At 47.1% G+C, this 72,089-nt stretch overlaps 1 long non-coding RNA gene across 2 annotated transcripts; it reads left to right on the top strand.

Moving 5' to 3' along the window:
* Window positions 1-42,313: 42,313 nt before the first annotated feature.
* On the top strand, window positions 42,314-66,364 carry LOC147114552 (uncharacterized). Of its 2 annotated transcripts, XR_015078954.1 has the most exons (5): window positions 42,314-42,460; window positions 49,262-49,319; window positions 59,067-59,128; window positions 60,023-60,563; window positions 65,264-66,364. It is a non-coding gene; the product is annotated as an uncharacterized LOC147114552 (long non-coding RNA). The 2 variants fall into 2 exon arrangements; XR_015078955.1 differs by lacking the exon at window positions 49,262-49,319.
* Window positions 66,365-72,089: the final 5,725 nt, after the last annotated feature.

Genomic DNA, 72,089 nt, shown 5'->3' with positions numbered 1-72,089 from the left:
TCCTCCTCCCCCCAAACCAGAAGATCCGTCTCTCACAAAGAAGGAGTGTTGCAACACGGCTGCCGTTTCTACTGCAGGAGGAGTGCCCTTTAATTTGCGCTCCCGCGCCCCGCATCGGCTGAGCACCGTTCCACTCAACAGTCGCTAGGGGCGCCAGGCGCACAATGGGGCGGCGCGGCTCAAGTTCCGGATTGGAGCGCACAAAGGGCGTTGCACGAGGAAATGACGTCATCATCTGCGCGCGCAGCTGAGCGCGTGCAAAGACTTTGCGCCGGCGCTAAATCTCTACTGAAGTTGGGGTGAGGCGCAGATCGCACAGCGCCCGGGCGCTAGCTGCCTAGCGCTCGACATCTACTCCTCCTAAGGCGCTAATGGCTGGCGCAACCAACTGAATTTCTAGCCCTCAATGTTTTCAAGGGGAGACTGGATAGGCATGAGGGAAATAAACTTGCAGGGCTACGGGGATAGAGCGGGGGAATGAGACTGACTGGATTGCTCTACAGAGAGCTGGCACAGACTCGATGGGCTGAATGTCCTCCTTCTGTGCCCTTATGACTCTATGGGCTAAAAATTCGGTGGCGCCGCGTTTGGGGCCAGCAAAAAAAATGACCACCCCACATCTCCCCCTTAATTTGCGCCACTACCGCCACAGGTAGGCCCCCTGTACTAGTCGCGATTTGCGACCGGCGTTACGGGGGTGGGCGCGACCCAATATCGCATTCGGGGCGGTAGTGGGGCGCTGCACACACCAATGACGTCATCGGTGGCGGCGCAGCGCTACAGGCTGATGCCGCTATTAGTGCCCCGCTAAATTTCACGGGAGGCGTGGCCAGTGGCGCTAAACCCACTGAGTGCCCTCTTTAGGCACTAACTGGTGGCACAGCCCACCGAATTTCTAGGCCTATGACTCTATAAGTGACCAGATCATCTGTTTTAGTGACATTGGTAGAGATGTAAAGATGCCTGAATGTGCCTTGGAGTTATCTGTGAGGGATCGTGCAATTGTGAACAAAAGCAGATGGATGAACATGAAACCGTCTAAAGAGAATTGGGTGTGAATCTTAAGCCCTGGTAATGTTTCAGCTGTGAGTGCGCCCGCTAGCCTCGTCACCAGAGACTTCAATGGAGTCGCTTCCCAAATAAATTCCTTTGAAGTGCTGACAGTTATTTCTGTATCTTTCTTCTAGTAACCCTGCCTACTTTTACACAGCTGTTCTTTCATCAGTGTCAGCCGTGGCTCAGTGGGCAGCACCCTCGCCTCTGAGTCAGAAGGTTGTGGGTTCACAGTCCCACTCCAGAGACTGGAGTACATAAATCTAGGCTGACACTCCCAGTGCAGTGATGAGGGAGTGCTGCACTGTCAGAGGTGCCGTCTTTTGGATGAGACATTAAACCGAGGCCCCGTCTGCTCCCTCAGGTGGACGTAAAAGATCCCGTGGCACTATTTTGAAGAAGAGCAGGGGAGTTATCCCCGGTGTCCTGGCCAATATTTATCCCTCTATCAAAATAACAACAACAACAGATTATCTGGTCATTATCACACTGCTGTTTGTGGGAATTGGGTCTGTGGTGGAACCGTTGGGCAGGATCATGGCTTGCATGTTGTCATGAGGCAGGCGGAGAATGGTGACAAACTTCTGAGGACAGCTGAATTTGAGGAGGACACTCCATGATGCCTCACGGTTGACAGTGTCGAAGGCCTTTGTGAGGTCAAAGAAGGCCACTTACAGCGGTTGGTGCTGTTCCCTGCATTTCTCTTGTAATTGGCGTGCAGTGAAGATCATGTCCCTTAGTGGGCGGAATTCGCATTACGACTCTGGGAGGAGCTCTTCAGCCACTGGGAGAAGGCAATTTGAGGAGGATTCTTGCGATGACTTTCCCTGTGACAGACAGCAGGGAAACTGCTCTGTAATTACTGCAATCGGACTTGTCCCTTTTCTTGAAGATGGTCACAATTACGGTGTCTCTGAGATCCCCTGGCATGCTCTCCTCCTTCCAGATAAGAGAAATGAGTTCATGAATTTGCACCAGTAGTGCTTCTCCACCATGCTTTAGTGCCTCGGCGGGGATTCCACCTGCTCCTGAGGCCTTGTTGTTCTTCAGTTGTCGGATGGCCTTTTCAGCCTCATGCCAGGCTGGGGTTGTGCTGAGGTGGTGGCTCGATCAGCTCCGATGGACGGGTCACATCGTCTGCATGCCCAATATAAGACTCCCAAAACAAACACTCTACGCGGAGCTCCGGCATGGCAAGAGAGCCCCAGTTGGGAGAGGAAATGCTTCAAGGACACCCTCAAAGCCACCTTGAAAAAGTGCAACATCCCCACCGGCACCTGGGAATCCCTGGCCCAAGACCGCACAAAGTGGAGGAGAAGCATCTGGGAAGGCGCCGAACACCTCGAGTCTCTTCGCCGGGAGCAAGCGAAAGCCAAGCGCAGGCAGCGCAAGGAGCGCACGCCAACCCAAGCACCCCACCCACCCGCCCCTTCAACCACCATCTACCCCACCTGTGACAGAGACTCATCAGTCACCTGAGAACTCATTTTTAACGCGGAAGCGAGTCATCCGCGGTTCCAAGGGACTGCCTAAGAGAGAGTTTGTGGGAGCTTGCTGTGCGCAAATTGGCTGCTGCGTTTCCCACATTACAACATTGCCGACCCTTCAAAAACACATCATTGGCTGTAAAGTGTTTTGAAACGTCCGGTGATTGTGAAAGGTTCAGTACAAGTGCAAGACATTCTTTCTTCCCTGTCAATCCCAACAGCATTGCTCGCTGTCTAAAATTAGAAGAACGTGACATAAGGTCATTTTGATGGGACTTCAGGATGAAAGGAAAGCCCTACCCACGATATCAAAGGAGAACCACAAAGCCTGTGAGAGGAGGATTCTGGCACTAGCTTGGAAGTACTGTTGCGGAAGAATGTAATATCATCAGTCTCCATTTCAAATAGCATTCTAATAGCATTGCACTGAAAATCTAATCTAAATGTAGAATCCAACTGCAGCACAAAAACAGCAGTGAACAAGCAATTATATTTTTACTCTCTTCGAGTAAGCCACAATTCAGCACGACCACCAGCTGTGGTCTGTGTAATTAAACTGTGTGATTAAGCCTGAGGGAGTGATGGCCAGTCCTAGAGACATCTTGCTATGAATCTTCTAGATGTGCAAGAACTAATGATACGTAGAATTGCCCAGAGTCTTACAGCACAAAAACAGGCCAATCGGCCCCACTGGTCCGTGCCGGTGTTTATGCTCCACACGAGCCTCCTCCCACCCTACTTCATCCAACCCTATCAGCACTGTGGGAGCACCTTCACCACACGGACTGCAGCAGTTCAAGAAGGCGGCTCACCACCACCTTCTCAAGGGCAATTAGGGATGGGCAATAAATGCTGGCCTTGCCAGTGACGCCCATAGCCCATAAATGAATTTTTAAAAAGGGTATCCTTCTATTCCTTTCTCCCTCATGTGATTATCCAGCTTCCCCTTAAATGCATCTCTGCTATTTGCTTCAACCACTCCCTGTGGTAGCGAGTTCCACATTCTCACCACTCTCTGGGTAAAGAAGATTCTCCTGAATTCCCTATTGGATTTCTTAGTGACTACCTTATATTTATGGCCCCTACAGTCCATTGCCAGCCTGGATTGAGCCCCACCCCCACCCCACCCCACCAACCCATCCACATCCCTTACCCGCCATCATAGGACCTACCCGCCGGCAGGCTCGACGTAGGAGTCAGGCGAAATTCCTCAGGCCCCAAACTGGCAAGCTGCGCGAGTTGCCCGTTTGGCCTTAGGCCTGAAAACTGGCTCCAGCATCTTTGCGGGTTCAAGCCCCACTCCAGAGCACATAACCTATGCTGGTGTTTCAGTGCAGTGCTGAGGGAGTGCTACATTGTCAGATGTGCGTCTTTTAGATGAGCTGTTACCCCTCTGTCCTCTCAGGTGGAGGTAAAAGATCCCATGGCAGCATCCGAAGAAGAGCAGGGGAGTTATCCCCAGTGTCTTATCCAATATTTATCCCTCAACCAACACCACTAAAAACAGATTATCTGGTCATTATCACATTGCTGTTTGTGGGAGCTTCCTGTGCGCAAATCGGCTGCCGTGTTTCCTACATTACACTCCAAAAGTACTTCATTGGCTGTAAAACACTTTGGGACATCCGGTGGTCGTGAAAGGCGCTATAGAAATGCAGGTCTGCTTTCTTTTATCTTTCAGATGAGACGTTAAACCGAGGCCCCCGTCTGCCCTCTCAGGTGGATATAAAAGATCCCATTGCCCAACATAAGAAATAGGAGCAGGAGTCGGCCATTTGGCCCTTCGAGCCTGCTCCGCAATTCAATAAGAACATGGCTGATCTTCTACCTCATCTCCACTTTCCTGCACTATCCCCATATCCCTTGATTCCCTTAATATCCAAAAATCTATCGATCTCTGTCTTGAATATACTCAACGACTGAGCCTCCACAGCCCTCTCGGGTAGAGAATTCCAAAGATTCACCACCCTCTGAATGAAGAAATTTCTCCTCATCTCAGTCCTAAATGGCCGACCCCTTATTCTGAGACTGTGAACCCTGGTTCTAGACTCCCCAGCCAGGGGAAACATCCTCCCTGCATCTACCCTGTCAAGCCCTGGAAGAATTTTGTATGTTTCAATGAGATCACCTCTTATTCTCCTAAGCTCTAGAGAATATAGGCCGAGTATACTCAATCTCTCCTTATAGGACAATCCTCCCATCCCAGTATCCAGTCTGGTTGCACTCCCTCTGTGGCAAGTATATGCTTCCTTAGGTAAGGAGACCAAAACTGTGCACAATACTCCAGGTGTGGTCTCACCAGGGTCCCGCTGTACTGCCCAATATTTATCCCCCACCCAACAGCTAAAACAATTTCTGATGAAGGGTCCCAGGCCTGAAACAATATTGGCCCGGAAATTCGGGTCGGGGGCTTCCCGCGGGTGCAAGCCCCCGCCCGATCTGCACTTACCTAGCGCGCCGGCTGTTGAGCTGTGGGCCCCCGTGGAATTCCGATCCGGGGCCTGGTCCAGCTGCCGGCGCGCAGTGCTTGCGTATCCCAGGGGCGCAGTTAATTCGAAGCATTCCCTGGGATCACGTGGGCCATGGGGAGCCAATCGGAGCAGGGAATGTTTCATTCATAAGTCTGACAGGAAGTGCTGTCAAACTTAGAAATACTACGGGCCCCTTCTTCTTACAAAACATCACTAAATATTCAAATAATTTTTTTTTTAAATCACATTTTTTAAATAAACTATAAATGACATGAAATAACTATTTTAAATAATAATTTAAATTTTTGAAAAAAATAATTTTATTTTCTAACGGGGCTAAAAATAAACTTACCTTGCTTTAAAGTATTTAAAAATAATTAACCTGTGGAAAAAATGTTTTAATTTTAATTAATTCACCACTTACCTTGTAAAAAGCAGGCCTTACGCCTGATTTTTACATTTCTAAATTCTGCAGGCTTACCTTCCCGGGAAAACCTGTAAAAAAAAAACGAAGTTCGATGCACATGCGCAGCCCCTCCCGCGCACGCGTTCGACCTCTGAACCCCTGCTTTCAGGGGAACGGAAGTGCCGGTTTCCCGCGCATGCGCAGTGCATGCAGGAAACCGGCACTTCCATTGGGCCTACGGGTGAGTACCCCGTGCGTACTCACCCGTGGAGACCCGAATTTCTGGGCCATTATCTCTGTTTCTCTCTCCACAGATGCTGCCTGGCCTGCTGAGTTTTTCCAGCATTTTCTGTTGTTATTTCACTGTCGTTGTTGGGACCTTGCTGTGCGCAAATTGGCTGCCGTGAGCGTTTGGGATTGGCAAGTTTACCCTAAAGCTGTGCACTTTCCAATTAAGCAGCTATTAAGGCAGCAATAATGAGCCTCGTTACTTGAATGCCCTTGTTCAGCACGATAGCGTACAGAAACTGCCTTCCTGAGCGGCAATGAGGCAAGGTACAGGTGTGTGTCACGTGCTCCTCCTGAAATAACTGCAGAGCAACCCTTCAGTAACACAGACTTTCCAACTAATATCGGTGGCAGCTTCCAGGTTATAATCACGGCTCCATTAGCCTGAAGATAAGTCACTCTGTGGGAAGAAATTAAAATCTTCAAAAAGAATTCCATTAAGCAACACTCTCTTAGTTAAAAATAGCAACACAGTGCAGAGAAAAACAATATAAAATTAGCCGTTTATCTAAAAGGAGCATAGCAAATCATTCACACCTGTCAGGTTGGGTACCAGGTTATATTTTAATTGGTTGAAAATGCAGAGTGAAATGCTTTACTTTTCAAATGTGATTTGTTTGTAAAATTCCATCTGGGGTTACAAGCTGTCATCGGGACTTGCAGCTTACATAAAAACAAAAGAAATAGGAGCAGGAGCCGGCCATTCGGCCCCTCGAGCCTGCTCCGCCATTCAATGAGATCATGGCTGATCCGATTTTGGCCTCAACTCCACTTTCCTGCCCGCTCCCCATAACCCTGGACTCCCCTGTTGCTCAAAAATCTGTCTATCTCCACCTTAAATATATTCAGTGACCCAGCCTCCACAGTTCTCTGGGGTAGAGAATTCCAAAGATTCACGACCCTCTGAGAAAAGAAATTCCTCCTCATCTCCATTTTAAATGGGTGCCCCCTTATTCTGAGACGATGCCCCCTCATTCTAGGTTCCCCCACGAGGGGAAACATTCTGTTAGCATCTACCCTGTCCAACCCCCTCAGAATCTTATATGTTTCAATAAGATCACCTCTCATTCTTCTAAACTCCAATGAGTATAGGCCCAACCTGCTCAACCTTTCCTCATAAGACAACCCCTTCATCTCAGGAATCAACCTCGTGAACCTTCTCTGAACTGCCTCCAGTGCAAGTATATCCCTCCTTAAATAAGGAGACCAAAACTGTACGCAGTACTCCAGATGTGGTCTCACCAGCGCCCTATACAATTGTAGCAAGACTTCCCTACTTTTATACCCTATCCCCCTTGAAATAAAGGCCAACATTCCATTTGCCTTCCTAATTACTTGCTGCACCTGCATGTTAACTTTTTGTGTTTCATGTATGAGGACACCCAGGCCCCTCTATATCACCGCATTCTGTAGTCTTTCTCCATTTAAATAATAGTTTTCTTTTCTATTCTTCCTACCAAAGTGGATAACCTCACATTTTCCCACATTATACTCCATCTGCCAGATTCTTGCCCACTCACTGAACCTCTCTATATCCCTTTGCAGACTCTTTACGTCCTCCTCACAACTTGCTTCCCACCTATCTTTGTATTGGCCGCAAATTTGGCTACAATACACTCGCTTGCTTCATCCAAGTCATTAATATAGATTGTAAATAGTTGAGGCTCCAGCACTGACCTCTGTGGCATACCACTAATTACAGATTGCCATCCTGAAAATGACCCAATTATCCCGACTCTGTTTTCTGTTAGTTAGCCAATCCTCTATCCAATCTAACATATTACCCCCAATACCATGAGCTCTTATCTTATGCAGTAATCTTCTATGTGGCACCTTGTCGAATGCCTTTTGGAAATCTAAATACACTACATCTACTGGTTCCCCTTTATCCACCCTGCTCGTTACCTCCTCAAAGAACTCTAAGAGATTTGTCAAACACGCTTTTCCTTTCATAAAACCATGTTGCCTCTGCTTGATTGTATTATGATTTTCTAAATGTCCTGCTACTACTTCCTTAATCATGGATTCGAGCATTTTGCCAATGACAGATGTTAGGCTAACTGGCCTATAGTTTCCTGCTTTCTGTCTCCCTCCTTTTTTGAATAAGGGCGTTGCATTTGCGATTTTCCGATCCGCAGAGACTTTTCCAGAGTCAAGGGAATTTTGGAAGATTACAACCAATGCATCGACTATCTCTGTAGCCACTTCTTTGAAGACCCTAGGATGCAGGCCATCGGGTCCAGGGGACTTGTCAGCCTTTAGACCCATAAGTTTGCCTAGCACTTTTTCTCTAGTGATTGTGATTGTTTTAAGTTCCTCCTTCCCTTTTGCCCCTTGATTTTCTACTATTACTGGGGTGTTTTTAGTGTCCTCTACTATGAAGACAGGTACAAAATATTTGTTCAATGCCTCTGCCATTTCCTTGTTTCCCATTATTAATACCCCAGTCTCATCCTCTAAGGGACCAACGTTTATTTTAGCTACTCTCTTCCTGTTTATATGCTTGTAGAAGCTCTTACTGTCAGATTTTATATTTCTTGCTAGTTTACTCTCATAAGCTATTTTCTCCCTCCTTATTATATTTTTTAGTCATCCTTTGCTGGTTTCTAAAATTTCCCCAGTCTTCTGGCCTACCACTAATCTTGGCAACGCTGTGTGTCTTTTCTTTCAAGCTTGAAGTTCCATATCTTTCATCTTAGCTAATGGAGCTCTCCTCTTCGATGCCTTTTGACCCTTGAAAAGTTCTGCCGATTATGCTGCACAATATTTCTCCTTCAGTGGAGAATTCACCCTTGGTTCCACTGAAAACGCAGCCACACCGAACAAACGCCAGAGGAAAATGTTCACTGAACAGGAAGCGGTAGATGATGCCAGGTGCCTGAGGTGCAAATGAGGTGCTTTGCCTCCGCCTCCTCCAAATCCATGACCGCCTTTAGAAGGCCCAAAGGAATGCCCAGCTGAGCTGTCTGGTAGGAGATGAGTTTCGGCTCATGCACAAAAAAGGAGTCCTGTATTGGGGAAAAAAAAACACCAGCAAACATCAAGTTGAAGCAAAAACCAAATTTCCGAACAATAGTTTTTAGAATGGGATGCTCAGTGAACAGGAAGGAAGCAATCAACTGGTCACTTAAAACAAGGAGTGCACCCAAAGGTAGTAGGAGAGGCACCACAGGAGATTTGTATACCTCTAGTTCATGATTTAATGAATGAATCTATTCTTTTTAATGGCCTGTAACCAATGTTCCCTGTAATAACAAAAACATTTCTGTCAGCGGGACCTTTAACCGGCTGCGCGGCCCGTTCAAATCTCCGCGCACGAGCGGTTGTTTCCCATTGAAAAGCCGGTGAGCGGACCGCGTGGGAGCTCCAGACCGTGGCGCGGCCGCGCAGCTTAACTGGAACGTTGCAAGCAAACACCTCCCCCGCCCCCCCCGCCACCGTACACCCATCACCTCTGCCACAGACAGGAAACAACACAGGAACATGGAAACAGGAGGAGGCCATTCAGGCCCTCGAGCTTGTTCCGCCATTCAATTAGATCATGGCTGATCGGTATCTTAACTCCATCTTTTTTTTTCGTTCATGTGATGTGGGCATTGCTGGTGAGGCCAGCCTTTATTGCCCATTCCTAGTTGCCCTTGAGAAGGTGGTGGTGAGCCGCCTTCTTGAACCGCTGCGGTCCGTGTGGTGAAGGTACTCCCGCAGTGCTGTTAGGGAGGGAGTTTCAGGATTTTGACCATAGCACTTTATAGCCTTCCGGACTCAACATCAAGTTCAACAATTTCAGATCATAACCACTGCTCCCATTTTGTGAGAAAGCTGGTAATGATTCTGCCATTGCTACTTACACCTCCTCTGGCCCCATCTTTTGTTCCTTAACTTGTCCCATTACCATCTCCTTTTGCCTTGCACCATCATCCCTTTTGTCTTTTAATCTCTCCCGCCTGTTCTTTCCTTCCCTCCCCCTTTCCCTGCCCCTACACTTGCTTAAAACCTGTTACATCTCTAACTTTTTCCAGTTCTGATGAAAGGTCATTGACCTGAAACGTTAACTCTGTTTCTCTCCCCACGGATGCTGCCCGACCGGGTGAGTATTTCTCAGCATTTTCTGTTTGTATTTCAGAGTTCCAGCATCCACAGTGTTTTGTCTCTGTGTTATTGTCCCGATGAAAGGTCATCAACCTGAAACGTTAACTCTCCGATTTTAGGAAAAGCCCAAGACACATGACCTAGAATATTAAACAATCGTCATGCCTTGCATAAATTAATAAAAGGCTATTGGGATAAATTTTCCAGGCAGCACTGATCCCATACAAACGCTTCACTAAGATCCTCGCTGCGCATTAACTGGGGTAACATAAATGGGTTAACATTACCTTAAAAAAAAGCACACAGAGGAATGCGGGAATGACTTTTGGAAAATGCACCCCAGTGTCTCTTCTTTTTTTCTATTCATTCACGGGATGCGGACGTCGCTGGCAAGGCCAGCATTTATTGCCCATCCCCAATTGCCCTTGAGACGGCAGTGGCGAGCCGTTTTCTTGAATACGGGGCAGCAGTTAAGAGTCAACCACATTGCTGTGGGTCTGGAGTCACATGTAGGCCCGACCATGTAAGGACGACAGATTAGTGAACCAGATGGGCTTTTACAATCCATTATTGATGCCAGCATTTTTTTTAATTCCATATTATAATTTTATAACTTGAATTTAAATTCCCCAGCTGTCGTGGTTTGAATTTGAACTCACGTTGCCAAGATCATTCCTCCAGGCCCCTGCATTAACTCGTCCAGGAACAGAACCATTATGCTACCGCACTGTAAACTGCAACAGCAGGGACCGTTTGATTTCCTAAACATTGCAAATGTCGAAGGCTCAGGTTCCTTTTCTGTGCACATGCAAGGTCAATACAAGTGCAGTAGGCCACTGACTCAATCATTCTAACGTGAATTGTAACTGGCACGTGGCTCCCCTTCAAATAAAGATCATAGTTGTTCATCCAGACATGGATTCTGCTGCAGTTCCCCCAGGGTTTATGCTCTTCTTAATATTTCAAACTTAGGAAATTAATATTTATTATTACACTGCACTTTGGCTCAAGACTATCAGCAACAGCAGCGTAAGTTCGTGTAGTAGCTTTGTAACCTGACTTCTTAACTGTTTTCACATAACATGTTCACATTAGAGTTGAAAATTTTCTTCTGTTAAGAAGTCACTTCCAATTGAGAAATTGATCTTTCTAATACAGTAGCAAGCAGCTTTTAAAGTGTTTATTATAATCAGGTTGTACCTCTCGTTAGTGCCGCTTCAGCTACTTTCAAATACCACATGAGGTTTCAAACTCCAGTCTTTGGTAAGCCATTAGTTTGTATCATATCCTTCATTGTCGCTGGGTCAAAATCCTGGAACTCCCTTCCTAACAGCATTGTGGGAGTACCTTCACCACACCGACTGCAGCGGTTCAAGAAGGCGGCTCACCACCACCTTCTCAAGGGCAACTAGGGATGGGCAATAAATGCTGGCCTTGCCAGCGATGCCCACATCCCATAAGCAAATAAAAAAAATATAAGACTTCACATTCCATAAGAACATAAGAAATAGGAGCAGGAGTTGGCCATATAGCCCCTCGGGCCTGCTCCGCCATTCAATAAGATCATGGCTGATCTTCTACCTCAACTCCACTTTCCTGCCCAATCCCCATGTCCCTTGATTCCCTTCGAGTCAAAAAAATTTAGCGACTTCAGACTTGATTGTAGTGTATGTAACCTGTACTACCTTAAGAGGATACCTTAAGGTGATGGACTACTTTTTAACGGCTCCTGTACATTGTAGTACCGGTGGTGACCACACCGGTATATAAACCCTGCGGAGCAAAGTGTACCTCAGTTCCGCCCTGACCCTCAATCACTAAAGACCTGTTTACTTACTTCTGTAGTCTGTGTCCTGTTATTCATTATAACTGCACTTGTAAACACAGACTCAACAGTGGCGACGAGTCTGATCGTACCTAGCGGCAGTTTTGCATCACTTCCCCCAGTACTGATTCTGGAGCCCATTCCAAGGAAGCTTCATCCTCAGAAATGGGCGTCAGGAAAGGGCATCCGCCCTCAACATCCTGCTGAGCACTGCATCGCACGGGAGGCCATCAGGAACCCGGGTTGGGTTTCTGGCCACGAAGTCCAACATCAGCAACAGGTAGTGATCATCCCTTCTACGACAGCGGCGGGTAAGCCCGATCGAGCGGCACGGTGGGGGGAAGTCGGCCGAGTTGTCATTGGGAGAAGGGGAGGGAAAACGAAGAAAAAGGGCGGAGAACACGACCGCAGCCGGTGTCAGGGGCCGGACTGCAATCGGGGCTGTAGTGTATGTACCCGTCTACCTTTAAGGGAACTATTGTATGTAACCGTCCACCTTTAAGAGAACTACTTTAGGTGTTGCACTACTTTGTTGGCTTCTGTATACTGTAATACCGACGGTGACCACACCGGTATATAAGTGCTATGTCAGGATTTATTGGGCAGATTCGCCCTGACCTTCGAATAGTAAAGTCCTGTTTTAAGTTACTCTGGTAGTCTGTGTATTAATTAACTAAACAACCCACAGACTTTACAGTGGCGACAAGTCCGATCGTACCCTGCGGCAACAATACTTCCGAAGCAGTTAACGAGCGTCGAGAAGAGGCAACCGCCCTCGTCATTCTGCTGGGAGAAAACTCGAGTCTGCAGAGCTGGAAAGGAGGAAGAATTCAGAGACAAAGACTTCCATCAGCAACAGGCACTGACTGTCCCTTCTGCCACGGTGAGGAGTGAGCCGATCAGCACGAGAAGCAAGCCGGCCACGGTGACTGTGAGTAAGGGAAAAGTAAAAAGAATAACCGGAGGATAAGGGCGGTGCACTCGACCACGGTCGAGGGGGAAAGGAGCCGGACAGAAGTCGGGCCCAGAGGCGCTGAGACTGGGGCAGCGTGGAGCAAGGAAGCCGCGGTACAGACAGGCTGGGGACGCAACGGCGTCGTGAGACGGCTAGACCGCGACCGGCGAAAAAGGCCGGGCAGCGACCGAAGCCACGAAGCGCTGCGACCGGGAGCGTAGGCGCGGGAAGATATAAAAACTCAGCCGCAGCCGGGGAGGGAAGCACCGGACTGCGAGAGGGCTGGGAGGTGCGATTGGGAGCCGAGCGAGCGGGAGAGGCAGAGCCGACCAAGGGAGACTGAGCGAGAGCCAGTCCAGCGGCTGAAACTGTTCGGCGTCAACGGGGTGTACCCAGCGCCGGTAGAGCCGAGCGAGCGGGAGAGAGACAGAGCCCGAGCAAGGGGAACTGAGCGAGAGCCAGCCCAGCGGCTGAAACTGTTCGCCGCCAACGGGGTGTACCCAGCGCCGGTTGCCCTGCCGAGAAAAGGGAAAGCACTGAAGCCGACGCGCAGGCTGTGAACCTGAAAGCCAGTGGCCGTCGCCCGTGGGGAAAGTGTACCCCTCCCGCCAGGGGAAGAAACGTGGGAAGCCGCCATTAGGCGGAGAAGAAGACAGAAGCGGGGAACCGCCATTGAAGTGGGCGGGGAGAGAAGATAAGCGCGGGAAACCGCCATTTTCGCGGGAACTGCCATCTTGAAGGAAAAAAAAAGGAAAATTTAAAGAAATAATCCGTGGTGTTATCAGGAAGAGAGGAAGATGCCTAAGCGTGGTAACATCAACGATTTTAATTCCGAGGTAGAAGACTGGGCCACGTATGTGGAACGCATTGAGATCTATGGTGAGGCCAATAAAATAGAAGAAGATGACAAAGCTATAACCTTGCTAAACTCGATGGGCGCGAAGACATACGGGCTCTTGAAGCATCTACTAGCACCAGCTAAACCGGCGGATCAGACTTTCGATGATATTGTTGCTGTCCTGAAGGACCATTTTAACCCCGAACCACTGATGTTAGTGGAACGATCCAAATTTTACGCGAGAACGCAACGGAAAGAGGAAAGCAACACGGAGTACTTGGTCGAGCTGCGTAGACTAGCGAAAGACTGCCAGTTTAGAGGAAATCTGACAGAGGCATTGCGAGACAAGTTCGTGTGTGGATTGTCAAAGGAAGGAACGCAAAAACGACTACTCGAAGAGAACGATCTTACACTTGATAAGGCTGTCCTTATTGCAGCATCGCACGAAGCCGCAGCGAGAGGCACGGCAGAAATGCAGCGGAAGACAGCGGTACTCAGTGTGGATCAAATGACTTCGGGTACAACGAAATGTTCTCGTTGTGGGAAGACAACACACGACCAGAACCAATGCTGGGTTAAAAACCAGGACAGTAGGAAATGTGGCAAGCTTGGCCACATAGCTAAGGTATGCCGGTCAGGAAAGAAGAACAACAATAATAAGTCACTGCAGAAGAAGTACAGAAAGGTACATGAGGTGACTGGGAAGAGTCCAGATGAACAGAATTCGGACTCAGACTCCAACAGCAAGGCACTGGGTAGTCTGAGGAGTCATAATGTGAGTAAAGAAGTGAGTCCAAGTGAAGATGGAAGTGGACACCGGATCGGCGTTGACGGTCATGAATAAACATGATTACAAAAAGTCATTCAAACATATTCCCCTACGGGATACGGAGATAGTATTGCAGACATACACGGGGCACAAAGTATACCCCATCGGAAAGATAGAAGTCAAGGTGAGATACAAAGACAAAGATCACCAAAGGATGGACTTGTATGTGCTGCCCGAGGGAGGTCCACCACTTCTGGGACGGGAGTGGATCAGGAAAATAAAGATAGACTGGCATTCACTAAACACCATGACGGTAGATTCCGGAAAGGAAGATGTCAAATCTGAACGGTTGTCCAGAATATTGGACGAAGCTAAAGAGGTATTCCAGCAAGGACTGGGAACACTGCGAGGAATTAAAGCAAAGGTTAAGATTGCAGAACATGCAAGCCGAAAATTTTTCAAAGCCAGATCGGTACCTTACGCGATACGACCTGCTGTGGAGGCAGAACTGGAAGAACTTGAACAATCAGGGGTGCTGTCAAAAGTGGACTGGAGTGAGTGGGCCATGCCCATTGTTCCCGTCATGAAGTCTTCACCATGTAACAAGCCAGGGGGACCGGGGAAGGTCCGCATCTGCGGAGACTTCAAGATCACAGTGAATCCGGTGCTTCACACGGTACAATACCCGCTTCCGCGGATTGAAGATATCTTTGCTTCGTTGGCTGGAGGGAAACACTTCACCAAGATAGACCTGGCACAGGCATACTTACAAATGGAAGTCGAGGAAGAGTCGCGTCAGTACCTCACCATCAACACACACAGAGGCTTGTATCGTTATAATAGACTGGTTTTTGGGGTAGCTTCGGCTCCAGCAATTTGGCAGAGGGCCATGGAGCAGGTATTACAAGGAATTCCAAGCATGCAGTGTTACTTAGACGATATCCTGATTACGGGAGAAGACGAGGAAGAACACCTCACAAATTTGAAACTGGTGCTCACTAGGTTGAAGGAATTTGGCCTTCGAGTTAATCGCAAGAAATGTGAGTTCTTCCAAAAACGGATCTCGTACTGCGGTCATGTCATTGACCGAGAGGGGCTGCACAAGTCACCTGACAAGATAGAAGCTGTCGTGAAGGCCCCCGCTCCGGAAAACGTATCACAGTTAAGATCATTCTTGGGGTTGATTAATTGTTATCACAAGTTTCTGCCGAATCTATCCACGGTGCTGCATCCGCTGAGTGCTCTGTTGCGGAAAGAAGTACCATGGAAGTGGAGTGAGGAATGTAAAAAGGCCTTTCGCAGAAGCAAGGCATTGATTACCTCTGAAGAAGTGTTGGCTCATTTCAACCCAACGTTACCTCTTCGTCTAGCTTGTGATGCTTCCCCCTATGGAATTGGAGCAGTACTTTCACACAAGTTACCAAATGGCTCGGAAAGGCCAGTGGCATTCGCGTCCCGATCATTGACCTCCGCAGAGCGAAATTATGCTCAAATAGATAGGGAGGCCCTCAGCCTTGTGTGGGGCGTAAAGAAATTCAATCATTACCTGCAGGGCAAGAAGTTCACATTACTGACAGACCACCAGCCGTTGGTGTCCATATTCAACCCTAACAAGGCCGTTTCCACCATGACAGCGCAAAGGTTACAGAGGTGGTCCGTGTTACTTGGGGCACACCAATATGACATCGAATACAAAAGGTCCAAACAGCATGGAAATGCTGATGGGTTATCACGCTTGCCATTGCCGATAGTAGAAGAAGCGACTACAGTGGACCCGGTAGAGATGTTCCACTCATCCATAGTGGAATGTCTACCAGTAACAAATTCGATGATCGAAAACGAAACAAGAAATGACCCGACTCTCTCACGAGTCTATGATTTAACGGTGGAGGGATGGCCAGCACAGGGCGAACCAACGCTGCCAGCATTTTCGCAGAGAAAAGAACAGCTGTCAGTGTGTCGAGGAACCCTGATGTGTGGATCTCGAGTGGTGTATCCACCCAAACTTCAACAGAAGGTGTTAAAGGAGCTGCACGAGGGACATCTGGGTGGAGTGAAAATGAAGAACCTAGCAAGAGCGTTTGTGTGGTGGCCAGGCATTGATGGGGACATCGAAGAAATCACTAAGAGCTGTCTAGGATGCCAGAAGGTCCAAAACGCGCCACCACAGGCTCCTCTGCATCCATGGGAGTGGCCCTCATCTCCTTGGCAAAGGGTACACATCGACTTTGCTGGTCCATTTATGGACTCAATGTTTCTAATAGCGGTGGATGCACACTCCAAGTGGCCAGAGGTAATAAAGATGTCCACCACCACCACGGAAAAAACCATCACAGTGTTAAGGACCATGTTTGCTAGGAATGGGCTGCCGGAACAGATCTGTTCTGATAATGGACCGCAATTTGTGTCCGAAGAATTCAAGAAATTCTTAAAGAGCAATGGGGTTAAGCACTACACGTCAGCCCCATACCATCCCGCCTCCAATGGATTGGCTGAAAGGTTTGTCCAGACCTTCAAGAAGGCCATAAAGGCCATGGGTAATGAAGCCATTAACTTACAACATAAGGTGGATAGCTTCTTGTTGGTGTACAGGAATGCAACACATGTGGTCACAAATCAAACTCCCGCCATGATGTTTTTTAATAGACGACTAAGATGCCGGCTGGATTTGCTTAAGCCAAACGTCAGAAGGGACGTAGAGAACTGGCAATTCCAGGGCATGAATGAAAGGCCAACTAGATCTTTTCAGATAGGTCAACAAGTTTTAGCCCGGGACTACCGTACCGAGAAATGGCAGCCTGGAACTATTGAAAAAAGGCTAGGGCCGTTGATGTATACGGTGGACATTGGGGACAGTATAATAAGGCACCATGTTGACCAGATCATAGGGTCAGCCACAAATGGCCAACCTACTCCACCACCTTACATGGTTAATGTTGAGACAGAGATACCCAGAACACCTACCTCCGATCTGGTAATACTGGAATCAGATGAACCTGACACTGTCCTTCAAGCCGAATCGACCTTGCCAGAAGCACCTACTACCCCGCCGGGAGTTACGACACCACCGAGGCGTTATCCGGACAGAGTCCGGAAACCTCCAGAGAGACTGAATCTGTGAACTGTCTTGCATAAAGTTGTATATATGTTATAATGTACGTTTAATGGGGAATCAGTATGTTGTAAGCTAAAAAGGGAGGATTGTAGTGTATGTACCCATCTACCTTTAAGGGAACTATTGTATGTAACCGTCCACCTTTAAGAGAACTACTTTAGGTGTTGCACTACTTTGTTGGCTTCTGTATACTGTAATACCGACGGTGACCACACCGGTATATAAGTGCTGTGTCAGGATTTATTGGGCAGATTCGCCCTGACCTTCAAATAGTAAAGTCCTGTTTTAAGTTACTCTGGTAGTCTGTGTATTAATTAACTAAACAACCCACAGACTTTACAGGGGCAGAGGCGCACAGCAGCCAGAAAAGTGCTTTATTGCCACAAGGACCGCGGGAGCGGCGGGGCAACAAGAGCAGCAGCGCAAGGAAGCGTATACATGGGAAAATAAAGGCAGGAAGGACCGCTGGGAGGCGTGGACAGCAACAGCGCGGGAGTCGACATCTTGAGTCGGCGGGGGAAGAAGACAAGCGCGGGAAAAGCCGCCAAGCGCGGGAAAAGCCGTCATCTTAAACAAAAAAAAGTCATCATATTAAATAATATCCGAAGGGAAAAGAGAAACTCAGCAAAGATGCCGAAAACGGGTAACATCACTGCCTTCGACAACGATGTGGAAGATTGGGCCACTTATGTGGAACGCATCGAAGTTTACTGTAGAACAAATGATCGACCGGATGATATTAAACTCGATGGGTGCGAAGACGTATGGGTTATTAAGGAACCTGGTAACCCCAGACAAACCGATAGGGAAGAGTTTTGCGGATATTGTTACTATCCTGCAAGAGCATTTAAACCCCACACCGCTGCTGATAGTGGAACGATTTAAATTCTACAAAAGAATTCAACTTAAAGAAGAAAGCAACGCTGAATTCCTAACAGAACTGCGCAAGTTATCAAAGTACTGCCAGTTCGGCACAGGACTAGCAGACGCACTGAGAGATAAGTTTGTGTGTGGGCTCCTAAGGGAAGGAACCCAGAAGCGACTGCGAGAGGAAAAGGATCTTACGCTGGACAAAGCTTTCAGCATTGCAGCAACCCACGAAGCAGCAGCACGGGGCGCTGCAGAGATACAGCAAAGGCCACTGGAATTCAGCACCAATGAAATGGCATTGGGCGCAGTAAAGTGCTATCGTTGCGGAAGGAGAACAGATGACCAGAACCAGTGCTGGTTCAAAGACAAAGAATGCAGGCAATGTGGCAAACTTGGTCACATAGTGAGAGTATGCCAGTCAGGAACGAAGACCAGCAGCAAAAAGTCACCACAGGAGAAGTACAAAAAAGTACACAAGGTGACAGAGAACAGTTCGGATGAACAGAAGACGGATTCAGACTCCAGCAGTAAGGAACTGGGTTGTCTGAAAATACATAATGTGGGTAACACAGCAGACCACCAAACTATCTGGGTCATGCTATCTGGGATAGCAGGAGTCCAAGTGAAGATGGAATTGGACACAGGGTCGGCATTAACGGTCATGAATAAGCAAGATTACAAAAGGTTATTCTCGCACATTCCCCTGAGGGATACGGAGATTGTATTGAAAACATACACGGGGCAAATAGTATACCCCAAAGGAAAGATAAAAGTAAATGTGGTCTACAATGGTAAAGAAAGTCAGAAAATGGACTTGTACGTGTTACCCGATGGAGGTCCGCCACTACTGGGATGGGAATGGATCCGGAGAATAAATTTGGACTGGCATTCCATACAACACTGACTGTGGATGCCTATAAGGAGGACGACGTCAAACCTAAACGACTGTCCAAAATCTTAGACGATGCTAAGGAGGTGTTCCAACAGGGACTTGGAACACTGAAAGGAATTACGGCAACCATCAAGGTTGAAGAACATGCAAACCCAAAATTTTTCAAAGCCAGACCGGTGCCTTATGCGATACGACCTGCTGTGGAAGCAGAGCTGGAAGGGCTAGAACGTTCAGGGGTACTGTCCAAGGTGGACTGGAGCGAATGGGCTACACCCATTGTTCCTGTCATGAAGCGTTCGTTGAGCAACAAGCCGGGGGAACCTGGGAAGGTTCGCATCTGTGGCGATTTCAAGATCACTGTTAATCCAGTTCTTCACACGGTGCAATACCCGCTTCCGCGGATTGAAGATACCTTCGCTTCGCTGTCTGGTGGAAAGCACTTCACCAAGATAGACCTGGCGCAGGCGTACCTACAGATGGAAGTTGATGAAGTGTCACGACAGTATCTCACGATCAACACACATAAGGGCTTATATCGGTATAATAGGCTGGTTTTTGGAGTGGCATCGGCTCCAGCGATTTGGCAAAGGGCCATGGAGCAGGTATTGCAGGGAATCCCAGGCACACAATGCTACCTGGATGACATCCTGATTACAGGAGATAACGATAATGATCACCTCGCGAATTTGGAGCAGGTGCTCATCAGATTGAAAGAATATGGGCTAAGAGCTAATCGCCAGAAATGCGAGTTCTTTCAAAAGCGAATCTCGTACTGCGGCCACATCATTGACCAGGAGGGGCTGCATAAGTCACCTGACAAGATCGAAGCTGTTGTCAAAGCTCCAGCACCGGAAAATGTATCCCAGTTGAGGTCGTTCCTCGGGTTGGTTAACTATTACCACAAGTTTCTTCCAAATTTATCCACGGTGTTACACCCGCTAAACACACTTTTGCAAATGGGAATACCATGGAAGTGGAGCGATGATTGTAAGCGGGCTTTTCAAAAGAGCAAGGCACTGATCACCTCTAAGGAAGTGTTGGCTCACTTTAACCCAACGCTGCCTATTCGCTTAGCTTGTGATGCTTCTCCATATGGTATCGGGGCAGTGCTCTCACATAAGTTTCCAGTTGACTCGGAAAGGCCAGTCGCTTTCGCATCCAGATCATTGACCTCCGCTGAGCGCAACTATGCTCAGATAGATAGGGAGGCTCTCAGCCTCGTGTGGGGAGTTAAGAAATGTAACCATTACCTGCAAGGCCAAAAGTTTACGCTGCTGACAGATCACCAGCCGTTGGTTTCCATTTTCAACCCTAAGAAGGGTGTTCCGGTAATGACGGCGCAGAGGCTTCAGAGATGGTCCCTTTTCCTAGGGGCACATCAATATGATATTGAGTTCAAAGGTTCAAAGCAACATGGTAATGCTGATGGGCTGTCGCGCCTGCCGCTACCTACAGCGGAAGAGGCACCAGCAGTTGACCCTGTCGAGATATTTCACTCGACCATCATCGAATGCTTACTAGTCACCAATGCGGGTATTGAGAGAGAGACCCGAAATGACCCGACACTGTCTCGGGTCTATGACTTGACAGTGAAGGGATGGCCAGCACATGGCGAACCACTGTTACCAGCATTCTCAGCCAGACGAGAACAGCTGTCCGTATGTCAAGGAACATTGATGTATGGAACAAGGGTGATTATTCCTCCTAAATTAAGGGAGAGAGTTCTAAAAGAATTGCACGAAGGTCATCTGGGGGGAGTCAAGATGAAAAGCCTTGCTAGGGCTTATGTGTGGTGGCCAGGTATCGACAAACAAATAGAGGATCTGACTAAAAGTTGCTCAGGGTGCCAAAAAGTTCAGAACGCACCTCCAATTGCACCGCTGCATCCGTGGGAATGGCCTTCAGCCCCATGGCAACATGTGCATATCGACTTTGCAGGTCCATTCATGGATTCCATGTTTTTGATAGCAGTAGACGCACATTCTAAATGGCCAGAAGTGATCAAGATGTCGACCACTACCTCTGAGAAGACGATTGCAGTTCTAAGAACCATATTTGCAAGGAATGGATTACCGGAGCAAATATGTTCGGACAACGGACCACAGTTCGTGTCAGAAGAATTCCAGAAATTCATGAAAAAGAATGGGGTGAAACACTATACATCTGCCCCATATCATCCGGCTACAAATGGATTGGCCGAGAGATTTGTACAAATGTTCAAAAAGGCGATAAAGGCCATGAGTGAAGATCATATTCCACTACAACACAAGGTGGACAATTTCCTAATGGCATATCGAAACGCCACGCATGCAGTGACAAATCAAAGCCCTGCCATAATGTTCTATAACAGAAGGTTGCGGTCCCGGTTGGATTTGTTAAAACCCAATGTGCGACGGGAAGTCGAACACAAGCAATTCCAGCATGTAAATAAAAAGGCCACTCATAGTTTTGAAATAGGACAACCAGTGTTGGCCAGGGACTATAGGGATGATAAATGGCAACCTGGGACAATTTGTGCACGACAGGGACCCTTGATGCACACGGTAGATGTTGGAGAGAACATAATACGACGTCATGCTGACCAACTTGTGGAATCGAGAACAAGGGTCGACCCCATGTCTATGGCAGAGACACCAGTTGAAGAACTTATTGAGCCTGTAGCATCTACCTCAGACTCGAACGTATTGGATGATGTTGAATCCATAGGAGATCAAATGGATGAGTCACCCCAGCAACGGGAACCAGAGATCCCTGAAAGGCGTTATCCGGGCCGAATCAGGAGGCCTCCTCAGAGACTGAATCTTTGAACAGTTCTTGTGTGTAAATTGTATATTTGTTATCCATGTAGTGTATTAATTGGGGGTGTCCACTGTTAAGCTAAAAGGGGAGGAATTGTAGTGTATGTAACCTGTACTACCTTAAGAGGATACCTTAAGGTGATGGACTACTTTTTAACAGCTCCTGTACATTGTAGTACCGGTGGTGACCACACCGGTATATAAACCCTGCGGAGCAAAGTGTACCTCAGTTCCGCCCTGACCCTCAATCACTAAAGACCTGTTCACTTACTTCTGTAGTCTGTGTCCTGTTATTCATTATAACTGCACTTGTAAACACAGACTCAACATTGATAGTACTCAATGACTGAGCATCCACAGCCCTTTGGGATATTTCAGGTTTGCCTTTTTCCCCCGTGTGAGAGCCCCAATCTTTGTTTTGCTCTCTCTAACATTTTTTAAAAGTTAGAATTTTAAGAGCTTACCCACTTCCTGGTTCGCTAGCTGTGAGAATTCTGCCTTGTGATTGGCTGCTTAGACAGTCTGTTGACATCACAGCAGCTCCCACTAGGGGATCCCCACTACAGTGCATTGATTTTCAATTACTTGTCAGAAAAGCCGAACTTCTCGCCACATAGGTCGCGAGATCCTTGTGCGAAGCTTACTTTGGAGCCAGCTATTTTTAGCATCCCGCCTCCCTCTTCAGGCACTGCGAGGGAATATCGCGACGCTACGTGCCGGGGTGTTGCAGGCCTTCCTCCCCTTCTTAAAGGGGAGGGGCCTTGCGCAGCAAGACCCGGGGCCCAGCTGGGCCACCATGGGTCGGGAGTGCCAGCAAAAGAGCCCGGCACTCAAGAGAATATCTCAGGGGGGTTGTGGGGCTGGAGGAGATTACAGAGATAGGAAGGGGCGAGGCCATGGAGGGATTTGAAAACAAGGATGAGAATTTTGAAATCGAGGCATTGCTTAACTGGGAGCCAATGTAGGTCAGCGCGCACAGGGGTGATGGGCGAACGGGACTTGGTGCGAGTTAGGACACGGGCAGCTGAATTTTAGATGACCTCAAGTTTATGTAGGCTGGAATGTGAGAGGCCAGCCAGGACAACGGTAGGTGATTGGTTGGTGAGTATTACAGCTCTTTTGCTCTCTAGGTTAGGTAAGTGGGTTAAATTCAGAACTGGGACAGTATTAACTACAATAACTTTATTGAATTATAACTTAAACTAAATTAACTAATTAAAACTAAAAATTAAAAGTAAAAATAATCAGTTGAATAAATACTGTAACTAATTATATGAATAAAATAATGTTAGAGATGGCAGGGCAGGTGGTGTGTCGTAACTGCAGCATGTGGGAGTTGGTGGAGACCAACGAGATCCTGAGCAACCACATCTGCTGTAAGTGGCTGCAGTTTGAGGAACTTTGGCTCAGAGTTGTTGAGCTGGAGTCCGAGCTGCAGACATTGCGATGAATCAGGGAAGGGGAGAGTTATTGGACACTTTGTTCCAGGAGGCAGTCACACCCCTTAGGTTAAGCAGCACTTTAGAGTTAGTCAATGGTCAGGGACAGGAGGGTGTGACTGCGAGTCAGGAAGGTATGGGGACCCAGGATATAGTGATGGAGGAGCCTCAGCCCTTGACCTTTTCCAACAGGTACGAGGTACTTGCTGCCTGTAAGGATGAGAACAAGGACTGCAGGGAGGATGGGCAAACTGACCACGGCACCGTGGTACAGGGGGCCATTCAAGTGGGGGGAGTAAAAAGGAATGTGATTGTGGTAGGGGACAGTATAGTCAGGGGGATAGATACTGCTCTCTGCAGCAAAGACAGGGAGTACCGAAAGCAGTGTTGCCTGCCCAGTGCCAGGGTTAAAGACATCTCCATGCAGCTGGAAAAGAACTTGGAGTGGGAGGGGGAGGATCCAGTTGTCGTGGTCCATGTAGGAACCAACGACATAGGTAGAACTGAGAATGAGGTTCTGCTGAGGGAGTTTGAGGAGTTCAGATCCAAATTAAAAAGTAGAACCTCAAAGGTAATAATCTCTGGATTGTTATCTGAGCCACGTGCAAATTGGCATAGGGACAAACAGATTAGAGGTTTAAATGCATGGCTCAAAGAGTGGTATGGGCGGAAGGGGCTTCGGTTCATGGGGCACTGGCACCAGTGCTGGGGAAAGAGGGAGCTATTCCGTTGGGATGGGCTGCACTTAAACCGGGCTGGGATCAGTGTACTGGTGAGCTGAATACATAGGGCAGTAGACAGGGCTTTAAACTAATGAGGGGGGGGGAGGATTCAGGAAAGATTACATTTAAAAGCTGCAAGGGAAATGTCAAGACTCAAGAGCAGAGCAGAGTTCAGGGTAAAAATAAGCAGAGTGCGTCAGGAAGCGACAGAGAGAGTAATAAAGCTAATAAGGCATCAGTGACTAAGGTGACATCAGGGAAAAATAGATGTAAGTTAAAGCTAAAGGCACTATATCTGAATGTGTGAAGCATTCGCAACAAAATAGATGAATAGCGCAGATAGAAATTAATAGGCTTGATCTAATAGCCATTACAGATGTTAAGTCTGTGTGTTATATTGCGAATTACTACACAGACCACAAGAGTAACTTTAACAGGACTTTACTATTCGAAGGTCAGGGCGGAACTGCCCAATAAATCATTACACAGCACTTATATACCGGTGTGGTCACCGCCGGTATTACAGTATACAGCAGCCAAGATAAAGTAGTGCAACTCTTAAAATAGTTCTCTTAAAGGTGGAACGGTTACATACAATAGTTCTCTTAAAGGTGGAACGGTTACATACACTACAATCCTCCCTTTTTAGCTTACAATATACCTATTCCCCATTAAACATAACATCATAACATATATACCCAACTTCATGTAAAAACAGTTCACAGATTCAGTCTCTGCGGGAAAACAGTTCACAGATTCAGTCTCTGCGGAAAACAGTTCACAGATTCAGTCTCTGCGGAGGCGCCTCCTGCGCTTCCTGACTCGGTCCGGATAACGCCTCGGTGGTGTAGTAGTTCTCGGTGGTGTAGTAGGTTCACATTGCTGGGGTGACTCATCCAATAGTCCTTCACTGGACTTAACAGCTTGAACTTTCGTAACTTCAGAACCAGCCTTGCTGACTTCTAAAGGCTCGAGTACCTTGGGAAGTTTTCCTACTTCCAGACTGATTTGGCTCAGTTCAGAGGGACCACGTGCGTGACCTGGAAGGGGTGATAATGGTTCAGATGAGTCATCATCTTCATCATCATGGGACAACTCACATAAATATACTAGATTGCTGTCCTCCTCAGTATCTACGTCCTCCAAATGGTTTATTATTTCTATTTTTGGAGCTTCAACTGTGAGTGTGGCTGCGGTCTGTGCATTACTTGATTTGCAGTTATATTCACCAGAGTCTTTGGGTGTGAGATTTGTAATGGTAAGTTCTATCACATTCTTATTTTGTTTAAATTTGTAACGGTCAGAAGATTCGATTAAGCTCTGGTCTTTGTACCATCTGACCATCTTGGGAGTAAGTGTAAACTCACAGCTCAAAGTAGCAGAATGCTTCTCTTCCACTGTAATGTTCTGTAGTTCTTTGACTACCTTTGACGGAGGCTCTTTAATAGTCAGCCTTGCCTCAGATTTTGATTTCCCTGCAATAAACTGCAGCAAGCCGGTCATCTTACAAGTTGTTTTTTTCAGAGTGAGACGATGAATAGTGCCACGATGCTCAATGTCCACATCTTCAGAAGCATGAAGAATTTCACCATTTAGTATCCATTTTGGAGACTTCACGTCAGCAACTGAAAGCTCACACTCAAAAATGGCGTCACTTGGCTCTGACACTTCCACATCACATATGGGTTTAATGATGGCAATTGATTGCTCTTCTACATACAACTTTGCTGTGCTTTGGTCATCTATGGCGTCGCACATGTAGTTGCCTTCATCTTCAAAAGCGACATTATTAATAACGAGCTTCCTGTACACATCTTCACTCACAATCTCATATTTATTACTGGGATGAATCTCTTTGTCTTTGTAATACCACTTGACAGCAGCATTTGACCTGGAAACCTTGCATTCGAAAATGACACGATGTTTCTCCATGCCAATCTTCTCTCTCAAGGGTTTCACAATTTTAACTGGCAATTCTTTAATTCGAAGCAAAGCTCGGGAAGTAGCGCTTTCAGCAACAAACTTGATCTCTGCAGCATCTTCAGTTTTTGCCTCTGCCACCAATTCCCTGAGTGGCTTATTACTGCTGACACTGCTCACAAAAGGGTGCTCTTTCTTCTTAGCTTTCAACTGATCGATGAATTCGACATATTCCCTTTCTTGCTCAGCTTTAATTCGTTTGGCCTCCTCGCGCAGACGGTTTGTGTGTTCCTGCTCCATTTTCTCAATCAGCTGCTTCAGCTGTCTTTCCAGATTCTCCCACTCTGTGTCAAAGAACTTTTTCTTTGCATTCATCTCTTGCTCAAAACGGCGAATCATTTGTTCCAATTGCTGTTGTAGTTTGAAATTGAGTTGAGTTCGAGCCCGGTGTTCCTCAGAAATGTGCATGTCTGTAGACTGGACAGACTCAGAATTCTCTGTCAAACTATGTTGTTGTTGTTCAGTGGAAATCTGTTCTGATACTTTGTTCTCTTCTGAAGCATTTATGCACTCCTTCGTTTTTCCATCATTAGTCTGCAAGTCCATTTTAGACTTGTCTTTTGCACATGGGCTGGTCTTACCATCATCAGTTCCAGAGTCTGAGCTGATTGTCTTCACCGAGTTCTCACTCTCTGCTTTGTCACTGTCACTGTTGCATATGCCCTCATCCAATATTCTGGACAATCGTGCAGGTTTGACATTTTTCTTTCCGGAATCTACCGTTATTGCTTTTAGGGAGTGCCAGTCCATATTTATTTTCCTGATCCACTCCCGTCCCAGAAGTGGTGGACCTCCCTCAGGTAGTACATATAAGTCCATTCCTTGGTGTTCTTTGCCCTTGTGTCTCACCTTGACTTTTATCTTTCCGATGGGGTATACTCTTTGTCCCGTATATGTCTGCAATACTATCTTCGTATCCCATAGGGGAATATGTGTGAATAACTTTTTGTAATCTTGGTTATTCATGACCGTCAACGCCGATCCGGTGTCCAAATCCATCTTCACGTGGACTCCTGCTATCTGCAGTGCGACCCAGATAGTTTGTCGGTCAGCTTCCTTACTCACATTGTGAATTCTCAGTTCCTTGTTGTTGGAGTCTGAATCCGAATTCTGTTCATCCGAACTCTTCTCAGCCACCTTGTGTACCTTGCTGCACTTTTCCTGCGGTGACTTTTTTTTGTTGCTGGTCTTCTTTCCTGACCGGCATACTTTAGCTATGTGACCAAGCTTGCCACATTTTCTACATTCCTGGTTTTTAAACCAGCATTGGTTCTGATCGTGTGTTGTCTTCCCACAACGATAACATTTCGTTGTACCCGAAGCCATTTGATCCACGCTGAGTACCGCTGCCTTCAGCTGCATTTCCGCAGTGCCTCTCGCTGCGGCTTCGTGCGATGCTGCAATAAGGACAGCCTTATCAAGTGTAAGATCGTTCTCTTCAAGCAGTCGCTTTTGTGTTCCTTCCTTCGACAACCCACACACGAACTTGTCTCTCAGTGCCTCTGTCAGATTTTCCCCAAACTGACAGTATTTCGCTAGTCTACGCAGTTCACCCAAGTACTCCGCGTTGCTTTCCTCTTTCAGTTGCGTTCTCGCATAAAATTTAAATCGTTCCGCTAACATCAGCGGTGTGGGGTTCAAATGATCCTTCAGGACAGCAACAATATTAGCGAAAGTCTGATCCGCCGGTTTAGCTGGTGATAGAAGATGCTTCAATAGCCCGTATGTCGTCGCACCCATTGAGTTTAGTAAGGTTAGTCCTTTATCATCATTTGATATTTTATTTGCCTTACAATATATCTCTATGCGTTCTACATACGTGGCCCAATCTTCCACATCGGGATCGAAATCATTGATGTTACCACGCTTAGGCATCTTCGTAATCTTTTTGAGAAACAATGAATTATTTATTTATTTATTTATTAACAAAATGGCGGTTTCCCGCGCTTGTCTTCTTCCCCGCCTACTTTCAAAATGGTGGTTTCCCGCGCTTGTCTTCTTCCCCGCCTCTGAAAATGGCGGTTTCCCGCGCTCGGTCTCCCTCGCTCGGTCTCGTTCTCCCTCGCTCGCTCGGTCTCGTTCTCCCTCGCTCGCTCGGTCTCCCTCGCTCTCCCGCTCGCTCGGGCTCTGTCTCTCCCGCTCGCTCGGGCTCTGTCTCTCCCTCAGCGGTTTTCAATCGTGCCTCCCAGCCCCTCTCGCAGTCCGGTCCTTTCCCCCCCCGGCTGCGGCTGAGTTCTCCGTGTTTTTATTTATTTTTTTTCCCGCGCCTTACGATCCCGGTCGCAGTGCCTCGCGGCCTCGGTAGCTGCCCGACCTTTTTCACCGGTCACGGTCGAGCTGTCTCTCGACGCTGTTGCGTCTCCCAGCCCGCTTGTAGCCCGGTCTCTCACACCGGCTGCGTTCCCGCTTGTAGCCTGGTCTCTCACACCGGCTGCGTTTGCCTGCACCGCGGCTTCCGTGCCCTACGCTGCCCCAGTCTCAGCGCCTCTGGCCCCGACTTCTGTCCGGCTCCTTTCCCCGGCCGTGGTCGAGTTCTCCGCCCTTATATCCTCCATTTTTTTTTTAATTTTCTCCCCTACTCACAGTCAACGTGGCCGACTTGCTTCTCGTCGCTGATCGGCTCACTCACCACCGTGATAGAAGGGACGATCACTGCCTGTTGCTGATGGAAGGCTTCGTGTCAGAATTCTTCCTTCTTCCTTTGCTCTGCAGACTCGAGTCTTCTCTCAGCAGAATGACGAGGGCGGATGCCTCTTCTCGACGCCCGTTAAACTGCCTTGGATGTATCTCTGCCGCAGGGTAAGATCCCATCCTTGTCGCCACTGTTAAGTCTGTGTGTTATATTGCAAATTACTACACAGACCACAAGAGTAACTTTAACAGGACTTTACTATTCGAAGGTCAGGGCGGAACTGCCCAATAAATCATTACACAGCACTTATATACCGGTGTGGTCACCGCCGGTATTACAGTATACAGCAGCCAAGATAAAGTAGTGCAACTCTTAAAATAGTTCTCTTAAAGGTGGAACGGTTACATACAATAGTTCTCTTAAAGGTGGAACGGTTACATACACTACAACAGAGACGTGGTTGCAAAGTGGCCAAGGTTGGGAACTAAATGTAGTGTATGTACCTTGAAGAAGGAACTATATTCTGCAGCCCCTGTATACTGCAGTACCAGTAGAGTCATAGAGTCATAGAGTAATACAGCACGGATAGAGGCCCTTCGGCCCATCGTGTCCACGCCGGCCATCAAGCCCTGTCTAATCTAATCCCATATTCCAGCATTTGACCCGTAGCCTTGTATGCTATGGCATTTCAAGTGCACATCCAAATGCTTCTTAAATGTTGTGAGGGTTTCTGCCTCCACAACCCTTTCAGGCAGTGAGTTCCAGACTCCAACCACCCTCTGGGTGAAAAAGTTCTTTCTCAAATCCCCTCTAAACCTCCCGCCCTTTACCTTGAATCTATGCCCCCTAGTTATTGACCCCTCTACTAAGGGAAAAAGCTCCTCAGCATCCATCCTATCTATGCCCCTCATAATTTTGTACACCTCAATCATGTCCCCCCTCAGCCTCCTCTGCTCCAAGGAAAACAAACCCAATCTGCCCAGTCTCTCTTCATAGCTGAAGCGCTCCAGCCCTGGTAACATCCTGGTGAACCTCCTCTGCACCCTCTCTAATGCGATCACATCCTTCCTGTAGTGTGGCGACCAGAACTGCACACAGTATTCCAGCTGTGGCCTAACCAGTGTTTTATACAGCTCCATCATAACCTCCTTGCTCTTATATTCAATGCCTCGGCTAATGAAGGCAAGTATCCCATATGCCTTTTTTACCACCTTATCCACCTGTTCCGTCGCCTTCAGGGATCTGTGTACTTGCACACCCAGATCCCTCTGACCCTCCGTCTTGCCTAGGGTCTTTCCATTCATTGTGTATTCCTTTGCCTTGTTAGTCCCCCCAAAGTGCATCACCTCGCACTTTTCCGGGTTAAATTCCATTTGCCACTGTTCTGCCCATCTGACCAACCCATCTATATCGTCCTGCAGACTGAGGCTACACTCCTCGCTATTTACCACCCTACCAATTTTTGTATCATCCGTGAACTTACTGATCATACCCTTTACATTCATATCCAAGTCATTAATGTAGACCACAAACAGCAAGGGACTCAGCACCGATCCCTGTGGTACCCCACTGGCCACAGGCTTCCAGTCACAAAAACAACCTTCGACCATCACCCTCTGCCTTCTGCCACTAAGCCAGTTTTGTATCCAATGTGCCAAGGCACCCTGGATTCCATGGGCTCTTACCTTCTTGACCAGTCTCCTGTGCGGGACTTTATCGAAGGCCTTACTGAAATCCATGTATACCACATCCACTGCGTTACCCTCATCCACACACCTAGTCACCCCCTCAAAAAATTCAATCAAATTAGTCAGACATGATCTTCCCTTGACAAAGCCATGTTGACTATCCCTGATTAATCCTTGCCTCTCCAAGTGGAGACAAATTTTGTCCCTCAGGGTTTTTTCCAATAATTTTCCTACCACTGATGTTAGGCTCACTGGCCTGTAGTTCCCCGGTTTTTCCCTACTACCCTTCTTGAATAATGGTACTACATTAGCGGTTCTCCAGTCCTCTGGCACATCCCCTGTGGCCAGAGAGGTCCTGAATATATGTGTTAGAGCCCCCGCAATCTCCTCCTTTGCCTCACACAGCAGCCTGGGATACATTTCATCCGGGCCTGGGGATTTATCCATTTTTAGGCCAGCTAAAACCGCCAATACCTCCTCCCTCTCGATGTTAATATGTTCGAGCATATCACAGTCCCCCCGCCCTATTTCTATGTCTACATCGTCCTTCTCCATAGTGAAAACAGATGCAAAAAATTCATTTAGAACCCCTCCTACATCTTCCGGCTCCACACACAGATTGCCACTTTTGTCCCTAATGGGCCCTATTTTTTCCCTAGTTATCCTCTTACCCTTAATATACTTATAAAACATCTTCGGATTTTCCTTTATTTTGCTCGCCAGTGCTATTTCATGGCCCCTCCTTGATCTCCTAATTTCTTTTTTAAGTATCCCCCTGCACTTTTTGTACTCCTCTAGGGCTTCCTCCATCTTTAGCCTTTTGTATCTACCAAAAGCCCTCCTTTTTTTCCTAATCCATTCTCTTATATCCCCTGACATCCACGGTTCCCTGTGGTTTTTGGAACCACTCTTGACCTTTACGGGAACATGTTGCCATTGTATGATCTCAATCTCCCTTCTGAAAGCCTCCCATTGCTCCGATGCGGATTTTCCTACAAGTAGCTGATCCCAGTCCATTTTGGCCAGATCCTGCCTTATCCTATTAAAATCGGCCTTCCCCCAATTTAGAACCTTTATTTCCGGCCCATCCCTGTCCTTTTCCATGACCACCTTAAATCTTACCATATTATGGTCACTATCACCAAAGTGCTCGCCTACTAGCACTTTTTCCACTTGGCCGGCCACATTCCCTAGAATTAGGTCCAGTACCGCCCCCTCTCTTGTAGGACTTTCTACATGCTGGCTCAAAAAGCTCTCCTGGATGCACTTTAAGAATTCTACACCCTCTGAGCCTTTCACACTCTGACTATCCCAGTTAATATTGGGGAAGTTGAAATCCCCCATTATTATTACCCTATTATTTGCACATTTCTCTGAGATTTGCCTACATATCTGTTCCTCTATCTCCCCCTGACTGTTTGGAGGCCTATAGTACACTCCCAGCAAAGTGCTTGCCCCCTTTTTGTTTTTAAGCTCCACCCATATGGCTTCATTAGAGGACCCTGCTAATATATCATCCCTCCTTACTGCAGTAATTGACTCCTTAATTAATATTGCGACACCCCCTCCTCTTATACCTCCCCCTCTGTCTCGCCTGAAGATTCTGTACCCCGGAATATTGAGCTGCCAGTCTTGCCCCTCCCTCAACCATGTCTCTGTGATAGCAACAATATCATACTCCCATGTGTTTATCAACACCTTCAGTTCATCCACCTTATTTGCAAGACTCCTTGCATTAAAATAGATGCCATCCAGCCTTGCCACCCAGTAGTGACCACCCCTGTATATAAGCCTGTGTAGTAACTTTGTATAGTAGTTCCAGTTTTGTCTCCATTCAGTAAACACCTGTTATAACCAACTTCTGCAGTTCGTGTCTCAATTACACATGGACATTACATTGGCAACGAACAGATCCGAACTTACCTACAGTTCTGCACCACCTCACGGGGATCCATCCCTGAAGCGAATTTATTAGAGGTCGAAGCCAGAAGGAAGAAATCCAAAAAGAAAGAAAAAAACAAACAGAAGAAACGGGCGTCGACCGTGAGCAACCGCCCTCTGATTCATCGAATTCGAAGATTTGCAGGAGAGGCTGTCGAGAGCTGGGCTTGGTTATCCAGTCTATGGTGTTACAGCTAATCGGGCTGGTGGCAGGTAGTACACTGATCCTTCCTGGGCTGCGGCGGGCTAGAGCTCGATCGGGTGGCTTTTCAACGGGGCCGAACAGCGTTGTCGGGAAGAGGAGAGAGAGAGAGAGGGTGGAGCACACAGGGCGCGGTCGGTGCTACGAAGCTGGGCAGCGTACAGACCCGAGAAGAGGGAGGGAAGTGTCCCATAGGGTCTGCTCTGACAACGGGAACAGTAATTAAAATAAAAGAAAAAGAAATTAGAAGACAGAAAGCGCGGAGGCGCCATCTTAATCCAGCGGGGAAGAAGGCAAAGCGCGGGAGGTGCCATTTTGTTCAATCGGGGAAGAAGGCAAAGCGCGGGAGGCGCCATCTTAGATCTCCAAGATGCCGAAGACTGGCAATATCACTGCCTTCGAAAATGCAATAGAAGACTGGACCACATATGTGGAAAGAGTCGAAGTATATTGCAAGGCAAATGAAGTAGCCGATGAGAAAAAGGCATCGATACTACTAAACTTAATTGGCGCAAGAACGTACGGCCTATTGCAGAACCTGATCACTCCAGTCAAACCGATGGAGACGAGTTTTAACGAAATTGTTCATATCCTACAGGAACACCTAAATGGATCAGAAAGATAAGTTTAGACTGGCACTTCATTCAGGCACTGACTGTGGCTGGTAAAAAGGATGACGACGTCACACCTGGACGATTGTCAAAAATCTTGGCTAATGCTAAAGAGGTATTTCAACAAGAACTGGGAACTCTTAAAGGCGTAACCGCCTCGATAAAAATAGAAGAGAATGCAATTCCCAAGTTTTTCAAAGCAAGACCGGTACCGTATGCAATTTGCCCAGCCGTCGAGGCAGGGCTGGAGAATCTGGAGAATGCAGGCGTGTTAACTAAGGTAGACTGGAGCGAGTGGGCAACACCCATCATTCCTGTCATGAAGAAAACGTTAAACAATAAGTCTGAGGAGCCAAGGAAGGTTCGCATCTGTGGGGGCTTCAAGGTGACTGTGAACCCAGTCCTTCACACAGTACAGTATCCTCTTCCGAGGATAGAAGATATTTTCGCCTCACTATCTGGAGGGAAACGTTTTACAAAAATTGACCTAGCGCAAGCATATTTGCAGATGGAGGTTGAAGAATCCTCTAGGAAATATCTCATGATAAACACTCACAAAGGTCTTTACCAGTATAATTGATTGGTATTCGGAGTTGCATCAGCTCCGGCTATATGGCAAAGAGCGATGGAACAAGTCCTGCAAGGGATTCCGGGGACTCAGTGTTACTTGGACGACATCCTAGTGACAGGTGAAAATGACAGTGAACACCATGCCAACCTAGAGCAGGTGCTCACTAGACTAAGAGAACATGGGCTACGAGCCAATCGCCCCAAGTGCGAGTTTTTTAAGAAACAAATATCGTATTGTGGCCACGTGATTGATGAAGAGGGGTTACATAAGTCCCCTGACAAAATTGAAGCGGTAGTTAAGGCTCCAGCGCCCGAAAATGTGTCGCAACTGAGGTCATTCCTCGGATTGGTGAATTACTACCATAAGTTTTTGCCGAATTTGTCCACAATTCTGCACCCACTGAACGCCCTGCTACAAACTGGAGTAGCATGGAAATGGAGCGATGAATGTAAGCGGGCCTTTCAGAAGTGTAAAGGCCTGATCACTTCAAGAGAAGTATTGGCTCACTACAACCCATCACTACCGATAAGACTGGCGTGTGATGCGTCTCCCTACGGCGTTGGAGCGGTACTGTCACATAAATCCCTTGATGGTTCAAAGAGGCCGCTAGCTTTTGCGTCATGCTCGTTAACTGCAGCCGAGCGTAACTACGCCCAGATTGACAGAGACACCCTCAGCCTGGTGTGGGGGGTGAAGAAGTTCAATCACTACCTGCACGGACAGAAATGTACTCTACTAACTGATCATCAACCTCTTGTCTGCATTTTCAACCCTAAGAAGGGCGTCCCGATAATGACAGCACAATGGCTACAGAGGTGGTCCCTTTTCCTAGGGGCACACCAATATGACATCGAGTACAAAGGAACTAAACAGCATGGGAATGCTGATGGATTGTCTCGCCTACCGTTGCCGACGGTGGAAGAAGCGCCTGCAGTGGATCCTGTGGAGATATTCCACTCGACCATAGTCGAATGTCTACCTGTGACGAATGCAAACATAGAAAAGGAAACACGAAATGACCCGACACTCTCCAGGGTCTATGATTTAACGGTGAAGGGATGGCCAGCACATGGCGAACCACTGTTGCCAGCATTCTCGCCGAGAAGAGAACAGCTGTCAGTGTGCCGAGGAACCTTGATGTGTGGATCCAGAGTAGTAATTCCACCCAAATTGAAGGATGGAGTGCTCAATGAGCTTCATGAGGGTCATCTGGGAGGGGTAAAAATGAAGAACTTAGCCAGATCGTTTGTGTGGTGGCCGGGAATCGATAGGGAAATCGAAGAGATGACCAAGAGCTGTACAGGATGCCAGAAGGTCCAAAACGCCCCACCACAAGCCCCTCTACATCCATGGGAGTGGCCCTCATCTCCATGGCAAAGGGTACACATTGATTTTGCTGGTCCATTTATGAACTCGATGTTTTTAATTGCAGTGGATGCAATTTCAAAGTGGCCAGAGGTAATAAAAATGTCCTCAACCACCACAGAAAAAACTATCACAGTCTTACGAACCATATTCACCAGAAATGGGCTGCCTGAACAGATTTGCTCCGACAATGGACCACAGTTTGTGTCTGAAGAGTTCCGGAGGTTCTTAAAGAACAATGGTGTTAAGCATTACACATCCACCCCATATCATCCAGCCACCAATGGATTGGCTGAGAGGTTCGTTCAAACATTCAAGAAGGCTATCAAGGCAATGTGTAATGAAGACATACCCCTACAACACAAGGTGGATAACTTCTTGTTTGCCTACCGGAATGCGACACATGCGGTTACCAACCAAACTCCAGACATGATGTTCTTCAATCGATGACTAAGATGCCGCTTGGATTTGGTTAAGCCAAACATCAGAAGAGATGTGGAGAACAGGCAGTTTCAGAATATGAATGAAAGGCCAACCAGGAGTTTCAAGATAGGTCAACCAGTTTTGGCCCGGGACTACCGCACAGAGAAATGGCAGCCAGGAACGATCTGCACACAGCAAGGATCTCTAATGTATACCGTGGACGTTGGAGAGAGCATTGTAAGACGCCATGCTGACCAGATTCTAGAGTCACTGGAAAACGTCAAATCTACACCACGATCCTATACACCTGGTGATGAAACCGAAGTACCAATTGCATCTACCTCAGAATCAGTGATATTGGAACCAGACGAACCAAGCAACGACGTTGATCCCGAATCAACTTTGCCAGAAGAACCTGATACCCCAAAGAGGCGTTATCCGGACAGAATCAGGAAGCCTCCTCAAAGACTGAATTTATAATTGATTAACTTCAGCTAATGTATATAGCAACTGTAATTGTAAATATGTTATTTAATTATTAATCGAATGTTATGTACTGTTTAGCTAAAAGTGGAGGAATTGTAGTGTATGTACCTTGAAGAAGGAACTATATTCTGCAGCCCCTGTATACTGCAGTACCAGTAGTGACCACCCCTGTAGTTCCAGATTTGTCTCCATTCAGTAAACACCTGTTGTAACCAACTTCTGCAGTCCGTGTCTCAATTACACACGGACATTACACTAAATATTCCAGGATACTTAACTTTTAGAAGAGATAGGCAAAATGGAAAAGGATGTGATAAAGACAGTAGAGAGATAAGATCTTAGTTCTGAAAATCAAGAAGTACACTCAGTTTGGGTGGAGCTGAGAAACAGCAAGGGGCAGAAAATATTGGTGGGAGTTGTTTATAGGCCCCCAAACAGTAGTTGTAATGTAGGGCAGAGTGTAAATCAGGAAATTAGAGGAGATGTAACAAGGGTAATATAGTAATCATGGGGGATGTATAATGGGCTGGATTTTCTCAGCGGTGTCGGGGTGGTGGTGGGACAGCTGTTTGACAGGTTCCAGTCGCGCTCCCGGCTACAGCCGCTCTGTCAATGGGATTTTCCTTTGCTTAGCCTTGTTAAGCCCGCCCTGCGGGCTTCCCGGCCAATTAACAGGAAGCGGGTCTGATGACATCATTTGATGATGCGTCATCAGCCAGCTTCCTTAAAGGGACCACGGCCACATTGAGTTTGACAGTTGTTCTGTCAGTGTTTGACAGCATTCAGGTGCTGCAAAACACTGGCAATCACTGCACAAAGGTGGACGCTTGCACCCAGGCTCTCCAATGACTCCCTCCATATGCTTATGGAGGGAGTCACAGCACGCAGGGAGGTTCTCTTCCCTTCCAAGGGTGGAAGAGACCCCCCCAGGACACCAGCGCAGCCTGGTTGCATATTGCACATGAGGGCAAAAGCAGGGATGTCATCAAGGGCCCCTGTCTGCAGTGGAGCCAACCTTTCAATGATCTCAGTGGATCATGAAACGTTACTGCAAAGCCACACTCAACCTCATCCTGCTGTGCCACTCAACACATCCCCATCACTCTCTTGTCTTCCATACCCTACTCCTGCACATCCTTACTTACATCAACTTGCCTTGCACCTCCACCCAACCCTCTCTATCTACATTATCACTTCCCCATCTCACTAGCCACCTCTCACACTTACCCTCACCCTACTGCAAGCATACCAACTAACGACACACAAGGGTAGGCACTTGAGAGGTTTAGCCAATGCCCATGTGAAGTTTCTGTTAATGTGTTGTCATACAGTGAAATCTATATTTTCAACACTGCCCCTTATTATACAGATCTGTGTGCACCTTGAGAAGTGTCTTACTGAGTTCTAGTGAATGTTGAGACATAACTTCGCACCGCCCCCCCACACCCAGCCGCTATAGTGATGTGTGTGCATTGAATGGCTTGGACATTAAAGGAGTGCTTTACGGTGCTGGTGTGGGATGGTGTCAACCTGGCGCATCATGTGGCAGTCAGGATTTACAGCTTCAAGTGAAGATAATCTGGCCATGGTGATGCCATCGCTGGCCTCCCGGGTAGCAATGTTGTCAGGGACTGATGCCCAGTGTCCTGTGCAGCATCAGGTGATGGCGGAGAAGGTTGGTGATGTTGTTGGTGCTGTTGGTGTGCCTGGTGACGTTGGTGTTGGGGCTGAGTGTGGAAGGAATCAGAGGAGCAAGGTGAGATAGTTTCAAGGGCACTGATGTTGCTGCAATAGATGTCAGCTGCAGGTGAGATGACAGAAGCGATCTGTCAATGGTAAGAGAGGTTGTTCCAATGAAGTTGCATCGGACATACAGTTGGCTCTAAACACTTGCAAGCTGAAGAAATCTCTATATGTATTACAAATGCAGTAACCAGAAGTTTCTGAGCTCTGAAACTCACCATCTGCAACTTGGCATTCTTCACACCACTTCTGCAGCTGTCAGCTTTTCAGATACATCAGAGCAGACTCAAATCACACCAGGGTGAGCTGGCGTGTTCCCCGATGTAGGATCCCTTCCTCCCGCCAACGGTAAAAATTGGATTATGAAATATAAAAACACAGAACTGCACAGCCTGCAAAAAGGGATGGGCAAAAAAGGGTTATTTCAAACATCGCAGCCGAAACTATGAACCATCATTAGACTGGATCACAGACAACCTAAAAGACAAATGCTTCTGAACAAGAACATTAGCATATTCATTTACCTTAAGGGATTACATTGTTAAGGAAGACCATGGCCCCAGAAATAACTAGTATCAGTGCAGGCCTAGACAATGGGCCGGGCCTTGAACCTTTTGAATACGAATGCTAACAGAAACCAACAACTTCACACATGCAGTCACATTGGGAAGGTTGCATTATCAGAAAGGACCTCAATTACAGACAGTCAGGTCCCCAAGTAATTAATGGACAATACGAGGGACAATTAGCCACCAAGAGTTCTCTGCTAGCGATATTCACACATTTTGCACAGGAAGGGCAGGAAATGTGTTTTAAGATTGCAAGTTGGTTTTGGTTTAAAGGAAGAGTCACTTCGAAGAGAGTCATGGGAAGACAACGGAAGAACAGCGAGCAGAAAGATTCGGGCCTACAATCAACTCCAGGAGACAGTCGATCGGGAGTGGTGATTGTACGTTTCAGTCAGATCATAGAGGGAGCTTTTGTGATTGAGTCTGAGTAACTTTATATGTAACAGTCAAATCGCAGACGTGTTTAACTGTGTCATATTGTGTCGATGCAAATGACCCTTGCGTAGGGGTTTGTATTTTGGGGTTGTTAGCCTGATATAAATCGTAGGGATTTATACTGGGGAAGTAATTGTGTGTGTGTGTTCAATAAACGAACGAATCAAAGGTTGAGCCAAAACCCTGTGCTGTGTGTATTTTGTTCTTATAAATCCTGACGTCCAAGAACTGTGTGTAACGGGGGACCAGTATCGGAGAAAACCCCTTACACTGAGCAGCGGGTAACCCACGGGGGAGCACGTAATAGCGGAAGGAAGCCTCAAAGTACCATTAAATTGGCTGTTAACAGGCCATTTAATGAGCTCAATTGTCTCCCCCGCCACTTGGTGTCAGGTCCGTTTGCCGCTGACAGACCCAACACATGGAGACTCGCTTGGAGGCGGGTTGATAGCGGATTTCCTACCCACTGTCAATCTTTGCGATATTGACAGTGGACCTGCCTCCAAACTCGCCCTCTGAGCACCAACAAGAATCAAGCCCATAGACTGGGCAAACCAAATTTGCAGTAATAGTGTGGAGGACGAATTCATGGAATGTATGCAAGATAGATTTCTAGATCAGTATTTTGTGGAACCAACTAGGGAACAGAGTATTTTAGTTCTAGTATTGTGCAATGAGAAAGGGTTAATTATTAACCTTGTAGTAAAGGAGCCTTTAGGAAAGAGTGACCATAATATGGCAGAATTTTATATTGAGTTTGAAAGTGATTTAGTTAAATCTGAAACTAGGGTCTTAAATCTAAACAAAGCAAACTATGTAGGTATGAGGGAGCAAGTGGGCTAAGGTAGATTGGGAAACTACATTAAAAGATATGATGGTAGACAAGCAATGGTTAGCATTTAAATAATTAATACATAATTTACAACAAATGTACATTCATTTAAGGCACAAAAACTTCACAGGAAAACTGGACCAACTGTGTCTAACAAGAAAAGTTAAAGGTAGTATTAGATCAAAGGAAGAGGCTTATAATGTTGCCAAAAAGAATAGTAAGCCTGAGGATTGGGAGGATTTTGGAATTCAGCAAAGGATGACCAAGAAATTGATAAAGAAAGGGAAAATAGAATATGAGAGTAAACTAGTGAGAGAAATTATAATGGGGAATAAGGAAATGGTAGTGAAATTAAACAAGTAGCTTGTGTCTGTCTTCATGGAAGCAGATGCTAAAATCTTCCCGGAAAAAAACAAGGGTCTAGCGAGAATGAGGAACTGAAAGAAATTAGTATCAGTAAAAATATAGTACTGGAGAAATTAATGGGACTGAAAGCCAATAAATCCTCTGGAACTGATGGTCTACATCCTAGGGTTTTGAAAGAGGTGGCTATAGAGATAATGGATGCATTGGTTGTCATCTTCCAAAATTCCATAGATTCTAGAATGGTTCCTGCGGATTGGAAGATAGCAAAGAGAGCAGACGGGGAACTACAGACCAGTTAGCCTGACATCAGTAATAGGGAAAATACTAGGATCTATTATTAAGGACGTGGCAACAGGGCACTTAGACAATAATAATAGGATTGGGAAGAGCCAGCATGGATTTATGAAAGGGAAATCATGTTTGACAAATCTGTTAGAGTTTTTTGAGGTTGTAACTAGCAGAATAGGTAAGGGGGAACCAGTGGGTGTGGTGTATTTGGATTTTCATAAGGCATTCGATAAGGTGCGACACAAGAGGTTATTAAACAAAATTAGGGCTCATGGGATTGGGGGTAACATACAAGCATGGATTGAGGATTGGTTAACGGACAGGAAACAGAGAGTAGGAATAAACAAGTCATTTTCGGGATGAGGGACTTCAGAGGAAATGTGGAATTCTCTCCCCCAAAAGGCTGTCGATAAGAACATAAGAAATATAAGCAGGAGTAGGCCATTCGGCCCTTCGAGCCTGCTCCACCATTCAATAAGATCATGTCTGATCTTCTACCACATCTCCACTTTCTTGCACTATCCCTATATCCCTTGCTTCCCTTAATATTCAAAAATCTATCGATCTCTGTCTTGAATATACTCAACGACTGAGCCTCCACAGCCCTCTGGGGTAGAAAATTCCAAAGACTCACCACCCTCTGAGTGAAGAAATTTCTTCTCGTCTCAGTCTTAAATGGCCGACCCCTTATTCTGAGACTGTGACCCCTGGTTCTAGACCCCCCAGCCAGGGGAAACATCCTCCCTGCATCGACCCTGTCAAGCCCTATAAAAATTTTGTATGTTTCAATGAGATCACCTCTCATCTGCCTCTCTGGATTTAGGTGGTTGGGACTTTCAGGTTGGCGACGGAGATTTGGTCAGTGGGGGTTCGGGGGTGCGGGTGGGCCACAGTGCCAGCTCTTTCTGGGCACACCTACAAAGCCTGGAAAACTAGGACCACCGACTCCCAACTCATTTTCATCGCCCCACCTGGTCATGCCCCCTTCTGCAGGAACAGGCCAGGTTCTGCCCCCACGGGAAAGTCTGTGGGGAAATATTAAAGGCGGAAAAGACCTAGCCATCTGGCTCTCTGCCGCTATCTCTTGGCCCTTGCACCCATAGAACACACAGTTCTTGGATGCAGGGGGCCAGGAAATTGAGCTCTAATTAATTCTCACTTGCCCATCTGTTCTTGAAAATTCTGATCCAATCTCTCTTCTGTTTAGGCCAAACCAGCTTTATTATCTTCTCTCACGTTGTCAGCATCTCATTCAGTCAGCACAAGACTTTTGCATGAGACCTCTACTGCCAGTAGGGAAAGAAAACTTTCATTCCATTTGTATGGAGCCTCTTTGAAACTAGAGAAAAAAGAATACAGCGTCTTTCACGACCTCAGGATGTCCCAAAGCGCTTTACACCCAATGAAGCACTTTTGAAGTGGAGTCACTGTTGTAATGTGGAAAACGCGGCAGCCAATTTGCACACAGCAAGCTCCCACAAACAGCAATGTGACAATGACCAGATAATCTGTTTCAATGATGTTGGTTGAGGGATAAACTCATCTGCTCTTCTTCAAAATAGTGTCATGGGATCTTTTACATAAGAGCATGAGAAATAGGAGAAGGAGTAGGCCATTCGGCCCCTCGAACCTGCTCCACCATTCAATAAGATCATGGCTGATCTTTCACCTCAGCTCCAATTTCCCGCCCTATCCCCATATCCCTTGATTCCCTTAGTGTTCAAAAAATCTTTCGATCTCAGTCTTGAATATACTCAATGACTGAACATCCACAGCCCTCTGGGGTAGAGAATTCCAAAGACTTCTCCAGCAGACGAGGCCGCGGTTTAACATCTCATCCAAAAGAAGGCACCTCCAACAGTGCCGCCCCCCTTCAGTACTGCACTGGGAGTGTCAGCCTAGGTTTTGTGCTGAAGTCTCGGGAGTGGGTACTTGAACCCACAACCTCCTGACTCAGAGAGTGCTACCAGCTGAGAGGAAAGGAAACTACACTAATCTATCGATGCCTCAGTCTGCTCATCACTCGGGCATTCCAGGTAATGGCCCAGTAATTTGGGTCCCAGCGCGTGAGTACGGACGGGGTACTCACGCGTGGGCCCGATGGAAGTGCCGGTTTTCAGCATGCACAGCGCATGCGCGGAAAACCGGCATTTCCTTTCCTCTGAACCAAGGGGCTCAGAGGTCGAATGCGTGCGCGCAGGAGTCTGCGCGTGCGCGCTGAAATTCCTTCTTTTTTTAAGCTTTTCCCGTGCGTGAAGGCCTCCGGTTTTTATGCATGAAAAAAGCAGACGCAAGGACTTAGTTTTAAAAGGTAAGTGGTCTATTAATTAAAGTTAGAATTTTTTTTCCACAGGTTTATTATTTTTAAAGAATTTACAGTAAGGTAAGTGTATTTTTAGACCCGATTTAAAAAAAAAAAAAAATTTTCAAAAATTTGAATAATTGTTTAAATTAGTTTTTTAGAGTTATTAATAGTTCATTTAATTAGTGGGATTTAAAAAAACTTTTATTTGAAGTTTAAGTACTGTTTTGGGTGCCCGGAGTTTTCATGAGTTTGACAGTTCTTACTATCAAACTCATGAATGAACTTTTGCAAACTCCAATTGGTTGCCCAGTGCTCACGTGATCCCAGCCGGCTCATCGAACTAACTACGCCGCTGGATCACGCAAGCACAGCGCGCCGGGAGCTGAACCGGGCCACAGAGAGGAAACGCACCCGCGGGAAGCCCCTGACACCAATTTCTGGGCCAATGTATTTTATCTGCTTTCTATATAACTAGAATACAAGTAGCAGTAATATAATAAATACCTCCACTCATGGGGCCAGCCGTTCCTTAGCTGTGACTTATTTATCTTAGCTTACTGCCAGCCATATATCCTGAATATATCGTGCAAATTGTCCTGCAGTGTTTTCCCTTCCTGTCCCTTGATTCTGTATTCCTCTGGGAACAATCAGCACAGTGCTTATTGTAACATCCTGCCCGTCATATGATGCAATCACCCTGTAGAGCACTTCAGTCACACAGAGTACACTAAGATGATAAGCCAGGAGTCTTTCATGTTACAGGAAACTCTTTTTTATCCGGCACCGAGGGGACCGGCGTGGTGCCGGTTGATCAAAAAGTCCGGATTACAGAGAGGTATAGTTACCAAGGTATGAGAGCCCCGTACACGGCCACAGGTGCAGGAGCCCCGGTTACACGGCGACAGATCCAGGAGTCCTGGTTGCACGGCCACAGGTGCAGGAACCCCGGTTACACGGCACTTGTGCAGGAGTCCCGGTTACACGGCGACAGATCCAGGAGTCCTGGTTGCACGGCCACAGGTGCAGGAACCCCGGTTACACGGCACTTGTGCAGGAGTCCCGGTTACACGGCGACAGATCCAGGAGTCCCGGTTGCACGGCCACAGGTGCAGGAACCCCGGTTATACGGCCACAGATCCAGAAACCCTGGTTACATGGCCACTAATATATAGTAAAACTTACCTGAACCTACTCCTGAATTTTGCCGGTTAAGAGAGATTTCCGGATATTTAGGTGCCGGTTAAAAGGCAGACGGTGCATGCTGTGTAAAATTCATGACACAAGGTATGGGGCAGGCTTTAGGAGACCCAGGCCAAGTGGATCAGGATGCTGTCCTTTCACCTCTGGAGATCCAACTCTGTCTCTGGCCTGTACTGATGAGATGAAAGGGTTTCCTCTCTACGGGATCGAAGCATTGTGAGGAAAAGATGTGAAGCTTATGATAGGAGTTTCACTTTAGCTTCTCAGAGCATGTTCCCTTTGGGCTCAAGAGATTGTTGTTAGCTGCGTGACTGATAACGAGTCAATGCTGTTGCCAATTACTGTTGAATTATCTCACTGAATGAAATGTCAGGGTTCAAACTATTCCGCAGAGCAGAGACGTTTAAGAGGAGATTTGACAGGTATTCAAAATCATGAAGGGTTTTGCTGGAGTAAATGAGGAGAAACTGTTTCCATTGGCAGAAGGGTCGGTGACCAGAGGACACAGATTGAAGGTGATTGACAAAAGAACCAGAGGCGAGATGTGAATTTATTTTTATACAGCGAGTTGTTGTGATCTGGAATGCGCTGCCTGAACGGGTTGTGAAACAAATTCAATATTAACATTCAAAAGGGAATTGGTTAAGTACTTGAAGGAGAAAAAATTGACAGGTTTTGGGGACAGAGCGGGGCTGTGCGATTAATTGGCTACCTCTAGCAAAGAGCCGGCACAGGCACAATGGGCCAAATGGCCTCCTTCTGTGCTGTATCATTCTACAATTTATATAGCGCCTTTCACCACATCCCAAAGCGCTTCACAGTCAATGAAGTACTTTTGAAGCGTAGTCACGGTTTTAATGCAAGGAACACGGCAACCAAATTGTGCATAGCAAGCTCCCACAAACAGCAATGAGATAATGACCAGATAATCTGTTTTTGGTGATGTTGGTTGAGGGATAAATATTGGCCCCAGGACACCGGGGATAACGCCCCCGCTCTTCTTCAAAATAGTGCCATGGGATCTTTTACATCCAGCTGAGAGGGCAGACGGGACCTTGCTCTGACAGTGCAGCACTCCCTCAGTACTGCACTGGAGTGTCAGCCTAGATTTTGTCCTCAAGTCTCAGACGCGGGACTACGAATCCATGACCTTGTGCCTCAGAGGCGGGGGATGCTACCCACTGAGCCACGGTGACTTGTGCAGGAAACAGCTTTACTGCCCCCGAGCCATCAGCAAGGAGCCTCCGCAAAATGGGAGCTTGGAAACCCAAAGTGCTACAAGGAAGGAAGACATTGCACGGAGGAATGCACGAAAAGTGTCGGAAAATGAAGCTTCGCAAGACTTTCGGTGTGCTTTGCAAGTTGGCCTGACAGCCGATGTGGGAATTGGCAGGCACTCCGCTGTCTGTTGGTTTAGCCGACATAAGGGGTCAGATTGCAATCTGTTTGTGTGTGAAATTAGCAAACAGTCTGGACGTCAGCAGGCCATATACGGCATGGCTTGGAGGCTGTTCAAGATGAACGGAAGCATTGCTCACTGTGCTTTAGGCAGGGTGAGGAACCTGGTCCGTAGTTGACCCCGCTTCATCGTGACTTCAGTACGTCAGCGTCACGGTGGCGTTTAATATGTTGTATAATATTCCCCCATTTTAACTGATGTAATTGAGGTTTTAGTCACTCTGTAGCTAATGGAGGAAGCTTGTGCCAAATTAACTGTAAAAACAACGTGAGTTTGAGGTAATTACTTCGAAAGCTGGGCTAAACATATTACATAGGATTACATAGGATATACGGCACAGAAACAGGCCATTCGGCCCAACCAGTCCATGCCGGCATTTATGCTCCACACAAGCCTCCTCCTGTCTTTCCTCATCTAACTCGATCAGTATAACCCTCTATTCCCTTCTCCCTCATATGCTTGTCTAGCCTCCCCTTAAATGTATCTATACTATTCACCTCAACCACTCCCTGTGGTAGCGAGTTCCACATTCTCACCACTCTCTGGGTAAAGAAGTTCCTTCTGAATTCCCTATTTGATTTCTTGGTGACTATCTTATATTGATGGCCTCTAGTTATGCTCTTCCCCACAAGTGGAAACTTTCTCTCTGTATCCACTCTATCGAAACCTTTCATAATTTTAATGACCTCTATGAGGTCACCCCTCAGCCTTCCTTTTTCAAGAGAAAAGAGACCCAGCCTGTTCATCCTTTCCTGATATGTATACCCACGCATTTCTGGTATCATCCCTGTAAATCTTCTCTGCACCCTCTCCAGTGTCTCTATATCCTTTTTATAATATGGCGACCAGAACTGTACGCAGTACTCTAAGTGTGGTCTAACCAAGGTTCGATACAAGTTTAGCCTAACTTCCCTACTTTTCAATTCTATACCTCTAGAAATAAACCCTAGTGCTTGGTTTGCTTTTTTGTTATGGCCTTACTAACCTGTGGCGCAACTTACAGTGATTTGTGTATTTGTACTCTGAGATCCCTTTGTTCCTCTACCCCACCTAGACTCGCACTCTACAAGTAATAAGTGACCTCCTTATTCTTCCGACCAAAATGTAATACCTCACATTTATCTGTGTTGAACTTCATTTACCAATTATATGCCCATTCTGCAAATTTATTAATGTCCTCCTGTAATTTGTTGCAGTCCTCCTCAGTATTAACTATCCCCCCCAATTTGGTGTCATCCACAAATTTAGAAATTGTGTTTCTGGTTCCTAAGTCTAAATCATTAATGTAAGATGTGAACAGCAATGGTCCCAGCACTGATCCTTGTGGAACACCACTACCCACTTTCTGCCATTGTGAATAGCTACCCTTTACTCCTACTCTCTGCTTTCTGTCCTGAAGCCAGCCAGTGTAATGATATCAGCAAATAGTGATGGTATTTGCCTGTTTGATTATGATGCCTTACCAGCATGTTTGCCTGATTGATTACTTATGCCTGACCAGCAGAGGGCATGTGACAGAGGCAGAGTTTAGTTTAGTTTCAGTTTCGTTTTAGATGAATCTCAAACATGATGTCTCCTGTAATGCTGTTAAAAGAGTTGAACAAGACTTTAGATTAAAAGACATTCTCTTTCATAAATGTCTCATCATTGAACCCACATACAAACCGATACCTGGTGTCAGAAGTGATTGAGAGATGAAGAGGAAAAATCTGAAGTTAAATCAGCTCTCCACATATTAGCAAGCCAAAAGAGAACATCGTTACTTACCATTGGAGAATAGCTAACGAAGTGAAAAATGGAAGGTTTACTCCCACCGGCGAAGCTTCAGTTGACAGGTAATGTGGCTGAGAATTGGAGGAGATTCAAACAACGTTAAGAGTTGTATTTAGCGGCAATCGGAGCTGACGAGAAAAGTGATAAACAGAAATCGTCAGTGTTCTTACATGTCGTGGGTGATGAAGCGCTGGAGGTGTATAATAACTTCACATTCGCTGCTGATGGAGACAAAATGAAGCTAGATAAAATAATGGAACAGTTTGAGGCCTACTGCATACCTAAACGTAACGTGACGTTTGAGAGGCACAGATTTTTCACATGTGTACAGAAAATGGGTGAGACTATTGATCAGTATGTGACTGAACTGAGAAACCGAAGCAAAACATGTGAATTTGGGGGACTGACAGACTCGCTGATAAAAGACAGACTGGTGTGTGGTATTCCAGATAATGGTCTAAGGGAAAGACTGCTAAGAGAGCAAGATCTAGACCTGGGAAAAGCCATAGCACTGTGTAGGGCTACAGAGACTATGAAGTCGCAGGCAAAGGAGCTGTTCAGTGACAGTGGCTGCAACGTGGATGCAGTGAGAATGAACGGACACAAACCGTTTAACAAAAAGAGCGCCAATGTGAAAAAAGAGGCGTGGCCAGCGAACAAAAATGAAAAGAACATAGACTGGGAATGGAATCATGAGCATGAGAAGTCATGGAGCGATCTAAAGAAACTGCTCACAGAGGAACCAGTTCTGAGGTTTTATGACCCAGCGAGACCCATCAAGATATCATTGTATTGATTTCTTTGTGGGTTCAATGACGAGACATTTATGAAAGAGAATGTCTTTTAATCTAAAGTCTGTTCAACTCTTTATACAGCATTTACAGGCGACATCATGCTAGTGATGCATCTAGAACGAAACTGAAACTAAACCAAAGTGCTTGTCTCTGTCACATGACCTCTGCTGGTCAGGCATAAGTAATCAATACATGCAAACATGCTGGTAAGGCATCATAATCAAACAGGCAAATAACATCACTATTTGCTGATATCATTACATCTCCCTTTCTTAAAACAAAAGTATTTTACTTTTAACTAACAACATGTTTTCTTTGTTTTAATCTGAATTTTAACGGTAACACTTAATGAACTTACATTATCATTATCATGATCAAGGTTTTTTAACCTTGCTTTGTGTGTTCACATGAAATATGTAAATACACTAGAACTTGAAGAAAGAATAAGATAACATTACTTCCTTCTATAACAATAGTCCTTAAATTTGCTCAATGAGTCTCTCAGGAGGCTTCACGTGTCTTGAAGATTTTCTGATTGATTGTCCTTGAATCTGGGTTGTTGCCTCAGATGATGTGTTCTCAGCTGTGTGATCAGGTTGTTCAACAGTATCAGTCTTTTGACCTGCTGTGGCTGGTCCCCTGAGAAGATCTCGACGATTTCTTCTCAGAACAGCACCCTCATCTGCCTGAATGGTGTATGATCTTGGTTGAACTTCACTCAGGACAGTTCCCTTCTGAGTCCATATGTTTGTTTTGTCTTTGAACCTTACTTGGTCACCAGTGTGGAGTTCAGGTAGGTTTTGTGTTCCTCTGTCATAGTAGTACTTTTGCTTTTCTTTCTGTTGCTCTTTGAACTTCCTCACTTTCTCCCCCTCTTTTGTTTTCAGGAGGTTCTCCGGGATGGGTAGGTTTGACCTTAGCCGACGTCCCATAAGGAGTTGGGCTGGTGACTTACCACACTCGAGCGGCGTTGTGCGGTATACAAGCATGCTCTGGTAGAAGTCAGTTCCACTGTCTTTTGCCTTGTACATCAGTCTTTTCACTGTCTGGACCGATTTTTCCACTAGTCCATTGGACTGTGGAAAGTGAGGACTTGACATTGTGTGAACAAAGTCCCACTCTTTGGCAAAGTGTCGGAAACTTGCATTGTAAAACTGAGGTCCGTTTTCTGTGAAGACCTCGCTTGCCACGCCATGTCTGGAGAATATGGCTTTCATACATCTTATCACAGCATCTGCAGTGGTGGTGTACAGTCTACAAACCTCTGCATACAGGGAGTAATAGTCTGTGACTACAAGATAGTCCTTCCCTTGACATACGAATAGGTCAGCGCCTACCTTCTGGTAAGGTCTGTCTGGTGCTGGGTGTGGCTTTAGTGGTTCTACCGGATTGCTTGCTCGATATTTCACGCATATTGTGCAGTTTGACACCTCATTTGTCACATCTTGGTTGATTCGTGGCCAGTACATCACCTCTCATGCTCTTTTCTTACACTTTTTGATTCCCAGATGTCCTCCATGGATCCTTTTTAGCATCTCTTTTCTCAGACTCTTTGGGATAACTATTTTACTTCCTTTGTAGATGATGTCTTCGACCACCGATAGTTCCTCCCTGCAGTTCCAGTACTCTGCTATGCCAGGTGAGCAGTCTTGCTTCATGTTGGGCCATCCATCCAAGATGCTTTTCCTCAGTCGTCTCAGTGTTTCATCTTTGTTTGTCTCAGTCTTTATGTGCTCCATTTTTGCATCTGCTATGGGCAGTGCACTTGTGATCATGTCCACGTAGGCGTTCGCTTTTTCATCCATTTTGGTGTTTGCGGGCTCACTTGGGTCAACAGCTCTGGACAACGTGTCTGCTGTATACATCAGCTTACCCGGTGTGTACGCAACATTCAGTGTATAGCGTTGCAGCCTGATCATCATTCTTTGTATTCTAAGCGGACAGCTATTTAGTGGCTTTTGGAACAATGCAATCAAGGGCTTATGGTCAGTCTCTACACTGATTGCTTGTCTTGCCACAAACTGGTGAAATCTTTCACAGGTGTATGTGATGCTGAGCAGCTCCTTTTCTATTTCAGCATATCGCATCTCCGCATCTGTCATTGAGTGCGATGCATATGCAATAGGTTGCCAGTAGTCATATTTTTGCAGAAGAATGGCACCGAGCCCACTCTGTGATGCATCTGATGATTGTAATGATATCAGCAAATAGTGATGTTATTTGCCTGTTTGGTTATGATGCCTTACCAGCATGTTTGCATGTATTGATTACTTATGCCTGACCAGCAGAGATCATGTGACAGAGACAAGCACTTTGGTTTAGTTTCAGTTTCATTCTAGATGCATCACTAGCATGATGTCTCCTGTAAATGCTGTATAAAGAGTTGAACAGACTTTAGATTAAAAGACATTGGCCTAGAAATTGAGTTTTGGCTTAGCCAGGGCTTTAGCGCCGGAAGTTAGTGCCGGCGCTAAGTTCCCCTGCGCGCGCCAAAAATTCAGCAGGGCCGCGCCCAAATGGCTGCCGGCGCTACTGAAGGGTCTTTGCGGCGGTAAATCGGCGCTAACTGCCGTTTCGCGCCGCAATTCCGGCGCTGCGGCACCCGATGCGGTGCGGCAGGCTCGGGAAGTGCAGGCCTCCTCCTTCCCTTAAGGAGGAGCTGCCTGCACCCGGCCGCGGCCCGCGAAAATCTTTTTAAAAATGAGCCCGGCACCTCGGACAAGTGCCGGGCTTGCTTCTGTTCCGGGGGGGTGGGGGGAAGTCCGGGGAGGGAGCTGCGGCCAGGCGGCCGGCGGGAAAGCGGCCGGCCGCCGCGGGGCCTTTAATGCGCCGGCGCAAAGACTTGTAAGACTCTGTTGCCAGAGTCTTAGTTGCGGCTGCCACGGGCGAGGCGGCCGCAACTGAATTTCGGCGCTGGGGCCCGTCGGCATGGCAACCGGGACGCTGCACACACCGATGATGTCATCGGTGCCGGCGCAGCGCTACCGGTCTACCGCGGCGGAAGGGCCCCAGGCAATTTCGGCGCCGGCGCCAATTGCAGCGCTAGGCCCTCTAGCGCCGCAAAATCGGCGCTAAGGGCACTCAATTTCTAGGCCATTCTCTTTCATAAATGTCTCGTCATTGAACCCACAAAGAAATCAATACATGGTGTCAGAAGTGGCTGAAAGAGATGAAGAGAAAAAATCTGAAGTTAAATCAGCTCTCCACAAATTAGCAAGCCAAAAGAGAACATCGTTGCTTACCATTGGAGAATAGCTAATGAAGTGAAAAAATGGAAGGTTTACACCCACCGGCGACGCTTCAGTTGACAGGTAATATGGCTGAAAATTGGAGAAGGTTCAAACAACGTGTGGGGTTGTATTTATCAGCAATCGGAGCTGACGAGAAAAGTGATAATAAGAAATCGTCAGTGTTCTTACATGTCGTGGGTGATGAAGTGCTGGAGGTGTATAATAATTTCACATTCGCTGTTGATGGAGACAAAATGAAGCTAGATAAAATAATGGAACAGTTTGAGGCCTACTGCATACCTAAACATAACGTGACATTTGAGAGGCACAGATTTCTCACATGTGTTCAGAGAACGGGTGAGACTATTGATCAGTATGTGACTGAACTGAGAAACCAAAGCAAATTGTGTGAATTTGGGGGACTGACAGACTCGCTGATAAAAGACAGACTGGTGTGTGGTATTCCAGATAATGGTCTAAGGGAAAGACTGCTAAGAGAGCAAGATCTAGACCTGGGAAAAGCCATAGCACTGTGTAGGGCTACAGAGACTGTGAAGTTGCAGGCAAAGGAGCTGTTCAGTGACAGTAGCTGCAACGTGGATGCAGTGAGTAAGAATGGACACAAACCATTTAACAAAAAGCGCCAATGTGAAAAAAGAGGCGTGTCCAGCGAACAAAAATGAAAGGGACAATCGAAAGTCATGTAGTCGATGCGGTACACAGCATACACCAAGAAAGTGTCCAGCATATGGTAAAACATGCAATAGTTGCAACAAAAACAACCATTATGCCCGTTGCTGTAAGAACCAAGCGCAACAAAGCAAGGTCCATACAGTAGATGAAAGCGAGATAGAGGGGTTCTATGTAGATGTTGTGTCGGAAAACAAAAAAGAAGAAAGAGACTGGATGTTGACACTAAAAGTGAATGACATACACATTCCATTTAAATTGGACACTGGAGCACAAGTTAATGTGATATCAGAGACTGATTTTAAGAAAATTAGACCCAGACCAAAGATACATGGAATAAAAGTGAAAGTGACAGGATACTCAGGTACTGATATACCAGTGAAAGGAAGATGCATTGTCAAAGTAACACACAAGGACAGAGAGCACACGCTAGCATTAATCGTGGTGCCAAAGGATGTGCAAGCCATACTAGGTTTAAAAGCCTGTGAGAGACTGAACCTGGTAAAGAGAGTCCTCGTTGTGGAAAGCGAAGGGGAGACAGCCTATGATGAACTCATGAAAGAGTACAACGACCTATTTAAGGGTCTAGGCTGCCTGCCAGGAGAACACACGATCAGAGTAGATAAACGTATGCCAACGGTCATACATCCATGCAGAAAAGTTCCGTTTGCTCTTCAAAAGCAACTGAAGGCAGAGTTGGACAGGATGGAAAGCCTGAATGTGACTCAGAAGATAGATGAGCCAACTGAGTGGGTGAGTTCCCTCGTCGTTGTGGACAAAAAGAATGGAAAGCTCAGAATTTGCCTGGATCCAAGAGATCTAAACAGAGCAATAAAGAGAGAGCAGTTCAAGCTTCCTACACGTGAGGAAATCATGGCACAGTTTGCAAATGCAAAGTATTTCAGTAAGTTAGATGCATGATCAGGATTTTGGCAGATGAAATTGGACGAAGCAAGATCAACACTGTGCACGTTCAACAGTCCATTTGGCAGATACAGATTCCTAAGGTTACCATTTGGCATTGCCTCAGCTCCTGAAGTGTATCACAAAACTATCCATATGATCTATGAACACCTGGAGGGAGTTGATACATCAATGGATGACATCATAGTATGGGGAACCACGAGAACTGAGCATGACGAGAGACTGAAAAAAGTGCTGGAAGCAACAAGGAAAACAAACCTGAAGCTGAATAGAGAGAAATGCCAGCTCGGGGTGACAGAACTGACATTCGTGGGAGATATCCTTAGCAGTGAGGGCATCAGACCAGATCCCAGAAAGGTGTCCGCCATTGAGAATATGCCAAAGCCACAATGCAAAAAGGACGTGCAGAGGTTTAATGGAATGATCAACTACATGGGTAAATTCATATCCAACCTCTCAGAAAAGATGGCGCCACTGAGAAGACTAACTGAAAAGAACATAGAATGGGAATGGAATCATGAGCATGAGAAGTCATGGAGCGATCTAAAGAAACTGCTCACAGAGGAACCAATTCTGAGGTTTTATGACCCAGCGAGACCCATCAAGATATCATCAGATGCATCACAGAGTGGGTTCGGTGCCGTTCTTCTGCAAAAATATGACTACTGGCAACCTATTGCATATGCATCGCGCTCAATGACAGACGCGGAGACACGATATGCTCAAATAGAAAAGGAGCTGCTCAGCATCACATACGCCTGTGAAAGATTTCACCAGTTTGTGGCAGGACAAGCAATCAGTGTAGAGACTGACCATAAGCCCTTGATTGCATTGTTCCAAAAGCCACTAAATAGCTGTCCGCTTAGAATACAAAGAATGATGATCAGGCTGCAACGCTATACACTGAATGTTGCGTACACACCGGGTAAGCTTATGTATACAGCAGACACGTTGTCCAGAGCTGTTGACCCAAGTGAGCCCGCAAACACCACAATGGACGAAAAAGTGAACGCCTACGTGGACATGATCACAAGTGCACTTGCACACAAAGCAAGGTTAAAAATCCTTGATCATGATAATGATAATGTAAGTTCATTAAGTGTTACAGTTAAAATGCAGATTAATACAAAGAAAACATGTTGTTAGTTAAAAGTAAAATACTTTTGTTTTAAGAAAGGGAGATGTAATGATATCAGCAAATAGTGATGGTATTTGCCTGTTTGATTATGATGCCTTACCAGCATGTTTGCCTGATTGATTACTTATGCCTGACCAGCAGAGGGCATGTGACAGAGGCAGAGTTTAGTTTAGTTTCAGTTTCGTTTTAGATGAATCTCAAACATGATGTCTCCTGTAATGCTGTTAAAAGAGTTGAACAAGACTTTAGATTAAAAGACATTGGGCTAGATTTTCAGTATAGGCAGTTTTGGGGCGCTAGCTTTAGCGCCCGCCCGAAGTTAGCGCCCGCCCCAAAGTAGCGCCCCGTTGCCGGGAATTCAGTGGCTTCGCCCTAAGAGGTTGGTGGAGCGCTAAAAGAGGCGTTCCACTACTCTCTTTAGGCGCTAAGCCGGCGGTCCAGAGGGATAGCGCCCAGGCGGGGCGCAGCACGGGTGCGGTCATTTTTGCACTGACAGCAGACCCCGTGGTGCCGACCAGCTCTTAAAGGGGGAAGGGACGAATTGGTCTGCTGCCACGCCCTGCACACTGCAGCCTTGCAAAGAGGCCTCAACACTACTGCTCAGCCCCAGGGAGTCATGGCAACGCCAGAGAAGGCCCGTCAGCGTGCCCTGTGCTTCTCAGAGGGTGATCTGGACATAATGGTCACAGCTCTGGAGGTGAGGCGCAAGATCTTGTTTCCAGAGAGTGGGAGGAATCCAACCCACCACGACTACACCAAAGCCTGGAAGCAGATCGCCCAGAGGGTGACGTTCACCGGCGAGGCCCCCAGGACCCACAAACAATGCCGTAAGAAATACAACGATCTGACCAGGATTGTGAGGGTGAGTAGCCTTTCCAGTCTCCTCCTCATTCTTGCATGTACACCTGACATGATGGGCAAAGGGACCTGAAAGTCCTATTGGCCAGCCCTCAGCCAGCAGCATTGGGACAGTCATGAGCATCAAATGGCCATTCGGCACTCTACACTTTGGCCAAGCTATTCCACCATGGGAGGCAGTGGACAGTACATCAGGGCTTCACTCTGTCCAAGCTATTCCACCATGGGAGGCAGTGCACACTACATCAGGGCTTCACCCTGTCCAAGCTATTCCACCATGGGAGGCAGTGCACACTACATCAGGGCTTCACTCTGTCCAAGCTATTCCACCATGGGAGGCAGTGCACACTACATCAGGGCTTCACTCTGTCCAAGCTATTCCACCATGGGAGGCAGTGCACACTACATCAGGGCTTCACTCTGTCCAAGCTATTCCACCATGGGAGGCAGTGCACACTACATCAGGGCTTCACTCTGTCCAAGCTATTCCACCATGGGAGGCAGTGCACACTACATCAGGGCTTCACTCTGTCCAAGCTATTCCACCATGGGAGGCAGTGCACACTACATCAGGGCTTCACTCTGTCCAAGCTATTCCACCATGGGAGGCAGTGCACACTACATCAGGGCTTCACTGCGCACTTACAGCCCGTCCTTTCTCTTGCAGGCTAAAGTAGCGTTTAATCGCCAGGCCCGTGCCAGGGGTGGCCGCGCCAAGCTGCAGAAGCTCACTCGGCTGGAGGAGTGCGTGTGTGTGCTCATGGGAGCCCGTGTGATTGTCCCCACAGCGTGCGGTGTATCCGACCCTCCACTGCCCGGCAATGGTAAGGACCTCGCCTTTTGGCCCTCTCGCGTCGCACTGGCCCATCCGAGCTACCTCCTTTGCCACTGTCCCACCAATGCGCTGAATCCCACCAGTCCTAACTCCCTCGCTGACGCCGTCTCCTCACTCTGAAGCTACTCTTGTGCATTCCTGCTTTCAGCTGGTGACGACCAGGACCCTGAGGCTGCCAGTGACAGCACCTCCAACCAGGAGGAGGAGGAGGAGCAAGCCGGACCTTCGGGGGAACAGTCACGTCCCGCAGGAGAGGAGGAAATGCTTGACACCTCCTCACTGGACGAGTGCCTGGAGGAACTGTCGCAGGGCAATGCAGCTTCTGGGACCAGTGGCGTCCAGCCACCCAGCAGCCGTGCGCGTGGCCCGCGGCCTTCCCCCCAAAGGGGGGAAGGATCAGAGGGGAGTGCTGCTGCTCGGCACACTCGCCGTCACCAACGCGGCAAGGGTCCCCTAGTTCGGCCCCCTCCTCCCCAGCGGGAGAGTCGCGACTCCAGTCCGGACACCTTCACTTCGGAGGAGGTGCGGAAGCTCGATCAGATGGCCGACGACTCGGACCGGCGCCACACGGAGCTCATGAGCGTGGTGGGGCGCATGCCTGAGGCCATCGAGTCGCTGGCGACCAGTGTGCGCGAGTTCGGGGCAGCAACTGCCGCGACTGGCCGCATGCTAACTGATGCCGTCAAGACCCTGGCGGATGTGATGCGCGCGCACACCAGGACCACAGGGCCACTCACTGCTGCCACACGCGCTGTCTCAGGCAGGCATCGCCAGGGCAGGCGCCGCGCTGGACCATCCCAGCAAGCCGGCCGTCGGCTGATTGCTGCGGATCCTGCAGTGCGGGCCCGGCCGAGTGCCACCGCGCCACAGCACCAGCCAGCGCATCCCAGACGCCAGCTGGCCCACATTGCGCCATCCGTCGCCGCCATTCCCCCTCTGGGGCGTCGACGGCAAGCGGCTGCAGCTGATGGTGGCCAGGCTCAGGTGCGCCACTCAGCAGACGGCCCCTCGAGGCCCAAACGCCGTGTAGGCCGCCCCCCAGCGGCATCTGGCGGAAGGGCATCTGAGCCTCAGGCGCCTTCCCCCAGCCTCGCAGCAGCCACTGGGCAGAGCTTGCGAAGGAGCAGCAGGCAGGGCAGGGGAGGCAAAATGCTGGTCAAGGTCTCGCCCTCGCGGGCCACTCAGTAGAGGGTGTGGCCAGCTTTCCTTTAATATGGCGGTGGCCATCTTTATTTTGCCCATGGTTGTGCTTTTGGAGGGCTTTTTTTTTGCGTTAGGCCGACGTTGAGGCCCGGTTTCAATAAAGGTGGAGTGGCTCCTCCCCAGTTTGTGGGAGTGAGTCGTTTGTTGGGCTTTTTGTGGGGCCCGTTTATTGTTTTTGGGGATTCATGTGGGAAGGGCTTTTCATTTTTGTGTAATAAAAAATTATCTTTATTCATGCAGTCTCCATGGTTGTTCTTCTTAGTGTTTGTTGGCTTCGCCGGCTGAGGGCTTGCGGAGCGGCTGCATTCATCTTCCCTCATGGCCCCTGGCCATTCCCTGACAGGGGGCTTAGAAGTACCGTGTAATAAGGTGGCGTCGTGCGGCCCTTGGCCCTGGTCGCTCCCTCCTGGGAACGTACTCCTGCTCCTCCTCCTCCTCCTCCTCCTCCTCCTCCTCCTCATGCTCCTCCTGCTCCTCCTCCTGAGGTGCTGGTCCAATGTCAGGTGGCAGTGCCTGAGTCCTGCGGATAGCCAGGTTGTGTAGCATGCAGCAAACCACCACAAATTGGGAGACCCGGTCCGGCGAATACTGGAGAGCTCCTCCGGAGCGATCAAGGCAGCGGAACCGCTGCTTGAGGACCCCAATAGTTAGCTCGATGATGTTGCGGGTGGTTTGATGGCTCTCGTTGTAGGCCTCTTCAGCAGCGGTCCTGGGCGCGCGGAGCGGGGTCATGAGCCAGGTGCACAAAGGATAGCCTTTGTCCCCGAGTAGCCATCCTCTTGGGGGAGGCTGTGCCTGGAACATGTCATGCACAGTACTCTGTCGCAGGATAAAGGCATCGTGGCTGCTGCCTGGGAAGCTGGCATTGACTGCCATGATGCGCTGCTTGTGGTCACAGACCAGCTACACATTCAGAGAATGGTAGCCCTTCCTGTTGCGATACTGCTCGCCATGCTCCAGAGGGGCCCGCAAAGCCACATGCGTACAGTCAATGGCGCCCTGCACCAAGGGGAATTCCCCGAGTCTGGAAAATCCCAATGCGCGCTGATGCTGGCTCTCCAGGGCCATGGGGAAGGAGATGAATTGGCTTCTCCTTCTGAACAGTGCTTCGGTCACCTGGCGGATGCAGCGATGCGCGCCGTACTGGGAGATGTTTGCTATGTCCCCAGCAGCGTATTGGAAGGAGCCGGTGGCATAGAAGTTCAATGCCACTGTCACCTTCACTTCCACCGACAGAGACGTCCTGCACCTGAGCTTTGGCCGCAGATCTCGGCGAAGCAGGTGGCAGATCTCTGCAATCACCCCCTTTCGGAATCGGAGCCTTTTAACACATCGCGCGGCACTCATGTTTAGGTAGGAGCGCTGCTGGCGGTATAGCCTGACTGGGTAAGGCCTACGTGGCCGACGCCTGTAGCCCCCTCTGCCTCTAGCCAGGGCTGCCCCTCTCACAATGCGTCTGCGAGCCCTACGGACATGGAGCTGCAGCTCCGCGTTGGCACCCCATGCAACCCCCATCAAATCCTGGCAAACACTCTAATTTCCAAATGGCCACTTGCAGCGCTGTTGCCTGAGTCCAAAAATACCTGGCTCTTGCTGCTTGAAACCAGTTAGCTATCCTCCTTGTTGTGTCTCCAGAAATGCGTTGCACAAGACTGTTTTCTGAAAAAAGGATGGCCTTTATACTGGAGAGGACGTTCCCTTTAATTAGCGCCCCCCGGGGCCCGCGCTGGTTGTGTTGCGTTCCTTTTTCCAAACGCTCCGGCCGCCCGCCGCACAATGGGGCGGTCCGACTGAAGTTTGCAATCGGGGCGGCCAAAGGGCGTTGCACGAGGATGTGACGTCATTTTCTGCGCGCGCATCCGGGCGGGCGCTAAACTTTGCGCCGGCGCTAACGGGCAACTTAATTTGGGGCGGAGCGCAAACTGCGCTGCGCCCGGGCGCTACACGCATAGCGCCCGGAAATCACTTCTCTTAAGGCGCTAACTGCTGGCGCAAGCTACTGAAAATCTAGCCCCTACTCTTTCATAAATGTCTCGTCATTGAACCCACATACAAACCGATACAGCCAGCAATCCATTCTGCTACTTGTCCCGACTCCGCATTCTCTGACTTTGTTCATCAGTCTATTATGGTGTACCTTATCGAAGGCCTTTTGAAAATCTAGATAAATTACATCTACTGCTTTACCATTGTCTACTCTCTCTGTTACCTCTTCAAAAAATTCAATAAGTTTGGTCAAACAAGACATTCCCTTTTGAAATCCATGCTGACTATTCATTGTTATATTTTTGGTTTCTGGATGTTCTTCTATTTTCACCTTTCGTAAGGATTCCATTATTTTTCCTACCACCAATGTTAAGCTGACTGGTCTATAATTCCCCGGAAATGTTATATCCCCCTTCTTAAATATAGATATTACATTAGCTATCTGCCAGTCCTCTGGCACTACACCTTTTTCTAACAAATTATTAAATATGCGTAATAATGCCTCTGCTATCTCTTCCCTAGATTCTTTTAAAATGCGTGGATGAAATCCATCCAGACCAGGGGTTTTATCCTCTTTGAGATTGGTGAGTTTATTTAATATATCCCCTTTTTTTATTTTAAATGCACTTATATCATTACTCATCTCATCATCCAATGTCATGTCCACCTGTTCTATCTCCCTGGTAAATACTGAAGCAAAATAATTACTTAACTTTTCTGCCATCTCCCTATCGTTACCTGTGGTATTATCCCTTAATGGCCCTATTCCCATCCAAACCTTCCTTTTTTTACTATAGCAAAATACTGCAGATGTTGGAAATCCGAAATAACAACAGAAAATGCTGGAAAAACTCAGCAGGTCAGGCAACATCCATGGAGAGAAATTTGAGTTGACGTTTCGGGTCGAACCCTTCTTTCTCTCCACGGATGTTGCCTGACCTGCTGAATTTTTCCAGCATTTTCTGTTGTTATTCCTTTTTTTACTGATGTGCCTGCAAAATATTTTACTATTTTGTTTCATGTTCCTTGATAAATTAATTTCATAGTTTCTCTTTGCCTTCCTAATTTTTTGTTGAAGTCTCTCCTAATCTTTTCTTATTCTCCCTTATCATGCTCTCCTCTGCTGTCTATGTACTTAATGTATGCCTCTTTCTTTACCCTTAATTATTCCCTTATGGCTTTATTCATCCATGGAGTGTCCGCACATACGCAGTTAAACGTGGAAACCAGGAAGTTGCTGTCTGATTTTCCCTGCTCCTTCACAAGCTTCACTACACCGGCATGTGCAGTATTTTGAATGGCACCTGTAGATCCTTAAAGGGGCCACGTGGCACCAAATTGGATGCCGCGGGGGCAGCCCGTCGGTACTGAAGTAAGATCTAAAAATGAGCGTAACAGGGCACGTTTAGTAGAACGCAATTGCGGCAGCAAAATGTTTAAAGATGAAATGTACTAATTATTCGTATGTTTAATTGCAGAAATGACCATACCAGTTTAGAGAGATGAAACTTACAAAACGAGACACTGACATAACCCTTTTCTGGAAAAACGAAACTTAGTAGTGGTCAAAAGAGAGAATGACTCGTTTCTTAGAAATCACATGTCCTGATGACTCATTTCCAAGAAATCAGAGGGTCCACAGGCCCCTGCAGTGAAAAGTGAAACTTATGTTATAGGCTACCTTGTAGAAGTTGGACACACCTAGTTAGTGATTAATGTATAGACTTTTAAATTGATTGGACCTCTTGCAGTAGGAGGTCTCGGAATATGTGTATAACTGTGTAAACCTCAAGAGATTCGGTGGAGTCGGAGCCTTGTGTTGGGACACAAGAGCCATAGCTCCCCAGGCCTGAATAAACCATTTTGACTTCAATTATTGGGTCTGTCTTTCTTTCGACAAGCCAGTGACGTCGACTTTGTATATCACTTAGTCCGCACTTTGGGGGCTTACATCAATTGATGACGAGGATGGGATACGCGATCTGAACAAGACTCTCGGACAGCGTTAACCTAAGACGGGTGAGTATGTTTTAATTACCACCTGTAAAATTAGGGGTTAATCGCTGGCGAGACATTGAGTCAGAATCGACGTATAAAAGAACTATAAAAAGAAAGACACCTTTAATTGAAGGCGGTTAAAAGATAAACTGCAGTTAGGGGCAGGTAGTTCCCTAAAAACCGTGAGGCGGTGAAACCTCAGTTAGGGGCAGGTAGTTCCCTAAAAACCGTGAGGTGGTGAAACCTCCGTTAGGGGCAGGTAGTTCCCTAAAAGCCGTGAGACGGCGAAATCTCAACAATTGAATGAATGGGTGCACCATGGTGAGTGAATGAAATAAAACCCCTACAGTCACAAAGAGGTTAAAACTCAAAACCTCGGGACTAAAGGGTTGGTGTGTTTAACGAAACAGAGTGATTGACAGGAAGTGAGCAATTAATCAGAGTAACGCTATAGGGGTGAGCAACGTAGTGTATAAACCTAATTCACCAATACCGTGAATTAAGCATTAAACATAGCAGTTAGTTATGACTAAGAGGGTGGAAGAAGAATCCTCAAGGGACCTGGATTCTATAACCCGACTCCTGGAAAAAAAAAACAGTGCAGAGAGCCAAAGGCTTGGTGGGGAGGAGCTAAAGATAAAGAGGCAACAGATAATGTATGGAATTGAAACAGAAGGGAGAGATAAAGAAGGAAAAAGATCTAATTTGCAGGCGAACCAATTTGAAACCCCAGCAAGGAAAAAAAAAAGAAACAAACAGGGATTTGGAAACTAGGGAAAGCTGTTGAGTCACAGATTTAAAAAGGAAGGAAAAGATAAACTTAAAGCTTTACCAACATGGAAGTTATTAGCATCTGTACCAAGACAAGTAAAACACGAGATTTGCTGAGTGAAAGGAACCTTAGACATATGCTGGAATTACAGTTTGTATGAAAATATGTGTTAAAGTGTGAATATTTCCTGACTAGGAATGTTTAAGAGGTTATAATATTCCTTTGTCTGAAAATCTGTCCGTTTGGAAAAAGAAATGTCTGCTGTGTTGTAGCTCCACCCACTTCTCTGTGTTAAAGAAAAAGCATTTAACCCCTTTTGTCTTGTCTTGGATTTTGGAAGTTTAAGAATGTGCAAATAAGATTGTGCCCTCAGAATAAAAAAAACCTATTCCAATTTAAGTTAAGCTGGAGTGTAAAAACTGAGAAGAGCAACAAAAAGTTTGTTTAATGAAAGATTAAGTTTCAGTCCAAGATCTAACCTTGGAGTTATGAGGTAAATTAACCTATTAAAACCAGACTTTCATTGTGGCCACAGTGAAATTCTGGTTGATGTAAATTGGTGTAGTCCAAATTGAATAAGATAACTCCACTCCGCAAGAATATCTGATAGTGGCAGGTCCCTCTACAATATTTAATTGACTATGGTACTGGAAACCTTAATAGAAGGCGGGACTAAAGTTAAACCTTAGAAAGGTACAGGTAGGGAAGGATGAAGTAGTCGACCTAGGATACATAGTGACACAAGGGAAGAGACAAATGCCCAAAAACAGATGGGAGGGAAATTAGGACTGGCTGCGTGCTTTGATTGCTCGCAAGCTTCTAGGGATGGCAACAGGAAGGGACCGTGCCAGAGAGGGGAGGGGGATCCGAGGATGTTTGTTGACGCATTGGTAGGGGGCCGACAGTGAAAAATGTTAATAGACACAGGAGCCACAATCTCATTGATAGACTTACCCTTACCCCAAACGAAACTTTCAGTTAGTATAGCAGGAATCGGTGGACGAAGAATCAGGACTTATAAGAGCGAAACAGTCTTACTAGAAATTGGATGTATAATAGTACCTACACAGTTGTGGGTATGCGAGAACACCGAAGGAACAATCCTAGGGATAGATATACTGCGAGAAGTAGGAGCCTTAGTCGACCCTAAAGCGAATGAAGTGTACTGGCCCCCAGATTATAAGTTGAACAAACAGGCAGGCCCGGGAAACAAAGTAGAAATGGCCCAGCCTATACAGGATTTGATCAAAGGGGGGTAGCCAAAGGAAAAAGCGTAAACCTATATAGATAGTCGGAATGCCTTCGGGGTGGTGTCTGATTACATGATAGCGGGAGTAGGCAGGGATATATGACACCAGGAGAAGACCCGTAAGAGACAAGAATATAATCAAGGAATGAGTAGGAACCTCTCTCCTACCCAAAGAGTGCGTAATAATAAATTAAAGCACACAAGAGGATGGGCAGCTAAACGAGCAACTGAGAGAGGGAATCTGACCAATGAAGCCCAAATGTTCATGTTGAATCAAAGTGTGAAACCACAACTGTCTTTCAGTCAGGGATGTTTTTTGGGTTGCGTGAAGTGACGCAATAATGTTTAGCTCCACCTTCAAAAGCCTGCGAAGGAGTTAACCCTTTCCACTGACAGCTGTTTGAGTTCACCAAGCAACAACTTCAGTATTACTGAATAGAATTTAAAGATATTGGACATTATTAAATTTAAGTTTCTTAATGTTAAGCTGATATTTCCCCACAGTGATAGAAGGAAAATTAGGATTTGATAAATGGAAGTTATCTTATAAACTAATGGCAGCACCGTCTCAAACGGCCGGGAGACTGCTTGGGAGGCTGCCCTGTTACCCAAAGATAAATCTGGACAGATAGTTAGAGACATGAGGCCAAAGACCAACAGATTATACGGGATGGAGAACAGGATACACGGGACGACCAGAAGGAGGTCTTAGCAATAGATAGCAAAGTGATAGCAGAAATAATACCAGCCAAACCAGGGCTAGCACCCAGATGGTCAGGACCTTATGAAGTATTAATGATTAATGACACATGTGCTCATGTAGATGGGCCTGGAACGGGTAAAGGAAGGTGGAAACACTGGACTCAGTTAAAAATATATAAGAAAGACAATGAGTAAACCAGAGATGGTGCCCTTTTTGGCAGAGTGAGGAGTATACTAGAAGATATAAAGAATGGGAAGGGGAGTTACTACATATATCAATGATAGGGCTGTGTATGATGATAATAGGCTGTGTATGATGATAATATTATATGACATAGTTTGCATCTTCAGGTATGTCTGGGGACAGAGCCACAGAACAAGAAATGAACCCGATGTACAGCATTTTGAACTGATAAAATGGATAAGAGCAGAATAATTCTAACTGGCTGGTGACGACCAGCCCCTTTTTGTAATTACAGGAACATTGGACGTCCGGAATGAGATGGAGCATCCTCGCCTTGATCCTAGGGATGAACATAAGTATTGCCATTATTGAGGGGGATTAGTAATAAGGAGAACACAGGATGAGGTGTATTTTAGTGTAGCACATAGAGTTACTAAGCTTGCCATTAATATGAGTACCTTTGAGATACAAAACAAACCTGGAACTCCCTGTGGGTAAAACAATTAGAGTATCCACAAAAAAAAAAAAAAAATCTATCTTACAAAGATGTAAGAAACGGGGAGTATTGGAAACGACCGGAGCAGGGTATGCGGCCGGGTTAGCAACAGTTAATAGCTTGGACATAGAAGGAGTAAACGAAGGAGTAGAAGAATTACAAGCAAAAATAGAGAAGTTACTAAAACAAGCTACTGGAAATAGCCAGCAATTGACACTGGCAGGGAAACCAAACAATAATGCAATTGTCGGGGGTGGAAGAGATAGTAGCCCCCCATGCAGAAACAATCAATACAATTATTGATAGACTTAATAATGCTTCTCGCCAAAACACTAAGGAACTAATATGTGCCACGTAGGGCTCATGGATATTGTCGAATGCTCAGCATAACATGAGGCAAATAAATAATGGACAGATCCCTGATTGGATTACTAATAAGGATCTGGAACCTTGGATTTACACAAATAAAAGCCTATGTAAGGAATGTAAAATGGGACAAGTATACCGGGCAGGCGATTGTCTGACCCCATGGACTAAGATGATTGGCTTTGTACTGGCCATCCCACAATTCCCAGAAGGGGGACAACCCCTATACGATGTGATTAATATAGGAGAAGTACAAAGGGAAAGTGGGTTAAATATCATGATGTCCCTACCAAGGCGCTTTGGGAAAGGGATGAAGATAATAAACAGAAGAATGAAACCTAAAGGGGGGTGGTAGTGGACGGGTGCCACCACAAGGGAAGGACATGGGTGTGCACTCATCCCCCCACCGAGGGAGACACATCCGAGTGCGGATTTGCAAAAATTACCAATTGCACCCTCGAGGTTCACCCAAGGGGATACACCGGACCTGGGTAGCACCAAGGAACAATGGGACATGTTGTGTCACCGCAATTGAACAGAAATATGAATATCAAGATATGGCTTGTCCCATTCCCCAACCAAACCGTTGTTTTGGTCTAAAGATACCTATACAGATAGGAAAACCTGGTCATTTGATAATATGGGACTTACTAAAAAGAGTTGAAACTTATGTCATACCAGAGCCCAAGGCAACTCCTAAGTTAGAGGAAGCTTGGCAGAAGTTACGGCAGGACACGAAGGAAATTTTAAAGTATTATCATAAAATAGAAGAAGGCTTAAAGAGACAACAGAAAGACATTAGTACAACATTAGAGGAAACTCACCCACTTCCTCATATTTTGATACTTGGGGACCAGGATGGTCAGGGACTTTGGGCGCCTCGGTGATACAAGGCATAATGATATTCCTCCTGATTGTTATTCTGATATATTGTGTATTTTTATTTCTCCAGTGCCTCTGTACCAGAATGAGTAAGGCCGAAATTGGTGCGGTGAAAGAAGTCGAGCCTAAGGAGGGGCAGGTAGCGAAGTTAAGAATGGACAACTCCCCCGCCTCTCCAAGGCAAATGGTGTAAGACGCGATGGGAAGCCCTGAAATTATATGGGATTAATTGGGCATGGTAATTAAAGACCGGGCCGGCCAACCGTAAGATGGAGGTGGCTGAAGGAGGGTGGCAGAAGGAGGGTGGTGAATGAGGATTGGTGTGTGATGACAGTCTCGAATTGGCACATCACACACCCCACGTGGGAATGAGGGACAGGCTTGGGCAGAAAGCCTCAACCATTAGTGCAGGGTCTAAGGGGCCCCGGGAATGGTTACACCGGAAGGAGTGCATAAAGGAAAGCCCACCCTAAAGGAAAGCCCACCGTAAAGGAAAGACCACCATACCACAGGGGGGGGGAGTCGGCCTCCAAATTAATAAGACATATACATGTATAACCTAGACTGGTAGAAGGCCAGGGAGTGCACACTTTGGCAGACACCAGGCAGTGGAAATACATGTTGACCTGTTTTGGAACAATTGTCCAAAAGGTCAAAAGGAGGGACTGAAGTAAGATTTGAAAATGAGCGTAACAGGGCACGTTTAGTAGAACGCATTTGCGGCAGCAAAATGTTTAAAGATGAAATGTACTAATTATTCGTATGTTTAATTGCAGAAATGACCATACCAGTTTAGAGAGATGAAACTTACAAAAAGAGACACTGACATAACCCTTTTCTGGAAAAACGAAACTTAGTAGTGGTCAAGAGAGAGAGGGTCTCGTTTCTCAGAAATCACATGACCTGATGACTCATTTCCAAGAAATCAGAGGGTCCACAGGCCCCTGCAGTGAAAAGTGAAACTTATGTTATAGGCTACCTTGTATAAGTTGGACACACCTAGTTAGTGATTAATGTATAGACTTTTAAATCGATTGGACCTCTTGCAGTAGGAGGTCTCGGAATATGTGTATAACTGTGTAAACCTCAAGAGATTCGGTGGAGTCGGAGCCTTGTGTTGGGACGCAAGAGCCATAGCTCCCTAGGCCTGAATAAACCGTTTTGACTTCAATTATTGGGTCTGTCTTTCTTTCGACAAGCCAGTGACGTCGACTTTGTATATCACTTAGTCCGCACTTTGGGGGCTTACATCAGTACCAAGAGAAGATTACCGGCAGCAAGGTAACGAAGCAGGCAATGGAGCCGCTTCATTTTTAACTGCTTTCCCCCCTCCCCCTGCCCCGCGGATGAGGCAGAGTTAAAATTACCCCTTTTCTCTTCCTATTCAATCCTCTCGCTGGCAATGCTTTACTTTGCACCTCTGTCATTCCAAACCCGCAAACTCCACCACCTAAAGAAAGACTTGCATTTCTATAGCGCCTTTCCTGACCTCAGGATGTCCCAATGTGCTTTGCTGCCAATGAAGTACTTTTTGAAGTCTAGTCCCTGTTGTAATGTAGGAAACGTGGAAGCCAGTTTGCGCACAGCAAGCTCCCACAAACAGCAATGCCAGGTAATCTGGTTTATTTTTGTTCTGTTGATTGAGGAATAAGTATTGCCCAGGACACTGGGGATAACTCCCCTGCTCTTCTTCGAAATAGTGCCATGGGATCTTTTACGTCCACCTGAGAGAGCAGACGGGGCCTCGGTTTAACATCTCACCTGAAAGACAGCACAACATTCCCCCAGTACTGCACTGGTGTACTAACCAAAATTTTATGCTCAGATCCCTGGAGTGGGACTTGAACCCTTGACCTACCTGACTGAGGAGCAAGAGTGCTACCAACTGAGCCATGGCTGGCACAAAAAGGATACGAGCAGGTGCATGGTAGCACCACCACCTCCAGGTTCTCCTTCAAGTCGCACCTCATCCCAACTTGGACACACAGCGTCGTTCCTTCATCGTCGCCGGGTCAAAATCCTGGAACTCCCTCCCTAACAGCACTGTGGGAGAATTCTTCACCACACGGACTGCAGCGGTTCAAGAAGAAGGCGGCTCACCACCACCTTCTCAAGGGCAACTGGGGATGGGCAATAAATGCTGGCCTTGCCAGCGACGCCCTCATCCCAAGAATTAATTATTTAAAAATGCAAGAGATAAGCTTTGCTGGTTAAACTGAAGTTGACGAAGCACATGGTAGAAAACTGCAGCTGGCACCTTGACTTCTCGTGTAATTTCATTAGGTACTTCGAAGGTAACATCTCTCAGCAACATCAGGGTTACATCCATGGACATTTGTCCTTGCTACAGACTGAAACCCATTATTTATGTCGCACAATAATAAAAGTAAAATGTAGCTCTGTATATCAAGTAGTAAAAGTGTTCGATTTTGTTAACCAGAGGAATGCTTGTTAATCTCCCAAGGTTACCTCCCACTTCTAATTTGCTTATCTTACTTGACCAGTTCTATTAGGTTTCTGACAGACCATTGAATCCATCAACACAAGCAAGGAAGGCGAAGAGAGGAAACCGCCAGCAGGTAACTTGCAGAATTGGAGTATAATTGGCAAATGTACTTCAATATAGATAAGATTCTGTGGGGGATTGACAAGGTAGATGCTGAGAGGTTGTTTCCCCCTGGCTGGAGTGTCTAGAACCAGGGGTCATAGTCTCAGGCTAAGGGGTCGGCCATTTAAGACTGAGATGAGGAGGAATTTCTTCACTCAGAGGGTGGTGAATCTTTGGAATTCTCTACCCCAGAGGGCTGTGGATACTCAGTCGTTGAGTATATTCAACGTTGAGATCGATGGATTTTTGGACTAATCAATGGATATGGAGATCGGACAGGAAAGTGAAGTTGAGGTGGATGATCAGCCATGATCTTATTGAATAGCGGAGCAGGCTCGAGGGGCCGCATTGCCGACTCCTGCTCCTATTTCTTATGTTCTTCTGTTAAGTGTGAGGTAATATCTTTTTGGTAGGAAGAATAAGGAGGTCACTTACTCCTTGGAATATAAGGCCAGAATTTTCTCAAGGGCCTGATTTGAATGCAAGGCCGCGGTTTCCCGCCCGCAGCCAGCCAGATTGAGAGACTGGCTGGCTGCGTGCGGGCAGGACTCTGAAGCGAGGTGCTGGTCCGGGGTAGGGATCACGGGAGGGGGGTTGGCAATCGGCCGAGGTCGGGGATCGGGGTGGGGTGCGGTGCGGGTAGAAGATCGACCAAGGTCAGGGATCAGGTGGGGGTTCGGTCAGGATCACGAGAGGGGTCAGCCGGGGATCGCGGTGGGGGGTGGGGGAGTGGGTGGAGAGAGGATCGTGGCCAGCCACTGGAGGATCATGGCTGGCCTCATCATCATCGTTGGGGAGGGGGGAAAACCTGGAGCGGGGTTGATCGGAGGCCTCGTGGGGGGGTCTCCGATTGCGGGGGTGGCGGGTATGGTGGGTATGGTCAGGACTCTGGATCCAGGAGGTAGCTATAAAGCCACTTAGCTCCTGGATGCAGCAGTCCCTGCCTCTGTTTCACGAATTGTGTGAAACCCGTCCACAGCCAGTTAAACACAAAATGGACAGGGAAAAAGAGGCTTCTAGCCTCATTACAATTTTTCAATTGAGGTAACGTCCCCTGGGAGCGGGTTGATCGCCTGCCCCCAGCCCCCAGCCCCGCCCCCCGTCCCGCCTCCGGAAACAAAGGAAGTGGGCGGGTTGGAGGTGGGATCAGGTCGGGAATCCCATTTTTTACACTTTAACTGTCCTCATGCTCCAAACCCACCTGTTTTTTAGGGTCTAATAAGTGTCTAAATGGGTTAGAGGAACAGAGGGATCTGGGGGTACAGATACACAAATCACTAAAAGTAGCGACACTGGTTAATAACAACAGCAACTTGTACTTATATAGCACCTTTAACGTGGTAAAACGTCCCAAGGCGTTGCACAGGAGTATTTTAAGACAAAAAATTTGACACCGATCCACATAAGGAGATATTAGGGCAGGTGACCAAAAGCTTGGTCAAAGAGGTAGGTTTTAAGGAGCGTCTTAAAGGAGGAAAGAGAGGTAGCGAGGAAATTCCAGAGCTTAGGGCCCAGGCATAGCCACCAATGGCTGAGCGATTATAATCAGGGCTGCTCAAGAGGGCAGATTTAGAGGAGCGCAGATATCTCGGGGGGGTTGTGGGGCTGAAGGAGATTACAGAGATAGGAAGGGGAGCGGCCATGGAGGGATTTGAAAACAAGGATGAGAATTTTGAAGTCACGGCGCTGCTTAACCGGGAGCCAATGTCCTCTTCTTCTTAGGCAGTCCCTCGGGAACCAGGGATGACTTGCTTCCACGTTAAAAATGAGTTCTCAGGTGACTGATGAGTCCAATGCGGGACCGACAGTCTCTGTCACAGGTGGGGCAGACGGTGGTTGAAGGGGCGGGTGGGTGGGGTGCTTGGGTTGACGTGCACTCCTTGCGCTTGGCTTCCGCTTGCTCCCGGCGAAGAGACTCGAGGTGTTCGGCGCCTTCCCGGATGCTTCTCCTCCACTTTATGCGGTCTTGGGCCAGGGATTCCCAGGTGTCGGTGGGGATGTTACACTTTTTCAAGGAGGCTTTGAGGGTGTCCTTGAAGCGTTTCCTCTGCCCACCTGGGGCTCTCTTGCCGTGCCGGAGCTCCGAGTAGAGCGCTTGTTTTGGGAGTCTCGTATCGGGCATGCAGACGATGTGACCCGTCCATCGGAGCGGATCGAGCGTGGTCAAAGCTTCGGTGCTGGGGATGTTGGCCTGAGCGAGAACACTGACGTTGGTGCGCCTATCCTGCCAATGGATTTGCAGGATCTTGCGGAGGCAGCGTTGGTGGTACCTCTCCAGTGCTTTGAGGTGCCTGCTGTACATGGTCCATGTCTCTGAGGCATACAGCAGGGCGGGTATCACTGCTGCTCTGTAGACCATGAGCTTAGTGCCGGGTTTGAGGTCCTGGTCTTCATACACTCTCTTCCTCAGGCAACCAAAGGCTGCACTGGCACACTGAAGGCGGTGTTGGACTTCGCCATCGACGTCTGCCCTTGTTGACAGTAGGCTCCCGAGGTATGGAAAATGGTCCACGTTGTCCAAGGCCTTGTTGTGGATTTTGATAATTGGGGGGCAGTACTGTGTGGTGGGGGCAGGTTGGTAGAGGACCTTTGTCTTACGGATGTTTAATGTAAGGCCCATGCTCTCGTATGCTTCGGTGAAGGTGTTGACGATGGTTTGGAGTTCGACCTCCGAGTGAGTGCAGACGCAAGTGTCGTCTGCATAATGTAATTCGGCGACAGAGGGTGGGACGACCTTGGATCTGGACTGGAGGCGACGGAGGTTGAACAGTTTTCTGTTTGTTCTGTAAATTAGCTCCACTCCAGTGGGGAGCTTACTGAGGGTGAGATGGAGCATTGCAGCAAGGAAGATCGAGAAGAGGGTTGATGCAATGACACAGCCTTGCTTGACCCCGGTTCGTACGTGAATTGGGTCTGTGGTGGAACCGTTGGTCAGGATCACAGCTTGCATGTCGTCGTGAAGCAGGCAGAGGATGGTGACAAACTTTTGAGGGCAGCCAAATTTGAGGAGGACACTCCATAGTTGACAGTGTCGAGGGCCTTTGTGAGATCAAAGAAGGCCATGTACAGCGGTTGGTGCTGTTCCCTGCATTTCTCTTGTAATTGACGCGCGGTGAAGATCATGTCCATTGTGCCCCTTAGTGGGCAGAATCCGCATTGCGACTCTGGGAGGTGCTCTTCGGCCACTGGGAGAAGGCAATGTAGGTCAGCGAGCACAGGGGTGATGGGCGAACGGGACTTGATGCGAGTTAGGACACGGACAGCTGAATTTTGGATGTAATAAGGACATAAAAAAGCAAACCAAGCACTGGGGTACATTTCTAGAGTGATAGAATTGAAAAGCAGTGAAGTTATATTAAACATGTATAGAACCTTTGGTTAGACCGCACTTGCAGCACTGTGCACTGTGCTGGTCTCCATATTATAAAAAGGATATAGAGGCAATGGAGAAGGTGCAAAAAAGATTTACTAAAATGATACCAGAACTGAGAGGTTATACCTATCAGGAACGATTGACCAGGCTGGGGCTCTTTTCTCTAGAAAAGTGAAGACTGAGGGGTGACCTGATAGAGGACTTTAAGATTATGAAAGGGTTTGATAGGGTAGATGTAGAGAAGATATTTTCACTTGCAGGTGCGACCAGAACGAGAGGCCATAAATATAAGATAGTCACTGATGAATCCAAAAGGGAATTCAGGAGAAACTTCTTTACCCAGAGGGTGGTGAGAATGTGGAACTTGCTGCCACAGGGAGAGGTTGAAGTGAATAGCATAGATGCATTTAAGGGGAAGCTAGATAAAGACATGAGGGAGAAAGGAATAGAAGGATATGCTGATAGGGTGAGATGAAGTGGGGTGGGAGGAGGCTCGTGTGGAGCATAAACACCAACATAGACCAGTTGGGCCGAATGGCCTGTTTTTGTGATATTACTAAAGAGCACTTGGGACATATTAATAAGTCAACCTTCATTTAAAATGTTGTATACACATTTATACTGGACAGTATCCAGACCCAGAAGCTGTGATTTTTCCTATCGATGCGTCTTGGGGGTGGGACAGCTGCCTTCCGGGTTCCAATCCCGCCCCCACGACGTCCAACACATAGATGCAATTTTGCATCAATTGGCCTTGTTAAGTCCTCCCTGCAGGCTTAAGAGAAAGCCGGTGTCAGATGACATCAGTTGATGACACGTCATCTGCCAGCTTTCTTAAAGGGACCACGCACAATTTTTTTTGACAGCTGATTTTTCAGTGGTTGACAGCATTGAGATGCTGCAAACACTGACAAT

The sequence above is a fragment of the Somniosus microcephalus genome, chromosome 7 (assembly GCF_052327205.1).
Source record: "Somniosus microcephalus isolate GS21.2 chromosome 7, FLI_Smic_1.0, whole genome shotgun sequence".
Classification (NCBI taxonomy): Eukaryota; Metazoa; Chordata; class Chondrichthyes; order Squaliformes; family Somniosidae; genus Somniosus; species Somniosus microcephalus.
Note: the sequence above shows the minus strand (reverse complement) of the source record. Positions and strands in the feature narration are given on the sequence as shown.